This window comes from Coffea eugenioides, chromosome 3 (genome assembly GCF_003713205.1).
Source record: "Coffea eugenioides isolate CCC68of chromosome 3, Ceug_1.0, whole genome shotgun sequence".
NCBI lineage: Eukaryota > Viridiplantae > Streptophyta > Magnoliopsida > Gentianales > Rubiaceae > Coffea > Coffea eugenioides.
In genome coordinates, this window is record NC_040037.1 from 4,651,685 (window position 1) to 4,712,632 (window position 60,948).

Here is a 60,948-nt window from a genome sequence, read left to right on the forward strand (position 1 = left end):
CTCATGCAACCAACAACAATTTAGAGCCAGCCACATGTTGCACTTTGCATAAGAAGCCATATCAGCTGAATAGATAAAGCAAACAAGATAAAAACTTGGATTTCAACCATGACTTGGGTGTGGGACCAAAGAGCAAGTCATGGATTTCACGAAAAACCAAAAATACTTGGATTTCACTCTTCTGCTTACAACCCAATCTGAGGGATGATCCTTCAAATCCACAAAAGGACAACGTTGGTAACACCAACTGCTGATGAGTGATGACTGAAAGAGCATGCACAACATGAGAAACCCCAAGTAATCAACAATAGCGGTTTTGATCTATTACTGTTCTCCGTTATGCAGTTTGATCAGCATAGAAAGGTTCATTCATTGGATGGTATAGAAATTAGAATTCAATGGAATTGATGTCTAAGCATTTCCACAAGTCAAAAGTTTAGGCATGCATGTGAATTACATAAACTGCGACAAAAATTAATAAATTTTTGAAATATCTCAACAAAATTTTAAAATTTAAAAATACTTTAAGGTATATTTACAAATACCACTCATCTACCATACAATGCTACAAAATAGTTTTCAGAAATACGGATCTTCATGCTACAATATAATTTTTCAAAAATATGAGTCAGTTTGAAAGGCTAATTTTTTATTTTATATTTTTTAATAGATAAAGTCTTTCTCTAACTTTGTCTATAGCGATCTCTAAAAGCACCATAAAATTTTTAAAATACACAGCTTAAAACATTAAAAAAAAATTGTTCATTTCTCTCTTCTATCACCACCTTTCTATCTCAATCCACCACTGTCGCCGCTGCCTCCCATCTTTTTTTTTTCCTCACACCTCTTCTCCCTTCTCCTTTTCCCTCACTATCCCTTCTCCTACCACGGTGGTGGAAAAAAGGAAAAGAAGGAGGAGAAGGAGAGAGAGGAAAGGAAAACGAGAGAAGGGGGAAGGAGAGAAGGAAGGAGAGGTGGTAGAGGTGTTAACGGCGATGAAAGGTGACAGTCATTACACTTGGTATTAGGGGTGGGCAAAAATACCCGCCACCCGAAAACCCGAGAGATCCGATCCGTTCCGATCCGAAAAATAGGATACCCGATCCGATTTATCTCAGCGGATCAGATAGGGTCGGGTACCCGGAATATTCGGATACGGATACGGATCGTAAAAGCAAAAACCACGGGTACCTGACCCGGGGTATATTATGTAACTATTAAAAAATATAGGGGCAATTTTATAATTTTATAAGTTATTAACCCTAACCTAAAGAGTTCAGCCGACATTCTGATCGAGTGCAACATAATTTGCCTGTGTTCATCCTCTGTCTAGGCAATCCCTTTGCGCCGCTCCTGATCTGATCTTGAAGCCTTGCCTCCATCACTCCATGGTTAGACTCGCTGCTAAAGCCTTCCCTCATTTTCCCTGCTGAAAATCCTCCCTCCGCGGCTCCGCCCTTTTGTTTATGTTCTTTACTCCGGGAAAATTGCTTGATTTTATATATAATGTATTATCATTTGATTTTTTGTTGATTAGTATTGTTTTTTTTCTCAAATTTTCTGTTGCCCAATGATGGAAAAAATTGTTAATATTGAGGGGATTGACAGGGTTTAAAATTCAACGGTTGCCTTTGCACTTCACCAGAAAAATTAGCCGCCACCCACCTCTGTCCAGGCAATCCCTTTGCGCCGCTCCTGATCTGATCTTGAAGCCTTGCCTCCATGGTTAGACTCGCTGCTAAAGCCTTCCCTCATTTTCCCCTGCTGAAAATCCTCCCTCGGCGGCTCCGCCCTTTTGTTTATGTTCTTTACTCTGGGAAAATTGCTTGATTTTATACACACACACACACACACTGGTGCGTGGCTTGGCTGGTTTTTTTGTCGGTGATCTGTAAAAGGCATCTGTTGAATTACCCGTCAAATTCCGTCTATGATTCATTGAAGCTATGAGATCTGAGGGCTTCTTATGAAATATGTTTGAAATTTTTTGCGTTTTTGGGATATTTATTGCTTTAGTTTCTTATTTAGTTGTGGTGGCTTTCAACCATTTGATTCTTTTTGGTTTTTTATATAATTGAGATTATTTATTCTTTTCATGTATATCTATTAAATAATTCTTGATTTTTGCCCAGTGACAAAAATTTTGTGGCAAAAGAGCAGTTCTTTTGGTTGCTATTTATTGTTAGCCTTTTGTGGTGCCATTGCCTGATTTCCTCAGGGGAGCAAAGCGTAATTAACCCTTTTTATTTATTCATTCATTTATCCATTCATCCATCCATTGATCCAGATGATCTTCTATCTATCTATCTATCTAGCTGTGATGATAAATCATATCAGAGTTGCCATACAGATGGTACCAAAAGTGCTTGATAAATGTCACTGCTAGTAACCTTAAACTGCAAATGATGGTTTTTGATTAAATATAGTCCTAAAATAGCTATCAAATCTGATGACTTTTGATTTTATATCTTGTTGTTCAACATCTATTCAGTTGAACTTTCACGCTTTGGCTCATAGGTTTTGTGCATAGTATTCATTTATGGGGGATTTAACTAAGTTGTTGTTTTGGAATTTTTGCCCAGTGATGTTACTCAAGCAATAACAATAGAAAGGTTGCTTTTGATTTTCACAATAAGTCTCCCCAGCATCTGGACGTACAGGCTACAGCAGGTTCATCTTATGAATGTAGAATTTGCATTCTTTAAATAGGGGCGGGTACCCGATGATCCGCCCCTATTTTTCGGGTACCCGAGGACAATCGGAGCCGATTAGGGTCAAAAAAATAGTGACCCGACATCTTAGGGTCGGGTCAGTCATTTGCCGTTCGGGACGGGTACTCGACCCGTACCCACCCCTACTTGGCATCCTCGGTAACATTTTTTTAATGCCAACTCAATGCCACCACTAGAATTGCGTCAGATGTCTTGTTGTCATTAGCACTTCAATTTTTTATTAACTCAAATTGGTTCAAAGTTAACACAAGTTTTTTATTCTCTAAAACTCTGAACCAAAAGGTACCCGGCCGGTCTAACTCCTGCATCAATAATTTTGTACGGCTGCTGCTTTGGGGAAAAAGCCTTCAAACTCTTTCGTGCTTGATTGCTTTTAAAAAAGCCAAACCCTCTATTTCCGCCAAACTTGTGTTGACGACGTCCTTCTCTTGCCGACGTCCTGAATGTATGAAGCTTGCCCTTATTTTCCTTGGTCAAATGTATCCTATTTTTCCTTTATCCTCTCCTTTTATTTTTAGATTTTTTCCCAATATTCATTGTTTACTTTGTTTATTAACCCAATTTGTGCGGGATTTCTATAATTTATTGTGTGTAAAAATGACTTTGTAAATATTTCTGTTCAGTATAGTTTATAAGCTTTTTCTATTGATTTTGTCTTATTCTCCCGTGGATAACTAAATGAACTTGGTAGAGTTAAATTCAATAGGAGATTGTGGGTGCCCAATCCTGGGAATCTTGAAAGTTGGATTTTTATTGTTTCCCTGCAACCTATAAATTAATAGATAGTGGTTTTATATTAATTTGGACTAGTGTTCTTGTTACTTCTGTTAAAAATTTCCCCGAGAGCAGGGGAATCATGATTGCCCTATTGAAAAGGTTTCACTGGACTCAGTGGAGCTATCTTGACACAAATATACTTGGCTGTTTATGGGAATGATTCCAAGTCTCTTATTCTTCTTATTGCTTCGCTTCCAGCTGCTTTAGCACGAAAGAAACTGCCAAGTATATTTGTGTCAAGATAGCTCCACTGAGTCTAGTGAAACCTTTTCAATAGGCCAATCATGATTCCCCGCTCTCGGAAAATTTTTTAACAGAAGTAACAAGAGCACTAGTCCAAATTAATATAAAATCACTATTCTATTAATTTATAGGTTGCAGGGAAACCATAAAAATCCAACTTCAAGATTCCTAGGATTGGGCACCCACAATCTCCTATTGAATTTAACTCTACCAAGTTCATTTAGTTATCCACGGGAGAATAAGACAAAATCAATACAAAAAACTTATAAACTATACTGAACAGAACTCTTTACAAAGTCATTTTTACACACAATAAATTATAGAAATCCCACACAAATTGGGTTAATAAACAAAGTAAACAATGAATACTGGGAAAAAATCTAAAAATAAAAGGAGAGGATAAAGGAATAAATATGATACATCTGACCAAGGAGAATAAGGGCAAGTTTCATACATTCAGGACGTCGGCAAAAGAAGGACGTCGTCAACACAAGTTTCGCGGAAACAGAAGGTTTGGCTTTTTTAAAAGCAATTAAGCACGAAAGAGTTTGAAGGCTTTTTCCCCAAAGCAGCAGCCGTACAAAATTATTGATGCAGGAGTTAGACCGGCCGGGTGCCTTTTGGTTCAGAGTTTTAGAGAATAAAAAACTTGTGTTAACTTTGAACCAATTTGAGTTAATAAAAAACTGAAGTGCTAATGACAACAAGACACTTGGCGCAATTTTAGTGGTGGCATTGGGTTGGTACTAAAAAAATGTTACCGAGGATCCCAAATGCAGTCATTGGAGCAGTGATGATGAAAAGAAGAAACGAAAGGAAAAAATAAAAGAAAGAAAAAAATAAAAGAATTTTTTTTTAAATTCTCCATAAAAGTTTTTGTTTAGAAGTTTTACAATAAAATTTTATACAAACACCTAAAAACACATCTATCCAAATAAACTCTAGTTTCGTATGGATTAGGTGCTTTGACAGGTATTTTTCAAAAAAATTTACTATAGCAATATATGTGAAAAACTTTTACTGTAAATAGTTATGTGTTTTTTGAGAATGTATTTTGAGGTATTTTTAGAATTTAAAATTTTAATGTAGTATATTTTAAATTTTTAAAAAACCTACCACCCTCCCATCACTCCTCCCCTCATTCCTCCTCCACCACCATCACCACCCTTTCTTCTCCCTTCTTCTTTAGTTTGTAGCATTTCTTGAAGGATAACTATCTAAGAGGACCCGTGAATTTGATGTTAAATCTCCAAATGCTACCAAATATGGATGAATATACTTAGCACATAATTGATTCCATAATTGACTATTTTATCCGTTATTTGTTCGGTAAGAATGGCGGTTTAATTGTTGCTGAGAAGGATCATATTGAAATCCTCATCTAGGAGTTATGGTTCCTTGGTCCTATAATGTGGTTCTTTTCCTTTAATCCAACTCTTCTTCTAGCAAACGAAGTTGCATTCATGGAGATGGAGAACCTAATTTTCAAGTCCAAAGATGATAAAAGAGATTAAGAATTGACTCAAAAGTGCTTGCTATTTTGTTTCATGGGATTGAGCTTATCAAGAAAGATATCAGGTAAAAATTTTAGAGCTGCATTCTAGAGTCAAGCAAATCATATTTCCCTCACCTGAAAGAAGTGCAATTTGTCTTGAACAATCTCTAATAGTTGATGCAGTGTAAAACATTTTTTTGCTAGTTTGCTGTTGCATCCAATTGAAGCACTTGGTGTTCGTAGGTAATTGTTTTTAACTCAAAATGCAACCAAATCGGAAAGTAGGGAAGGAAGGGGAAGGGCTGTAGGAGATGGGAGGGAGAGGAAGGAGAGGGAGGAAAAGGAAGAGGAAGGAGGAAGAGAGGGGAGAGGGGAGAGGAGAGGGGTGATGGTGTTGGTAGAGGTAGAGGTGCTATCGAGCCGAGTCAAACTCGAGTAGCACTATACTCGAGTTCAAGTTCGATCAAAATTTGTGCTACTCGAGCTCGAGTTCGAACTCGATCGAGTAAAAAAATTTGGACTCGAGCTCGACTCGATGAAATAAAACTAAACTCGAACTCGACTCGTTTGAGCTCGAGTAAGTTCGAGTAAATATCAAGCCCGAACTCGAGTTTTGAAATAAATCTATAATTTTTTTTAAAAAATATATAATATATAATATAATATAAATATATAATATAAATAAAATATGAAAACTCGATTAAACTCGACGAGCACTCGAGTACTTATTTCTTGAGTTCGAACTCAACTCGTTAAATTTAACGAGTAGTTCGAGCTCGAACTCGAGCTCGATTTTACTGAACTCGATTCAAGTTTTTGATCAAGCTGCTCGCGAGCTTGCTAGCACCCTTAGGGATGGAGAAGAAGGAGGAAGGAGGGGAGATGTGATGGCGGAGGTGGGTGGTGGTGTGGTGGAAAAAATGTTTTAGAATTGGGTAGTTTTTTGTTATTTTTATTTTTGTAAATTATATTTGAAATCGTTTATACTTTTGTAGTTGTTGTTAGAGCTATTATTAGACCTGTTAATAGGGCAAGTCAACTCAAACTTTGTCCGTTTGATTCGAGAAAAAATCCGATGAGTCCAACCTTTCATTGAAATTGGACCTAAATATTAAATTCAAATTAAATGTGAGTCAATTTTAAACCTTATTAGATTTAAATCCGATATATACTTGACCCTTTAATCTGTGTGTGTGTGTATATAAAATATTCATATCTTGCTATATATAATTATATATTTAAATATATAATACCAATACTTGATATGTGACAGCCCCACCTTCTCCTAAGGCGAACCAAAGAGGTTAGCGGACTGCCTGTCCAACTCTCGCCAGGACTAACGGTGCAGTTAAATACGATCTAAAACGTTCCGGAAAAATAAAAGCGCGTTCAAACAAGTCAAAATCGCAAAATAGCCAAACGAAAATCAAAACCGTCGATGAATAGTGGGTGCCATGTCATATAATTCGGAAGGACACATAAATAGGGTTATAAACATATGTTTGTAATTTACAAAACAAAAAGAAGATAATTGGATCAAAATACATTTAGGATTTTTTCAACTATCGAGGAGCTTTACAAAATATATTAAAACTAGCTCAACTCGTGCTTCAAAACATCATAGTCCCCAAAAGTGGTTCCCTGTAAGGAAAACAAAGGTAACAGAAAGGGGTGAGTTTACGCTCAATGAGGTACCAATCATATAAGGGTAAAATCATGGCCTTTCACGTTAACCAGTCAGATACATATACCAGATATAAAGGAAAGCAGTTAAACATAGTGATTCAAAGGGAAAGGATACAGGTGGCTCTCAGGAGCCAGATTTTCATTTGCAGTACTTGATCCAAACCCGTTGACTCTCCGTCAACGTACATAGAACCAACATATCCGTAGACCCCACTTTACACCAATTTTCGTCCACCAAACATACCCCTACCGGGCCCGAACTCCATACAGGAACAGTAATGGTAATACTCGAGTATACCGGAATCTTGAGTCTCAATACCCAAAAATTTCCAAAACAGACTACCGTGGTTCGTTATCTAATCGACCAGGCCCTTGCTAGTCCGACTTGAGTAACTAGCCACAGGTGTTGAGTTCAGAGGTCACAGAAAGGTCGTTGAATACCAGCCTTCAAACGACGTCCGAACAGACTCAGATACAATTAACAGATTATACACAGTAAATAGACATATGGACAGACAAGAGAACGAGTGTGATAAAATACACTCTCGTCTCAAACAGAACAAACAGATAGTGCAGTCATTTAAATCGCAGATTGCAAGGGCAGAAACCAAGTTAAGCAGCAAATGAGGGGAGTGGTACACTCATCGGTTCAAGTACAGATACTTCAAAAATTTTCACTTCAAACTGGCTTTAATCGCCAAAAAACCCTAAAATCATCAAAGTAAAACAATTGAAGGTTTCACGTCCAAAATCGAGTAAACGGAATGCACAAGTGAGACTCGACTACATGTTGTACGCCTTTCCAGGTTAAGTACTAGTACAAAATAATAACATATGAGTTTTGAGCAAAAAGATAACAGTTGGTTCTAGGGTTACAAACAATCCCCAAAACCCTTCATTTGTACTAAGATCAACTCAATTGAAGGAATCGCGTAACCCTAAAATTTTGGGCAACATGCCCTCTGTATTTACCTATTTTTTCAGCCACTTATGGCTTAATTATTTTTCTCAATCAATCCCAAAGTCATACGCAATATAAATTCATCACAACGGCCGTTCAATAGGCACAAAGTCATTCAAGTACAAGATTTAGCTAGGAAAATGACTGGAAATGAGCTTTAAGCTAAGGAACCAAAAAGGCAGATTCACCACTATTTAGCGTATCGGACCTAACCAAAACTACGCTTATTGGATTGAAGTGCAAGTTATACCGTTTCGAAACTAAGACAGAGGGCTATAACTTTGATGAAGACTACTTAGTCCAGCTCTCACCCTAACTAGGTCAAATTTATCAAAATAACCCCAAATTTTCCAGTTCGAAATTCAACTAGCAGTCATGATTCATTCAATCATATCTCAGCACACACAACTCCGATTCAGGTAATTCCAAAGCCATTTGAAAGCTAAGATACAAGGCTATAATTCTTAAGAAAATATTGACAACCAAATCAGTAGTATTCCCGGTCAAACTAACCAATTACAGAAGCTGATTAACAGTTTCGGACAGAAACAGGGCAGTAGGGGTATTTCGGTCTTTTCACAGGTTACGTTGCTCCGATTAGGCTGAAATTTTGCAGACAATTATAAAACATCATTCTCTACAACTTTTATGTTTTAACCCAAGGCTAATGCGGCCTCTAACTAGGAGAAACAGTACCGGGCAGAATGGGGTTAATTGAAACCCTAATTCCGAAATTTCCTTTCAAAGCGAAAATTTTTCGCAAATAGCCACAATTTACGCACTATAGTTTCATTCTAAACCATTCCCAACCATCATCCATGACCAACCAATACTAAACATATAAAAACAGAAAAAAATCATGGATAAATATAAAATTCACCAATATCTACCAAAAGTTAAGAAATAACACCTCAAACCATCTCTTTAACTCACATAAGCCACTAATTACACATTATTGAGAAGAAAAGAGAGGTTCCTTAGCTACTCACATTACCAACTCAAGAAAGGAAGCACTTAACACCTTGGTCTCCCAAACCACTTCACAACCAACCTTAATACCACTAAACTAAGAGGTTTTATGGAGAAAATCCAAGTTTAATCGGTTGAACTTGAGGATTGAGCAAGATTAGAAGCAAGAAAGTTGGGAGTTTTCTCTTCTTTTCCCCTTGAAGATAGCCGCCCAAAAAGCTTGCAAATGAAGATGATTTTTGGGTAATTTTTGATTTAATTAGCAAAGTAGTGAATAGTGGTCAAAGTCAAGAATCAACCATCAAGTGACACTTGTCACTACCATTAATGCATAGCTATCCTTTTGTCTCTCCAACTCTCATCTATTGGGTATTCTCTAATTATCTCTTAACACCTACTAAAATAAACCCGATATCCAACACTTAACCTAACTGGCCGAATTTTACCGAACTTTCTGCACTAACGGGTCCCACGTCCGGTATACGCTCTTAATTTCTCAAAAACTAACCAATACTAGAAAAATTATTTAAAAACTATATTTACTCATAAAAATTTTTTTTAAAATTTTTTGAATAAAGAAAATGTGAAAAAACATGCAATTAAAAGAAAATAAAACTTATAAATTAAGAAAATTATGGGTCCTCACATGATACATGCATATATATATATATATGAAATATAATTATATATCTAAATATATAATACCAATAATTGATACATGCATATATATATATGAAATATAATTATATATCTAAATATATAATACCAATGCTTAATACATATATATATATGTATATATAAGAAATATTGTGTTTGGATTACACCTTATTTACACAAACTGACTTATTTACATTATCAACACATTTTTCAATCACCTTTTTATCTTACATATATTACATCAAAAAATGCTATAGTATTTTTTAAAAGAATTATCCCAAACAATCTCCTATCCAAATCCACTAATATACACGATTATGTCAAAAGATTTTGAAGAATAAATCTTAATAAGGGCAAATTGAGGATCTTTGAAGATTATTTTAAATATTTTAAGATTTATTGTATTTGAAAAACATGAATATTTAAAAATTGCTAATCCAAACGTTCATAATCCAAACAAGCCAAGTTCAATCCAATCTATTTTGAATCAAACCAATCTTCTATATTGTTTATACGGCTCTAAAGGCCCCACTAAATCCACTAAGGTCTCGTTTTAAATTGTGGTATTTTTGATTAAAAAAGCACTTTTATGTGCTGATAGTACTTTTAAAGTGTTATAAATTAGAAATAAAATTTTTAATGTTAAAAGTACTTTTAATAAAAAATTAAATTTGATGTTTTGGAGTAGATTTTGTGATTTTAAAAAATAAAACATCAAATTTAATCATTTTATATTACATTATGAACCAAATAAAAACTAAAATACTTGAGTACTTAAGCACTTATTTTCCAAATAATATATTTAAAAATATTTAAACATTAATAAATATTTTTATTAAAAGTTGTATTAATTACCACAACCTAAGCGGAACTAAAACCGTTTCCGTTGCCTCCGGTGACAAACCCGCCTATGACAGCCAGCTGAATTACGGTGGTGCTTGAAAATTCTTGACCGGCATCACAGAGTTCCGAGAGTACTGTGATACTAAGTCTTAAAAGTTCTCCATCGTATAAGCTTCCCAAACAAACTTCTGGCGCACATCCATCAATTTGCAAGGCCTCGCCGGAATCGTCAGGTATGAAGGGTCGCGTTGCGTCAAAGAAAGCAAGAGCTGCTTGTTTGACCGACGCTTCCTGTTTTTCCATCAGATCCTCTACGCTATTTCTGTTACTTTACTCGTACACTGAAGGGAGGGCTCAATTGAACCACGACGACGGGGACCAACTATTATTGAATCAGACGACAAGTTAGTGCCCCTGTCAAATCTCCACGTTTTTGTCTTTGGGCTGGCTGCCCATTCCCTCCAATTTTTGTGGTATTATACCTACGCAATTCATTACCGACTCTTCTGTCCCAGAGTTTGTTCTTTCATATGAGGTCTCTTGATTGTCGCAACTTTATTTGGATATCAAATTTTTTAAATAATATTTTATTTATATTTTTAATTTATTTAATTTATATTTTTAATTATTATTTTATTTTACATACATTATATTATAAAAAAGTGTTATAACATTTATTTTAAATAATATTTTATCCAAACAAATCGATTGCGTCTGTTGCATGCGATATTTATTAGTAGATTTGTTTTTGTCGGTGGAATCTTATCCTCCCCGTAAATATTGAAAGGTTACGTGTTTAGGCGGGACGCATGGTACTCTTGGGATTTCTGACATAGTACAGGGTATTTTGGAAATTTGCTGGCAGTTTAGCTCTCTATTTAATGGGGTTGGTTTCTCTAGGTTTCCATCGCCGCTTCCTTTTTTCTTTATTCCCATCTCGCCTCTTGCTTTTGCTTCTTTTCGCTCTTGTTCCTTTTGGCTCTTTTTAGCTCTTGTTTTCTTGGCCTTCGGTTAAAGTCGCTCTGGTTCCTTTTTGCTTTTTGATGGATAGATCTGAAGTGGAAAATTTCTGTGATAAGTTGCTTAAAGATTGTTAACTTTTTTGGTAAGTTTATGCAATATTCAAAGTTGCTTAGGTGTAGATCTAAGTTTGAACCTCTTAGTTCTTTGGATTATTGAGTAAATTTTTTGAGGTATATTAAGGTTTTTTAATTGTTGGGACAAAGGTAAAATATATCATGGGGTCTTTAACTTTTTGATTGATTTATGTTAAGTTCCATTAGATTTACTGTCAGACTAGTAGATCTAGAAGGATGTAAAGGAAGAATATCAACTTTGTAATTGTTGAATTGATTATTCATTAATGGTTAAGGTTAAGGAAAGAAATAGGAATTAGACATAAAAAGTGATGACTGTAAAGGTGAGGAACTTGTTTGGATTTAAGGTTGTTTTAAAAAATATTTTAGTATTATTTATTATAACACTTTTTTGAATGTGATGAATGCTTGATAAAAAATATAATTAAAAAATATGTTCTTGGTGAATGATAAAAGGTATCTTCTTTAAAAATAATTCAATCCAAATGAACTCATGGATTGATTATCAAAAGATGGTTATTCTTAGTTTATTTTGGTCGCTCCTATGGTTATGGAGACATTTTTTAGCAGTATTATTGCAACCTAAATTTTAGATTGGATTGGATTTGTATCTCTTTTATCGATTTAGGCCTTATATCCACTTGATCATGATTGTTATATTCGAATCTTGTAACATCAACAAGACAATGAGTTTGTTTGGATAGGAGTTTATTTGGATGATTTATTTGAGATAATTACTGTAACACTTTTTGTGATGTGATGTATGTGAGGTAAAAAGATGATTCAGAAGATAAAAAAGTGATTGAGAAGATAAAAAGGTGATCGGGATTTGTGAAGCAAATTATTTTTTTTCAAATCATTCCAATCCAAACACACTCATTGATATTCAATTTTAAGCAACCTTGTCTAAATTGTTACTATTATTATTATTAAGATTTATTTTCTATATACTGAATACTAATAGTGTATACATTTTTACCATTGAATATATAATGCATAATTTGAATTTAAATTTGAAATGCAAATTTTGCACATGTGTCAAGTATCTAACTGTGATAGTGTTTACATTGTTAGTTAATATAAGATTAATTCTTAATATTTTTATTATATATGTTTAAATTCTTATTCTATAAAATTGTTTAAAGAGTTGCGGTGGATACACCAAAGTTTTTGGGATGAAAGGGAAATAAATTAGCCATAAATTTGGGAGAAAGTTTTTTTGTTTTTGTTTTTATAAAAGGGAAATAAAACAGCCATAAATTTGGAAAAAGAGATGGTTGACAATTGTATGTAATTTTCAAAATCATAGTGTGTAGTTTTCTTATGTTCCCAGTATTAATGCGAATAAAAAGCATAGGGTTGAAATTATTAAATTTGATGTGGAATTTTTTTTGCTAGTGTTAAGAGCATTATTAATGAACCATAATGGCCTTTAGCTTTAGAAGCGGGTTTGTTATGCAACAAATAAATCTTTCGAGAAAGATCATAATAACAAATTAATGGTTTATGCAATTGGAGAGGTTTAACTTGGAATCGTCCATTAGTGAAGAGCTTGTAATTATAGCATACTGTCTGGCAACATCTATTTTGACATGTTGTCTAAAGTTTGATGCATCTGTAATACATATATGTAGATTGTTTGCTATCATCATGGAGAAGTACAATGACCAACCTTTTAAAGTTGGGCAACTGGTTGAGGCAAGATCCTTCATGAAGGGTTATCGAGGCGCGTGGTTTCGTTGCAAGGTATCTACACAACATATATACTAAAAGTGTGCTTGTATTGGTATCTCATTTAATTTGTCTTATAATCAATTGTACAACATGCTACATTTGGGAGTCTAATCTAGCTTTTTAGTTGGTTTAAGAGCCTGTTTGGGGCTGTGGTGCTTTTGCTGAAGAAGTTTTTTCTTTGGTACAAGTATATTTAAAATGTTTGTTAGGTGTTGTTATATGAATTTAAGATTAGAGCTTTTGACCTCAAAACAGTTTCAGCACAGGGTAAAAATTGGTGGTATTTGGAATGAACTTTTTGTTTTAAAAAAAATACAATTTGACAATTTTGTCATAGTTTGAGCTTAGGATACAAATTGATGCATATCAAAAGTTCAAATAATATATATTATCAAACATGAAAATTATTTATGTAGATATGAATTCAAAAAGTACAATTAAGCATTTATTATACTTTTACCAAGACACTATAAAGTGGGGTACTTTTTTTAAGAAGTCATCACATTTCCAAACATTAAGTGCTTTTAGCTATATATATATGTATTTTACTTTTTCTAGTGATGGAATGGCACAATGTTTAATTTTTGCTAATAATAGAGTGGTAGATTTGATAATCTATCACTGAGCCCTTAGCTAACCTGACATGTGCTTGTAGAAACAAAAGTCTAATCTTGATGGGAATAGTAACATTGGATCTCATGCTATTGAAGCACTTATTCCTTGGTTACCACTTGGTAATCCATGTTACTTGGACCTAAGATTTTGAAGCACGTGGTCCTTAGGCACTATTTGGATGAGATGAAAGGAAGGGAAAGGAAAGGAATGGACTCCAAGGAAAAGAAATGGAAGATAAGCAATTGAAAGCTGTTTTTATTACTCTTGCTTGGATTAAATATGATAGGAAAAGAAAGTGAATATTGAGGCCACTTTATTATCTTATATGCATCACATATTAAAAAAGTGTTCCAATGAATTTTTTACTTAAAACCCCCAAAAAATTGGATTGGTTTGGATAGGGTATTATTTGAAATATTATTTGAAATAATTACTGTAGCACTTTTTGTGATGTGATGTATGTGAGATAAAAAGGTGATTAGGAATGTAAAAAGGTGGGTTGGAAAATGTGTTTATGATGCAAGCGAAATATTATTTGAGATAATTTTAGTATCCAAACAAACCCATTATAATTTAAACAGTATTGCATGTTTTGCTTTGAATTAAGGAAGGAAAAAAGGAAATGAGAATAGCAACTGTTTTTTTAACTACAAAGGAAGAAGAACAATGATTTTAAAAAAATATATACAGCTACGTATAGAGTAGATGTTATCAAATGCGTGTAAAAAACTCTACATTAGTTGTATATAGTAAAAAAATTCACCTATAGTTCTGTTTTTTTTTTTATGGTTTTTGGGTTGTGTTAATTTTCAGTAACCAAAGTCTTTGTATTCCAAGGCCACCCACCACCACTCTCTTCCCCATCTTTCACCGCCTTCCCCTATTCATAGCTTTTCTTCCCATCCCCTTGCCAGCTCCTCTTTCCCCTTCCTCTTGTAATCTCTTCTCCTTCCTCGCCTCTCACATAACCACTTCTATTTTCCCTTCTATTGTCATTGCGTTCCTTTTTTCTCTTCATGTTGGAAGGGGAAAAAGCAAAAGGAGAGGCCAGGAGAGGCCGTGAGAAGGAAGGGGGTGGGGATAGGGGTAGGGGGAAAATAAAGGGTAAGATGAGGAGAAGAGAAGAAAGGAAAGAGGTGGTGAGGGAGGGGCAAAATAGAGGGGATGGTGGTGGGGGAGAATAGAGAGAAAAGGAGGAAGATGGGGAAAGGGGAAATGGCAGGGAAAGGAGGGCGATGCAAGAAGGGGAAAGGGGAGGTGGTGGAACCGTGAGAGGTGGGCTGGGTTTTAGGGCTTGTGAGCACGGGGACAAGGGTGGAGGATAGTAGAGAGGAAGAGGTAAGTTGATTGGGGATTAAAGGATTGTTTTGAGTGGCTTTTAAGGTGTTTTGGGAGTGTTCATAGGAAAGGTTGGGAAATGTTACTATAGATGTGTATTTGAGATATATGGGTCCGTTTGGTTGGCTTGGTTTTTGTCAGTTTGTGTAAAATTTTGCTGTAATTCAAAGTCTTTACAAAAATTTTATGCATTTAGAAGTATTTAAAGGATAGTTATAAATTTCGACACGTTCTATGGTCTACCCACCCTGGCCATCACACTCTCCGGCAATAACTGCCACCTCTCCTTGCTTGCCACTTGTCCTCCATCCCTACTTGCCACCCCCTTCCCTTTTCTCCTTTTCTCTCCGTTGCTACCACCTCTCCCTTCCCTACTCGCTGCTACCAACAGCCACCCTACCCCGTCCCTCTTTTTTTCCTTTGGTCCTTCCTCTCACCACACCACCATGGCCTACCATTTCTCCTCCTTTCCCTCTTCTTCTTTCCATCTCCTCCTTTTCTTTCTTTCCTCATCACCACCCTCTCCGTTCTCTTCCCCTGTTCTCCCTCTCTCTCCACGCAACATAGCTTTGCTTGTGCGATTGGATTTGTGTCAAATTGGTCGGTGACTGACTAGATAAGGGGATGACTCTTAGATGGGAGAGAGAGGGAGAGAGGGAAGGAGTTGCAGAAGACAGAGGAGACGGGATGGCGGGTGAGGAGGGGGACAAAGGAAAGGGGAAGGAGGAGGGGTGGGGCAGTGGTTGTTGTAGGAGGCGGAGGCAGAGGCAGTGAGAGTAAAATGGTCAGGGAGAGTGGTGATTGAAGAGGGAAATGGGTGTCTCTTTTGGTATTTTGGGGTTTTTTTTACAATAAAACTTAGGGTGTTTTAACAAGTTTTTGTACCGAAAGTCGAAAAAACATTAGTAAGTGTTTTTCGATAGGAGTTTATTTGAGATATTATTTGAAATAATTATTGTAACATTTTTTGTAATATGATATAATGTGATATTTAAAGGTGATTAGGTAGATAAAAAGTTGTGTTGAAAAATGTGTTTGTGATGTAAGTAAATAATTTTTGTGCAAATAAAGGCTATCCAAACACACTTATTGTTTAAACCAAACATGCAAAAACTTGGGTGCTAAACAGACCTCACTTTTTTGTAAAGAATCAGAATGCGGAATTCATTAAATTTGGTTTCTTCTCTCCTTTTCTGTGCACTTTTGCATGGGGAGGGAGGCGGGATGCGGGACAGGACAGAGGAGGTGAGTTGATAGTTAAGGGGTTGTTTATGTCTGTGTTTTTAAGGTGTTTTGGGGCGTTCCTGGGAAAGGTTGGCAAGTGTTGTTGTAGGTGTGTATTTGAAATAGACGTTCTTGGAAAAAATCGGAATTCATATGTACTCTATATTAGTTCATTAAATAGGCTTCTTCTCCGTCCTTATCTGCCCACTTTGGATGGAATACATACGAAGCATAATGCCGTTCTTTCTTTATCGCTTTCTCTTCTCAAAATTTAATCCAAACAAGAAAAACTAAATTCCTTTGATTTATCTCCTTTCTTTTCCCTAGTGTTGCCTCAATTCAAAAGGTACGTTAGATTGTTACTTTCAACTTTTTTGTTGAAAATATGGAACAAGAAGCATAGTAATCATCTCCTTTTGAACTAATATCTTCGGAGCTATTGGAGATGTAGTGACTTTGGGGGCAAAAATTACTTCCTCACTATTTAAATTATTCTCCTTGCGTGTCTACTAATAGTTGGTATATTTGAATAGTTGTGTGTGGTCCATTCCTTTTTCTTTTCTATTTTCATTTCAAAGATGTGCATATGCCATTAGACAATAAAAATGAAGTGTTAAACCCTTACTATGAAGAGATTTTGATAGTATGTATTGAATGAATTGCTCCCTTAATTCTCTTCCTTATTATTGTTTTTACTTGGTAGTTTGGGTATTTGCTTTGGGAGCATAATGAAACATGGCTGGGGTTATTTGCTCTAAATTTCTGGATTTTTCTTGTCTAATTTAATGGTTTATTTTGTGGTCACCTTCTAAAAGATGGAAGTCATAATTTTTCATGTCAAGTAGTCGATGGTTTCCTAACTTCAACCAGTGGACATTGATTATTAGAATCATGGGTTGTGAAACTAGGATTATTTCCTGTGTAAAAGCGATCTTCAATTTTCCCTTTTTGGAGCATTATGTGGGATAATGGGTTTTCTATTGTTGTAATAATCTAGTGTGTGTGCATGGTTTTGATATTATGAAGGCAATCTCCTTGCCTAATGATGAAAATTAAGTTCTATTAATGAACTAGACAGATCTACAGGAATCTCTTTGTTTGGATGGGTTGTTTCTAAAAATCTCTCTGTCTAAAACATTCTCGTACCACCTTCACATTTCATACAACTCTCTCCAATAAAGTGGCTAAAGTAAAAATTTTGTTAAAGCACCCCAAAAAGGCAGCTCTATTTGGAAATTTAGATTTGTTTGTGCTGAAGATTATTTGAAAAAACCTGTTAATACTAATGTTGCACTTGTTTGTAATCTGGCATATGTTTGGTGAAAACTTGGTTAAAAAAATTAAAATGTGATTGCAAAAACGTGTTTTGGATGCAAATTTATTGTCTGATAGTTTCCTTCTGAAACAAATCCTATAGTACTTGATGTTTCAAATAATCTTCAATATGAATGGAGCTAACCACCGAAACAGAACCAATTATTCTATGTGTGAGGCTATGAATTGCCTTGAAAAGATTTCTTGCTTTCATGCTCTAGGCTTCTATGTGGGAGGGGTTTGTCCTTTTCAACAGCTAGCATATGTTCTTTACACCAATAAAATGCGAGTAGTTTCAATTTCGGGGTAGTGATTCAGCATAAGTTCTCTGTTTTCCTATTCATGCTATCAATTAATAAATCATGTAATCCTTTTTCAACATAGAAGAGCATGGGTTTCTTAATATTTGTCGTCTTTGACTTGTTATAGGGCAAGAACATTTTGACTTACAGTTCTTGTATATCTTGTGTTAGATAGTAGATACAAAAAGGAGAGATGGGCACATCAATTATGGATTGCGTTATCTTGATTTTCCAGATGAAAGTAAGCCATTTTTTATCATTGTTTTACTTTTTCACTTTGTGAATCTTGTATTTTTGCTTTTCATTGCTGTTGTTATTATATAAAAGTGAATGCTCTTATTTTTCTAATGAAGGGGCAACTACTTAAAATTTAGATAACTAGAAATGTCAAAATCAATATAGGGAGAGCCTCCCGGCTTTTTGACATTTTTCTTCTTAAGTTTGAAGGTTATAAAAGTTTTAAATCACACATCAAGGATTGTGGATGAAAACAGGTGTCTAGTTGATGAATGTGATAGTGTGGCCTTTGTAGTTTACTAGGGTTTTTTTTCCCAAAAAAAAAACTCCTTGAATGACTAGTAACTGTCCAAAGTGACAAACTCGTTATTTACTTCAAAAAGTATGGAGTTCCCACTTCCAGATAGATAACTCTCTTGCATTTGCTATTCTGTTTTTATTTGATAAGTGTCTACTCAGTCTATGTTTAATGTTCAAATTGATTCGAGTGTTTTAATGTGCAAGACTTGTGAAATCAACTTGATGAACTTGTTCAAGACTTTAATGTAAATGCTAGATCTTAGTTGACTAAGGCTCTGTTTGGATTTCTTTTTTTTTGAAAAACAAGTTTTTCGTATACAATACTACAGTAATACACAAACAAAAATAACTTCAAAAACACCACATCCATACAATATATCAAAAATAACTCCAAATATAGATAAAAAAAAATCTACACCATTTTTTTCTTCCATCTATCACCACCACCCTTACCCACCACCGTCACCCATCCCCTCCTTTCTCCTCTTTCCTCACCCTCCCTCTTCCTCCTCCCTTCTCCTTCCCCTCCCCTTTCCTGCCACACCCCACCCCTCCCCTTCCCCCCCCCCCAAGTCTGGCCTTGACCAGATCATAACCGGAAGGACCGCGATCTAGCTGCGATGTCGTAACCAGAGACCTCGATCTGGTCTCAGTCAGATCCGGAAGGGGGGAAGGGGAAGGGAGGAGGGGAGGAAGTAAGGGAGGAGGAAGAGGGGAGGAGGAGGAAGGGGGATGGGGAGAAGGGTGGAGGAGGTTGAAAGAGAGGGAGGAGAAGGGAGGGGGTGGTGGTATTAATTTTTGAGAAATACCCATTTTTAAACTTTAAAAATACCTCAAAATATATCACAAAAACACCTCCAAAAACATTAGGAAAAAATCTATGGTAAAAAGTCTTTCGTATACATTGCTATAGTAAAATATTTCAAAAACACCCTAAAAAATGGAGCTTAAGGTTTTTGTTCAAGAGCTGTTACCCGAGGATCACTGTTTAATATGCTATTTTTAATTCTAGTTTTGCGTGGTTGACACTCTTAAGCATGGTCAAGACTCATTGTAGGATGATCACCAAGTGACTCTCATACTTGATTATCCATGCTAGTTAGTACAAACTTTCTCCATTCAGAGGGAAGGTAGGTAGTAATCTTTTGTAAATAGATGGCGAGTGGAGTTTCCTGCAATGCACCAATTTAGGTTTTAATAAATTTGGGATTTGATAACCTATTTTAGAGTTTTGTTATTCATGTCATAGACTTTAGAATCATCCTGAACTAATATTTATGAAAGTCACACATCCAGGTTTTTAGTGGAACTGGAAGACTGGCAATGCCCCTTGTCAATTCCAGCACTGTTTTGTGTAGTTTTATTTTCGCATTGACTTTGTATCTGACTTGCGACTTAATTGGCTAGTTGTAGAAAGCCTTGGAGCTTATTGGTGAATCTCTTTTAATTGATGATTTCCAGAAGTAACTTGTGATATTTTGAGTGAATCTCTTCTGCAACTGTACATATGAAGATTATGTTGATTACTAATGCGATAAAACCCATGTATTGATTAATGATATGTACTTGTACAGTTTGTATGGCAAATATACTTTGTTTCTGGAGTGGCTGTGAGTTGTCGGCAACATAGTAGACAAGAGACCTGCAAGTACTGACTAATGATATAGACACCCATCTGCTGATATTGGTGAATGCTAGTTGCCCATCATTGTGAACTCTTAGTGTTCTTTGTAATGCATCTCAGATTCTTATCTTTATTTATTATGTCTCTTTGTTGACATGAAGCATGGTTGTATTCTAGTCGGGTTTTGCATTTTAGCATTTTGAGACATGGGGATGGTTTCCTTGTTTTGGTTCTGGACATTATCAGTTCTTTGGATAACCATATCTAGAACATGAAGGCATTTGGTAACTCATCCCTGGTGTTTGTACTGCCTATCCTTTTCCTTCTCAGTTCCCTAGGGTAGTCGCGTGTGGTTAAAAAGCAAAAGAAAAGATTGCTTTTGCTTCTTGAAATTGGTGCAGTAGATAATTTAGTCAATTAGGTCATTTGCTTGTATTTCAAACTGAAATGTGCAATTCTTTTCCTTGGATTATGCTGTCATTCATCATTGAGGACCATCTTTTTCAGTTTTCCTTTGTGTTGAATGTCTGCAGAGGATAAACCGATAAGATTATATCAACTACCTCCAGTTGGACATAAGAGAAGAAGTAGGGTTGAAAGAGAGTTGATGCTGCGGCCTCCATTTCCACCTATCTACCATGAGGGTCAATTGCCTCCTGCCAATGACACTTCAGAAGTCATAGTTATTACTGAAGCTATTTGGAATGTGGGTGATCTTGTCGATTGGTGGAAGGATCAATGTTTTTGGTCTGGAAAAGTTACACAAATACTAGGCAATGAAGAAGCCATGGTAAACAATTCAAATTCTCTTCCTCTGCATTTGATATTTTGGTTCTTATTTGAATATGATATATTCTCGGCTTGCATAACATGTTCATGAAGGTGACTTGAAGTTGAAAGGTGCACATCTTACCCCTTGTGCACCATGTGGATTGATCCATACCATGAGATGGATTGATCCATACCATGAGATGGGTTGGGGATGGGGCTTACCTCAATTAATTGGCCTTGACCTAGACAGTCTAATTTTTTATTCGAGTGAAGTCATTTCAAAAGCAGATCTGGATTCTTTCTTGCCTTTTGTCGAGAGTATTTCCTTCTGAACTTCTATGGAAATCTAGTACCAAGAATTAACTAGACTATAAGCCTCTAGAGCTGAGTGACTTGTCCCAATTTTGTGAAAAAAATGCAAGGTCAATCATGTCTTCTTTTCATGTACCCTTGTTGTGTCTTCTATAAGATTATTTTCTTGGTGGGAAAAGCTAGTACTGAAGCATCAAAGTACAATATGCATTGCCATTAGCATGTAGAACTGAAGAAATGAAGAATCAGGTGTTCCGCTTAGTAGCTCTTAAGTTTGTTACCATTCCAATGGAGCTGTTTTTCTTTGCTCAATTCACCATGAGGCAGGAACATCACCAGTTTGACTTTTTTTTGGTGCTATTTAAATCTTAATTTATCATAAGATTACCCAGATTTAAATTTAGAATTGGATCATGACAAAAGTCAGGTTTGGGCATTGCAACAATCTAGCGGATTTTTTAATATTTTTAGCTTTTCCTCTTACTGGTGAACAATGAGGTTGAGTGACTGAACCAAAGTGTTATGGTAATGAAGGCTTGGAGTGGAAATCCATCTTCTCAGTGGCCATGTAAAACTGTGTTGTTTACTGTTTTTGGAATGCTATCAGCTTTGCCTATACTTATTTAATAATTTTGTGGAAAAACTATGATGTTCAATGGCTTTGGACCATTCAATTGCTGTAGGTTGAGTTGACCCCACCGCCTATGGGTGAAGGCTCCTCATATAAAGCGTCTCTGATTGATCTACGCCCATCTTTAGATTGGTCACTGGAAGATGGTTGGAAATTGCCTGCTCCTAAGGTTGCTACTCTTGTCTTGTGTTTGCAGTATTGAACTGTTATGTATCAAGGGTTTTTTTTTTTTAGAAGATAGTCTTGCAGTTTCTCCAATGCTTTCCTATCACATCTTGGAGTAAATCGCTCTTTAAATTACATTAGGCAAGTCTATTTGTTTTCTAATTTGCTTACTAAACCACTTATTGATGCTAGTTGTCTACTAATTTGCTTACCAATTATTGATGCTATAGTCATAACTTATAGATAGCAGCTACTGTTTTGTGTAATCTGTCTGATTTTACTGAGAAATATATCCACCTTATTTACCTTTTTTGTGGTCCTGTTAAATTCTGAAATTTCTCACCCTTTCTTCGAGTACAGAATGTTTGTATGCTAACTTCTGTCTCTGATTTATTTGGAGGTTTTTTTCACACTCTTTTTTGCCTTTAGTTTTTGTCCTTTGTCCAATTAATATTACTTTCTTTGAAGCTTGAGACACCTTGAACTTCAGTTAGATATCCTTACTCTTTTGAATTAATTCTATATCGCAGGATGGTGCAAACCATCGTCAATGTGCACGACTTGTTGATCCAGTGAATCAGTGTAAGATCAATATCACTGCATCATATCAGTATCTTATTAGTTGCTTAGCTCATTGTCAATTCGTGAGTTTGATGATTGGTTTTACTTTGGACCTAAGATAGAATTTGCATGCCATTGCCAATCTTTTGAGGAAAAAAATGCCAATACATTCGTGATTGACATGCTCCTCATGCTTGATCACATCTTTGCAGCTCTCTCTCCTGTGAAGAAGCTGTTTGCTATTGTACATGTCAATGCTGTATATTTACAAACTCGCAAATCTTAGTATGTTTATGAACCAATGCTGTTAATTAGAGTGAAATTGCAATAAAAAGTTTATTATTTATTGAGAAGTGTGATTGATGTTTTGATCCTTCATCTGATATTGGCAAAACTTTTGTCGGATGTAACTATAGAAGGCTCTTTGAAATGGGAAGATAAACTCTTTTATGCTTTAAAATGGACAATTTAAGGCCCAAAGCTTCTCTTTGGTTCGCTAATGTTGCATTAGCTTGGGAAAGTGAAGTTGTTCATCTATGGCAAATTAACAGCTTAGCAGTACAACTTGCAATTTCATGATGCCGGAGTAGACAATCACTGTCATGATGTAGTGTGGTATATGGTAGCATTAAGAAGTTTGTGCTGTTGAAATGCATAGCATTCGTTTTATGTCTCAACCTTTTCATGAGAATTAAAATAAATATTAGCAGTTTTATTCTCCTTTATCTATACTGAAAGACATGATTACCTATACTTCGCAATAGTCTAAGCAGCAGGGCTGAAGCTGCATTTCCTGATATAGTCATTTGCTGTGTTTAATTTTGTTTGCCTAGTAACCATTCATTGACTTCTAGCAGACACTGTTCCCCTTGTTGGTCCCTTCAATTTTAGTTCTCTGTCCACATCTCTCTCTTTTGGAGATACTTTTACAAGATATACTAAGACCTGCTTGAATAGTGATTCTTTTAGTTACCTGTCTTTTTAGCTTGGTATCATGGGAATAAATTTTGTTGACACATAATGCAGCAGGTGGTAGGTTGGCATTTGAAATGCCTGTACAGGGTGAAGGAACAACAGATGGTGAGGTTGCATGTGGGTTATCATCTGCTCAATCTCTTTCTTCTCATGGTGCCGCAAAGTCATTGCCAGCCTCAGAAAAGACGAAGACCTGTGGGGCAAGTGAGATGCTGAAAGAATCTGAGAGTTTTCCAAAGGAGGTGGTGGGCGCACAAGAAGAAAATGTGAACTTGGTACCAGGGGATAATGGCTCTAGGAAATTAAGTTGTTCAGATGGTACTTATCCTCATGCTAGAGATGGTTCAGCTGAAGCTGCAGGTCTATCTCTTGGAGAAGACTTGTCTGATTCTAGTTCTCCACAGAAGAAGCTGAGAAACAGTATTGGGCTTCCTTTAAACTCCGCCAGGTCTGACACCCTAGATGCTCTAATTTTGGATTTGGAAGAGCTTGCAAACAAAATTAAATGGCTCAAAATCATCTTAAAAAGAGGATACCCTTTGTCCAATGCTGTGGACACTTCATGGATGTTTGTTGAGCACCGTGTGCCTTCAATGCCTTGGTGACTTCTTGATAAGGTATAAGTTCCTATACCTTTGGTTTTTTTCTTGACACTTGCTGCCTCCGCTTACATGTCTCATAATAGCAATATACTTCTGGGCATTTTTATCATTTTGCTTCACCCAAATGGTAGTTTCAATAAATATGCACATTTTTGTTCAGTAATGGGTACTTGGGCAAAGCCAATAGCAAAAATGCCGTAAAACTAATAACTAAATCAGATATGGTGCCCTTTGTTGGAGTTAATGGATGAATTTGGATGTAATGGGCAGCTTGTGACTGTTATGATAGTTGAGTGACCAATTTGCAACAAAAAAAGTTTAGTGACCAAAATGAGACATCTATGGATGCTTCTATTGAAGCATATAGTCAGGGTTGTGTATCATCCAGATGTTTCTTTCTTTCTCTTCTCTTGTACGACATTACATGTTGCATACAATATTGTGTATGTGTAGTTTTTGCTTGGCATTTGAATACATCATCTCTGAAGGTAATCCTGGTCACTAGAGATTTTCTAATGTTATGATTGAAGCAACACAATATGATCGTGGTTGAGACTGCTTTTTACTTTTGTAATTAATTGAAGGACATTGCATAGCATCATATGAAGATAGCAAGTTAGTTTACATAGGTTTTCAACTTTCCCAATTCAAGCACAAATTACATAGAAAATGGAGGACACATTTTGGAATTAAATGCCTTTTTCATATTTGCATTTTCTAATTTAACGCACCTAGGTTTGGGACACTATAAAAGTTAGGCTCCTTTCATGCCACTATATAGAAGTTAGCATCATATGAAAATAGCTAGCTTACGTTGGTTTTCTTTTTGGAAAACAAAATTTTCTAGTAGGGGAGGGCTGGGATTTGAGAAGTAGGGAGGGAAAATGGGGAGTTGAACTTAGAGCCTCTAAGTCCTGGGGCCTCAACGTTTGCCACTAGACCAAGGCCTCCTCAGCAGTTTCATAGGTTTTCAACCTTCCCAATTGAAGCAGAAATTACATAGAAACATAGATCACATTTTGGAATTCATTGCTGTCTTTATGTCTGCATTTTCTGATTTAATTAACCTACGTTTGGGACACACTAAAAGTTAGGCTCCTTTCATGCCATTGTTTAGAAGTTGCCTGGACAAAGAATTTCCTCCCCGTTGACTTACTTTTTCTAATGTAATGACCTAGTTGATGCAGTAGTATAACAATGTTTGGATTTAAACCATTTATACTAAATGTTATAAGTGAAAATGTTAAGAGCCTAAGGCTTGAGCTTTTGTTATCAATTCAATTTTCTCTCACATTTGATATGAAAACTGGGGTGTTACAATCATTTAAAGCCCGTTGAATGTCCTAAGCATCGTTGCTTGGTAAACCACTGCAAAGAGATTGCCTTTGGAGGTGGTGAAGAATTGAAGAAGTGGCTTCTGTGAGCTTCGAAGATAGTTCCTGTCTATACTGGAAAGTGCTCATCGACCCACAGTACATAATTCCCACATATCAGACTGGTAAACTATATAATACTAAATGGCACTACCTAGGTGTTGCACTAGCCCAACAAGTTTTTGCACCTAAATCAATGGCCAAGCTTTTCTTGCCTAGTTGTTAATAGCCTACTTGGGGTGCTGTGAATTATTTAACTTTCTAACATGTTGAATGTCGATTCTGGACTTGGTGGAATTCTGGTGTCATTTGCTTATTGATGGCGTCTTTTGTTTGGAAAGCGGTACAAAAGAAGATTGAAGATTTCTTGAATTCCTTTGAATGCTGGGTATCTTTCATGTCTTAAGAAATTCATCAAAGTGATCTCATTATCTTTTATTTTGAATGCATGTTTAGAAGGATACTTTCCAGCTCTAAAAGATTATGCTATCTGTTTGCTTCATTTTCTAACCTCACTTTCCCTGCCCTGTCAAAATTTATCTGAATGAAGTACTTAATCCCCCCGATTTGTATTCATTCTTTACTTTCTTTTTTCATTAATTCAAATGTTCTCCAGCAGTCATTTAGTAAAATTGAACGCTGAAGATTTAAGTGCTGTAGTTATTAAGTGCTGAAGTTATTAGTTATTTGAGCTCTGATTTGATATTTTACAATTCAACTAAAATGTAAAAAATGTTATTTTGTTGTCTATTTTCCTTTAAAATGTTGAGCTAGAATTTTTAAAAACTGTCATTTCTAATTTTTATAGGAAGAATGTACCCCTTTGTGGATAAGTGTAGGGAGCGAGAGCTTTGTCAGAGAAGAGAGAGGGAGAAGGGAAAGAAAGCTTCTTTATGCGAGAATCTGTGTGCATATATTTGTGCTTGAGACAGATTAGAGTGTGCAAGCATGTGTGAAAGAGTGTTTCTAATTTTGTTCCAGAAATCACTACATTTAGTTGCTAATTTTTCACTTTAAGCATACAAGTTGGGTGGTGTTTAATATTATTGGTAGCAGGGGAACTTTGTTTAAACTAGTTGATTTCATGCCGGACTTTCTTCTTAGCATTTGATGGAGTTTGCCGAACACCCCCTAACTATTTAAACGTGTTAGGGTTCTGGTGGCCTCAATCCTGTTCAAAGCCATGTACTATTTGGTAAACTCCTGAAGGATTTATAGTGTGGATTTATAGTGTGGCCATTTCTATGCTATGCTGGTTGGAACTTGTTAAGAAACTAAGAGATTATTACAGTTTCTGTTAGCCATTTGTAGCAATCAGAGCAATTTGTAGTAGTCAAAAAATATTAAATTTTTATTAATCACTAACTTAGGTGTGGCTAAGGATAATATTTCAACAATGTGCTCAATGTTACAAACATGTTGTTGGCTCCATTTGGATTCCTCATTTTTTGAAAATAAGTTTTTTATATACAATACTATAGTAATACACAAACAAAAATAACTCTAAAAACACTATGTCTATATAATATATCAAAAATAACTCCAAATATATAAAAATAAAATTTACTCTCCCTACCCACCATCGCGACCATCCCCTCTTTCTCCTCTTTCCTCTTCCTCCCTCTTCTTTCTCCCCTCCTCCCTTTCTCGCCACACCCTACCGCTTCCCTTTTAGGGGAAAGGGAGGGGAGGGGAAGGGAAGGGAGGAGGAAAGAGATGGAGGAGGGGAGGAAGAGGGAGGAGAAGAAGGGAAGGGGTGGTGGGTGGTGATGGTAGTTTTTAAAAAATACCACAAAAATTTTTGAACTTTAAAAATACCCCAAAATGTGTCCCGAAAATACCTTCAAAAACATCGAGAAAAACATCTACAGTAAAAAGTTTTTTTATTTACACTATTACAGTAAAATATTTCAAAAACACCTCCAAAAACAACTAATCAAATGTCGAATGTCTATGAAATTGTCCAGCTAGATCACAATTTGGTGGTTAAGATTAAGCATCTGGAAATAAAACTATTGCAGTTATTTTTTGATGGTTAATTCAATTGATATTGCATTCAAAATTGCAATTCTGATGGTGGACTGACTTAACGTGACTAGTCTCTGTAAATGCTTAACAAGAAATCAGAGCTTGTATCATCTGCTGCTCAGTCAAGTGTGAAAAGCTCTATACAAGAACTGCAGTTCTGTGGGCTTGCAAGTGATTAAAGATGTCACTAATAGGTGGTGACATTAAATGAATTATACTGCTTTTAAAAAAAAAAAAAGTATGCCAGCAAACCTATTCTATGAACGGGATGTGATGTTAATGAGTTTCTACTTATTATAGACTAATTTTGTTTAAACTTGTCTCCATGTAATAGCCTATTGGGAATTACTGAATGTTTATGTCATATTTCATCTTCTTTGAGGAGCTTAAATGCAATTTGGATTAATGGCAAAATGATAACGAATCAAGTGCTTAATCATGCCTAATACTACCGCATGAAGGATTTCCATTTTTATTGAAATGATAAGTTGTTATATATTGGTCAAAAAAACTTTACAGTGTGGGGGCAAGGGCCCCAATCATTACATCAGTGCACACTATCACAGAGAGATAGTATAAGACTGCTTCATATCACAAAAGTTGTCTAAAGCAATCTTGCTAAGGCTGAAGCATAAATTATCATCATTCTGAATTACTCTATTAAAGGAGCACATATGAAACCAGGGGCTCATTTTTTGGATATCCTCCACAATTGTAGCAATTCTACTATCTGCAGGTCTCTTAGAATGGAGTTGGGACAGTAACCTTTTTGTTTGAGCATCCATTCTGAATTTTCCTCCATCCTTTTTCAGCTGCCTTGATAATGCATAATCTGACTGCTTCAGCATCATCCTGCAGTTTGTTTCCAGACTACTTTCTTTAAGTGACCATGCTGCTAAACCTTGATTCTGCGTATCCGTGGCAGTAATTCCAATGCCCATCATCCTAGGTGTTGCCTGTTTTAGCACTGCCACCTTCATTATAACAGTGCTAGGATCTTGCTGATTCAAGTTTTTGTGTTATCTTGTGGCCTCCTTGTTTCTTCTGTGCTTCTTTCCATTTCCATTTCCGTTTCTTCTGTGCTTCATTGTGTATGACATTGATGGAGCCCCCTTGTTTTGCATTGAACTCTCTATCATTTCAAGCCCTCCAGATCTGCCACAGGATGAAGGATTTCCAAGGAAGGATTGTTTGAAAGATTTTTGTTACCTTGCTTGTGTCCACATCTTCAGCTAGACTTGTAATGTTTATTTCTTAAAGAAATTTGTTACCTGCAAAAAGTATGATGAAAAATTTCCATTGGTAGAAGAGGTAGGTAAATGAGGAAACAGAGAACATGGATACTGTTGGTTCTGCTCCTCATTCCAGGAGAATCTTATTTTTTAGTGTGGACTAGGGTGCTACATGAGGTTGAAGAATTTCCTACTCATGATATGGAGGTTTTAAAGCATACTAAAAAATATGACTAAAAGCAATTCAAGTGTTATACATTGTACCCGGAAATGACTTGAGAAAGTAATTGGGCACAAAATTCTTTGCTCTTATTGCTGCTGCTTTTCTGTTTTCAATGTCTTGCTCCTGTTAATTCTCCGTTACCTAAATTGAGCTTTTATGCTGAAGAAATATATCTGTACTTGCAGGAAGCGTGGTGTGTCTGTCTGGTTTATGTGCTCGATTGCATCAAGGATCCTTGTTGATGGATAGCAGATGGCCTAATAAATAAATAGGTTTCTTTCTTTTTTCTCACTGTCTTTTTACTCAGCTTTTCCACCTGTGTTTTTCTTCTCTCACCCTTTCTTTTGAGAATATGTATTTTGGGAGAAAAATATCGTATTATGAATGAACAACTAGTATTTATAGGAGTACAAACCTAACAAATTATTTACAAGAATATCCTTAATAATTTATTATCTAAAAAAATACTTATATTCTCTTAACACTACCCCTCAAGTTGGAGCCATAGTTGTCAAAATCGCGATCCGGATCGTAGGATCGTACGATCCTACAATCCGGATAACTAAAATCGATCCGGATCGTATTCAGAGTCGCAAATCATATTAATCTCTGTAGGATCGCATAGAATCGTAGCAGGATCGGTAGGATCGGTAGGATCGTACGATCCTATAATTTTTTTGTAAATTTGTGAAATACGAAACTCCATTTTGCAAGTAAATGAAAATATTTGTGGTATATTTGTAATTTATCAAAGAATTGCAACCTTTAATTGCAATTAGGAGCTTTTGGTAGGATCTTACGATTCTACGATCCGATCCTGTGAAACTAAAATCGATCTTACGTAGGATTCCGATTTTACAAACCTTGGTTGGAACGTATATATCATAAGCACGCACCTAATTTGTTACAAATGTATTTTACCTTAGAGCCTCCTAAACTTTTGGTAAACAAATCAGCCAGTTGATCTGTAGACGATACATGAGATGTTTTGATGACTCTATCAAGCAATTTCTCTCGAATGAAAGGACAATCAACTTCAATATGTTTTGTCCTTTCATAAAATATTGGATTAGACGCAATATGAACAGCTGCCTGATTATCTCACACTAAATTCATAGGCTGCTTATTTTCAAATTCAATTTCAAATAACATGCTCTTTAATCAAACCAACTCACACACAGTGTGAGTCATAGCGCGGTATTTAGATTCTACACTTGATCTGGAGATAACTGCTTACTTCTTACTCTTTCACGATATTAAATGATCACCAACAAACACACAATATCCTGTGGTCGATTTTCGATCTGAGGCAGAACCAGTTCAATCTGCATCACTATATCCTTCAATATCAGTGTGTCCATAATTTTGATACAGCAACCCTTTTTCAGAAGCACTCTTAAGATACTTGAGAATTCGTATAATAGCATTCCAATGACTAGTACGAGAGGTATCAAGAAATTGACTCATAACAATCACTACAAATGAAATGTCAGGTTTCGTTATAGTGAGATGATTTAATTTACCTGCAAGTCTTCGATGTTGCTTAGAATTATCTAGTAATGCACCTTGATCTCTTACTAATTTCACATCAGGATTCATAGGAGTATCCACAGGTCGGCAACCTAATATCTAAACTTCGCTCAGCATATCGAGTATGTGACAGCTCCACCTTCCCCTAAGGCGAATCAAAGGGGATAGCGGACTGCCTGCCCAACTCTCGCGAGGACTAACGGGACTGTTTAAAGCGATCTAAAACATTCCGGGAAAATAAAACGTGCTCACACAAGCCGGAATCGCAAGATAGCTAAATGCAAATCAAATCGTCGGTGAGTAGTGGGTGCCATGTCATATAACTCAGAAAAATATTTCCAAACCAAATAAAACTCATAAACAGGGTTAAGCAGTGTTATATACATACGTTTGTAATTTACAAAACAAAAGCGAGATAATTAGATCAAAATACAGTTAGGATTTTGCCCAAAAGGAGCTATTCAAAAATACATTTACATAAGCTCAACTCGGCAACCAACATGTATAACCTTTCCAAAAGTAATCAATTTCCTGTAAAGAAAACAAAAGGAACAGAGTGAGCTTACGTCCAGTGATATACTATCACTCAAGCAGCAAAGTTCATATAAGCATCAAGCTTCTTATTCCAATACATCAAAAGTAAGCAAAGGCACATATCAATAGTGTTGATAAAAGGATACGGGCGGCTCTCAAGAGCTCCTTTCCTCGCTTGCATTCTTGATCGGACCTCATTGACCCTCCGTCAATGTTTAAGAGTAACCAACCGTAGGCTCCACTTTACGTCCATTCCTTCCAACTAATATACCCTTACCGGGTCCGAACTCCAAACAGTAGAAATTCGGTAATACTCGAGTATACCGGAATCAAGAGTCTCATTACTACAAGATTCCATATAACAGTCTCCATGGCTCGTCAACTTTCACGACCCAGCCCTCGCTGGCTCGATTCAATCGACTACCAATGGGGTTGAACTTAGTAGTAACAGTAAAAACTGTTGGATTCTCGTCCAAACGACACCAAATCCAATTTTTCATGTACATTTCAAGTACCACGGTGAAACAGTAGACAGTCGTGTATAATACAAAAGGGGGTGAGGGCGATCAAGTACAACCTCACTTTAATCAGTTTCAACAGTGCAAATAAGCTTTCAAGGCATCAAGTTCAATATAATAAAGTCACATTGTAAACAAACAAGTGAGTAGTATACTCACCAAGCAAACAAATGATATTTCATAAACTTCCGCCCAAAGAGTGTCTTGGACCACCGTCACGTCCTAAAACATTCAAATAAGCACAATAAGACTCGATTATACGTCATAAATTAATTTCAAATACTACCAAAATAGGGTTCCATAAGAATGTATGAGCACTAGAGTAAACCCGGGAAATCCGGAAATGGAATTAAGTTCTAAACCATAAAAACAGTTTTTGACATCATTTTGCGGTCTTGGCACCATTGGCACTGCGATTATCGGATGGAGGTGCAAGATATACCGTTTCGAAGCTAACAGCTAGGGCTACAAGGTTGCAGAAGGTCGCTCAGTCCAGTTCATAGTGCAACTAGGTCAAAAATTCAGTATACCAAACCAGAACCGCAAAAACAGGTGAACAAACCGCATTCTGATTAACGAACCGTAATTCAGACTACCTAAGTCCAAATCAAGTGATTCCAAAGCCATCCGAAAGCTAAGACACCGGGCTACATTTCTTAAGAAGACGTCAACAACCAAATCAGAAGTATTCTCAACCAAATTAACCAATTACAGAAGCAATTATCAAATTCGGGTAGAAACAGGGCAGTAGGGGTATTTCAATCTTTTCATAAGTTACACTACTCCGATTGGCCTGAAATTTTGCAAGTATCTCTAAAATATCATTCCCTACAACTTTCATGTTTTAACCCAAAACTAATTCGGTCTCTAACTATGATGAACAGTACCGGGCAGAATGAGGGGAAATGAAAACCCTAACTTCCAAAATTTCTTTCCAAAGCAGAAATTTTCTGTAATTAACCACAATTTACACCTTCTAGCTTCTTTCAAGATCATTTCCAATCATCATCCATGGCCACAACATATGAATCATATTAAAATAGAAAAATCATGAATAATTATAAAATTTCACCAAATTCAACCAAAATCATGATATAATCTACAAAATCACCTCTTAGGCTATCACAAGTCATTAATTAGACATCGTTAGATAGAGGAGAGGGGTTCCTTCACTACTCGCCTTAGTAACCAAAGGAAAAGAGCAACTTGGCACCTTAATCCTCCAAACAACTTCACTAATCACCTCACAATCACTCACTTAAGGATTTTTATGGAGTAAATGCAAGATTAAATGGTGGGTTTGTTGGATTTGAGCAAGATTGAATCAAGAATTTGGAGAGCCTTTCTTTCTTTCTTCCTTGGAGTTGGCCGGCCACAAGAGCTTGGAAATGAAGATAATTTTGGTAATTTTTGGTTTATTTGGTCAAATGGTAAAAAGGTTAATAGTAGTCAAAAGGTAAAACTAATCTCCAAGTGACACTTGTCACTTCCTTAATGGATCTCTATCTCTTTGTTCCTCTCACATCAATTCACTTGGTAATCTCTAATTATCTCATAACACCCGCTAAATTAAATCCAATATCCAAAACTTAATCTAACTGGCATAATTTTTTTCGAACTTTTCGCACTAGTGGATCCCACGTCCAATATACGCTCTTAATTTTTGAAAAACTAACCGATACTAGAAAAATCATCTAAAAATTATATTTACTTATAAAACTTATCTAGAAACTTTTCGAATAAAGAAAATGCAGAAAACATGCCAATAAACCAAATAAAACCTAGAAAATGGAAAAATTACGGGTTCTCACACTTTCTCTCCCTTAAAAGAATTTCGCCCTCGAAATTTCTCACCTTAACTCACGAAAAGTTCAGGGTATTTCTTTTGCATTTCTTCTTCCATCTCCCAAGTAGCTTCCTCTACCTCATGGTTTCTCCACAGTATCTTAACTAATGGAATCTGCTTGTTTCTCAGCTCTTTGACTTTCCAGTCAAGCACTTGGACAGGTTTCTCTTCGTAAGCAAGCGATTCGTCTACGTCGATCTCCTCTGATTGTAAGAAATGGGATGGGTCGGGATGGTACTTCTTTAGTATCGAGACGTGGAAGACGTCGTGAATTCGAGAGAGCCTGGACGACAGCTCTAATCGATACGCTACCGTTTCTACCCTCTGGAGGATCTTGTAGGGTCCAACGAACCTCGGTTGGAGCTTCTTTCCTTTGCCCGCTGTAACGCTCCGTAAGGGTGTGATTTTGAGAAACAAATGGTCTTCAACTTCGAACTCCAAGTCTTTTCTTCGATTGTCGGCGTAACTCTTTTGTCGGCTTTGAGCTGTTTGGAGTCGTTGCCGTCTCAACTTGGCCTTTTCTCGAGCCTCTTTCATCCACGGAATAGTTGCCAGATCTAGTGCCTTCCTCTCGCCAACTTCATCCCAATAGATCGGTGACCGGCAGTTTTGTTCATATAGTGTCTCGTATGGAGCCATTTGAATCGACGAATGGTAATTGTTGTACGCAAACTCTACTAAGGTCATGTGTTGACCGTAGTTGCCTCTAAAATTCAGAATGTAAGTCCGTAGCATGTTCTCGAGAGTTTAGATTGTCCGCTCCGATTGTCCATCCGTCTGAGGGTGATAAGTCGTGCTCAAGTTGAGTTTAGTCCCCAGAGTTTTTTGAAATTTCTGTCAAAACCTAGATATGAATCGGAGATCTCTATCGGAGACGATGCTCACAGGAATACCATGTAGCCTCACGATCTCATACATGTACAGTTGGGCCAATTTGTCCATGGAATATTTCATGTTTACCGGCAAGAAATGGGCTGACTTGGTTAATCGATCGACGATCACCCAAACGGCATCGTGCCCTTGTTGCGTTCGCGACAAACCTGAAACGAAATCCATGGTAATGTTTTTCCACTTCCACTCGGGTATCTCAAGGGTTGTAACAAATCCGATGATTTTTGATGCTTCGTCTTAACCCGTTGGCAAACGAGACATTTTTGCACGTAAAGAGCGATTTTCTTTTTCATATTGTCCCACCAATAGGTTTCTTTCAGGTCCTGATACATCTTGCTACTACCCGGATGGATTGTATACTTGGACCGATGGATTTTCTCTAGAATCTCCGTTTTCAACGCTTCATCTTTCGACATCACTATTCGGTTTTGGTATTTTAAAATATCCTCAGGACTAAAATTGAAATCAGTTGTTTCTCTTTTTTTCACTTTCTCTCCCCACTTTCGTACCATCAAATCCTCCTTTTGCGCTTCTTTAATGCGTTCCAGTAGAGTGGATGTCACTTTAACATTGGCAAAACTCACCTTATGACTCCCAAGACAGGGTTTCCACTCACAAACGGATTCTAACAAATCTCACTTTTTGATCAACCCTGCTATTTGAACCTTACGACTTAAGACATCGGTTACCACGTTTCCGTTCCGCGGATGATAGTTGATTGTGCAGTCGTAATCTTCTAGGAATTCCATCCACCGTTGTTGCCTCATGTTCAATTCCTTCTGTGAGAAGAGATACCTGAGATTCTTCTGGTCCGAGTAAACCTCAAAGGTCACCCCATATAGGTAGTGCCTCCACTTTTTCAACTCGAAAACAACGGCGGCTAGATCTGGATCGTGGGTCGGGTAATTCTGCTCGTGGTGTTTCAATTTCCTAGATGCAAAAGAGATCACATTACGGTTCTGCATTAAAACGCAATCCAGGCCTTCTTGTAACGTGTCAGTATACACAGCAAATCCGTCCACTCCGTTTGGCAAGACTAGCACTGGAAACATTGTCAATTTTTTCTTTAACTCTTGAAAACTTATCTCACATTGAGCATTCCATACGAACCGATCATGTTTTTCTTCGTCAGGTCAGTTAAAAGACCTGCTAATTTGAAGAAGTTTTTAATGAAACGTCGGTAATACCCAGCCAGCGCTAGAAAACTACGGATCTCTGTGGGGTTTTCTGGCCTCTTCCAATTGGTTACAGTTTCTACTTTCGCCGGGTCAACCAAGATGCATTCTTGGGAGATCACGTGCCCTAGGAAACTGATTTTCTCCAGCCAAAACTCACATTTACTGAATTTGGCGTACAACTGATGCTCCCTTAGAGTCTGTAACACCACTCTCAAATGCTGCTTATGCTCCTCGCGAGTTTTGGAGTAGACCAAGATGTCATCAATGAAGACCACGACAAATCGATCCAAGTAGGGTTTAAAAATCCTATGCATTAAGTCCATGAAGGCAGCAGGAGCATTAGTTAATCTAAAGGGCATAATTGCGAACTCGTAATGCCCATATCTCGAGTTGAAGGCGATTTTTGGAATATCTTCTCTCCTAATCAACAACTGGTAATACCCCTGTTGGAGGTCCAGTTTCGAGAAGACTATAGCTCCTTACAACTGGTCGAACAACTCATCAATGTGGGGCAGTGGATACTTATTCTTAATCGTGATGTTGTTCAGGCCCTGGTAGTCAATACATATCCTCAAAGTTTCATTTTTTTTCTTCACAAACAAGACAGGAGCTCCCCAAGGAGACTCACTCTTTTGAATGAATCCCCGCTCCAGAAGGTCTTGTAATTGCAACTTTAGCTCCTTGAGCTCTGCAGGGGCCATTTGGTATGGAGTTTTTGAGATAGGTGAGGTTCCAGGTAGCAGGTCTATTTTGAATTCTATCTCTCTTTCCAGAGGTAGAGCTACTAACTCATCAGGGAATACATCCGAAAATTTTCTTACAATGGCCACGTCCTCCACCTTTAACTTATCCGTGGGGGGTGTTAATCAGAAAGGCTAAAAAGCCTTACGCCCCTCTACTTATTAGTTTCCTAGTCCGAATGCCCGAAATCAAAACAGATGAGGCTAACCTACCCTTATGTCCAACCCTAAGGTTGCCTCACCAGGAATGCGGAATTCAACCACATTCGTTTTACAATCTAGTTGGGCATTATACTTGGCTAGAAAGTCCATACCTAAGATCACATTATACCCCATAATGGACAAGCTTATCAAGTCTCCTAACATTCTCTTCTCTCCTACCTACACTTCACAATCCCTATAAACCATACTAGTAACCAAACGTTGATTCCCCGTAGGTGTACTAACTTCTAGATAGTATGGTAAACTAGTAGGTTTTATATCGATGCCACACATGAAATCAGGGTTAACAAAGGAATGAGTGGCACCATGATCAATTAAAACTTTGGCAAAATGGTGGAAGATAGGGATCGTACCTTCTACGACATGCGAGGAATCTGGGACCTGTTAGGGCTCTAATGAATAAACTCGAGTTGGCACTTTAGGTTTGGACCCATCTCCCTTAACTAGTCCAGCATTGGTCCTCGGCGGTGGTTGGCTCCCTTTTCCATCTTGTTTTAGGACCGGGCAAGTGGCCAACTGGTGGTCTGCGCTTCCGCAATGCAGACATTTGCTCTCCTTCCTCCAGCAACTATCTTCGGAGTGATTCGGCTTTCCGCAATATCCACAAGGCCCGTGGGACGCTGAACCAGAACTCTTGTGAAAGTTTCCGCCTTGGCCTCTCCCAGTTGGGCCACCCCTGGACTGAACCCCTCTGCCGGAACCCGTCTGTCGTCCACCTCCAGCTCCTCGTCCGAACTTGGAGGGGGTACCTTTTTTTGTTTGCCCGGAACTACTTCCAGGAAAGCCTCGTTTTTTTGCCTGGAAGTTTCGTACTTGAAGCCTAGCACTTTCTACCCATTGGGCCTTCTCCATGACCTCGCTAAAAGCGTTGATTTGAGCCACTGCAAAGTCCTTCTGGATTTCAACATTCAAGCCCTGCATAAAACGCCTGATCCGCCGTTGCTCGGTCATGATCAGCTCAGGAGCAAATTTGGACAGGCGGGTGAATTGGCTCTCGTATTCCGTCACAGATTGAGTCCCTTGGTGGAGTCGAATAAACTCGTCTTCCTTCCTCTCCTGAACCAGAGGAGGGAAGAATTTCGCGTTGAATTCTCTCATAAAATTTACCCAAGTCCTGGGCGTTTGTTCCCGTTCCCATTTTTGCCGTATTACGTTCCACTAGGAAATGGCTGCCCCTTCCAGCTGGAAAACGGCAAAAGTCACCTGCCGTTCTTCAGTATAGTGCAAAGTCGCAAAAATATCGACCATCTTCTCGAGCTACCTTTCGACATCCGGGTCGGGTCCCCCAATAAACTTGGGTGGAGCAAACTTTTGAAATCATTCGAGAGCTCTGTCTTCACTCTCGATGTGGTTGCCAGGGTTTCCAGGATTAGGGTTTGGGTTTTGACCCTGTTGCTACACCACTTGTGCTAGCAAGTTGGTCATTTGCTGCATAGCGGCAGCTATTTGGACGTTAGGGTCAGGATTAGGTCCAGATGAGATTTCTCCAGTACCCCTGTCCGGCGTGGGTTGCCTACTCCCGCGCCCACGTCCCTGTCCACTACGTGTTCCTTCCATGAAATCTATTTGGTTTAGGCAAAAGTACTAAACTAATATAATAACAATGCATATAAGTAAAACCCAAAAACTTTTACAATAACATATATATACACTCCGAACAAGGTCAAACAACACACATATCAAACAATCGGTCAGGTCAAGTATAGTCAAGTCAAGTACAAACATTGACAATCCCCAAGGGAATGGCCTCATCAAAAGAATATACACATAGTTAATCCAAACGTACAAAACGATTAGCTAAGACTCTTCCCTATCCGCCCTATATGCAGAAAACAAAACTATCCCAAAAATCCTAAAAATCGTGACCTAGTCATTCGTCTGACTAGTGGACCCACCCGGCGGGGTGGGTTCACCTCCTGCCCCGGCCCCTGTGTACGACGCCTCGTCGCTCACTCCCTCGACCACGTCAGCGCAGATGTTCAGGATCGATGCGGCTCGAACCTTAACCTTTCGAGCTCGCTTAGACTCGCGCTCACGTGCTACCCTAAGTTGAGTGCAGAGGTCATCAACTCTATCCTCTATCTCAAGCACGTCGTACTCCAGCCACTTAATGCGCTCAGCCTGTTTCTTATTGGCCGCCTTAAGCTGGGTCACCTCGGCCTCAAACCTAGTATTATCCGCGGCCAACTCCTTCCGTTACTCGGCCACGGCCAACACCAAAGCGTTAGGGTAAGCGTACGTGTGTCGACACTCGTAACTTCGAAAGCGGTTAGCCGGGCTCCAACGCACAACGGCCCCTCCGGGCCGAATCTGGTACGGAATCACCGGAAGCACCCCACGGGGTAGCTCTCCAGCAGGGGGATGACTAGGCTCACCATATCCGTCCATCCTACACCAAAAGGGTAAGTAACCGTAAATAACCTTAAGGGATGTAATCAAAATAATCCTCAAATCGAGCATTTCTAACTGGTCCAGGCCAATTCAAACCTAGGTTCTGATACCACCTGTGACAGCCCCACCTTCCTCTAAGGCGAACCAAATGGGTTAGCAGATTGCCTGTCCAACTCTCGCGAGGACTAACGGGACTGTTTAAAGCGATCTAAAACATTCCAGGAAAATAAAACGTGCTCATACAAGCCGGAATCGCAAGATAGCTAAACGCAAATCAAATCGTTGATGAGTAGTGGGTGCCATATCATATAACTCGGAAAAATATTTTCAAACCAAATAAGACCCATAAACAGGGTTAAGCAGTGTTATATACATACGTTTGTAATTTACAAACCAAAAGCGAGATAATTAGATCAAAATACAGTTAGGGTTTTGCCCAAAAGGAGCTATTCAAAAATACATTTGCATAAGCATAACTCGGCAACCAACATGTACAACCTTTCCAAAAGTAATCAATTTTCTGTAAGGAAAACAAAAGCAACAGAATGAGCTTACGCTCAGTGATATACTATCACTCAAGCAGCAAAGTTCATATAAGCATCAAGCTTCTCATTCCAATACATCAAAAGTAAGCAAAGGCACACATCAATAGTGTTGATAAAAGAATACGGGCGACTCTCAAGAGCCCCTTTCCTCGCTTGCATTCTTGATCGGACCTCATTAACCCTCCGTCAATGTTTAAGAGTAACCAACCGTAGGCTCCACTTTACGTCCATTCCTTCCACCCAACATACCCCTACCGAGCCCGAACTCCAAACAGTAGAAATTTGATAATACTCGAGTATACCGGAATCAAGAGTCTCACTACTACAAGATTCCATATAACAGTCCCATGGCTCGTCAACTTTCACGACCAAACCCTCGCTGGCTCGATTCAATCAACTACCAATGGGGTTGAGCTCAGTAGTAATAGTAAAAGCTGTTGGATCCTCGTCCAAACGACACCAAATCCAGTTTTTTATGTACATTTCAAGTACCACAGTGAAACAGTAGACAGTCGTGTATAATACAATAAGGGGTGAGGGCGATCAAGTACAACCTCACTTTAATCAGTTTCAACAGTGCAAATAAGCCTTCAAGACATCAAGTTCAATATAATAAAGTCACATTGTAAACAAACAAGTGAGTAGTATACTCACCAAGCAAGCAAATGATATTTCATAAACTTCCGTCCAAAGAGCGTCTTGGACCACCGTCACGTCCTAAAACATTCAAATAAGCACAATAAGACTCGATTACAGGTCATAAATCAATTCCAAATACTACCAAAATAGGGCTCCATAAGAATGTATGAGCACTAGAGTAACCAGGGAAATCCGGAAATGGAATTAAGTTCTAAACCATAAAAACAGTTTTTGACATCATTTTGCGGTTTTAGCACCATTGGCACTACGATTATCGGATGGAGGTGCAAGATACACTGTTTCGAAGCTAACAGCTAGGGCTACAAGGTTGCAGAAGGTCGCTCAGTCCAGTTCATAGTGCAACTAGGTCAAAAATTCAGTATACCAAACCAGAACCGCAAAAACAGGTGAACAAACCGCATTCTGATTAACGAACCGTAATTCAGACTACCTAAGTCCAAATTAAGTGATTCCAAAGCCATCCGAAAGCTAAGACACCGGGCTACAGTTCTTAAGAAGACGTCAACAACCAAATCAGAAGTATTCTCAACCAAATTAACCAATTACAGAAGCAATTATCAAATTCGGGTAGAAACAGGGCAGTAGGGGTATTTCAATCTTTTCATAAGTTACACTACTCCGATTGGCCTGAAATTTTGCAAGTATCTCTAAAATATCATTCCCTACAACTTTCATGTTTTAACCCAAGGCTAATTCGGGCTCTAACTATGATGAACAGTACCGGGCAGAATGAGGGGAAATGAAACCCTAACTTCCAAAATTTCTTTTCAAAGCAGAAATTTTCTGTAATTAACCACAATTTACACCTTCTAGCTTCTTTCAAGATCATTTCCAATCATCATCCATGGCCACAACATATGAATCATACTAAAACAGAAAAATCATGAATAATTATAAAATTTCACCAAATTCAACCAAAATCATGATATAATCTACAAAATCACCTCTTAGGCTACCACAAGTCATTAATTAGACATCGTTAGATAGAGGAGAGGGGTTCTTTCACTACTCGCCTTAGTAACCAAAGGAAAAGAGCAACTTGGCACCTTAATCCTCCAAACAACTCCACTAATCACCTCACAACCACTCACTTAAGGGTTTTTATGGAGTAAATGCAAGATTAAATGGTGGGTTTGTTGATTTGAGCAAGATTGAATCAAGAATTTGGAGAGTTTTTCTTTCTTTCTTCCTTGGAGTTGGCCGGCCACAAGAGCTTGGAAATGAAGATAATTTTGGTAATTTTTGGTTTATTTGGTCAAATGGTAAAAAGGTGAATAGTAGTCAAAAGGTAAAACTAATCTCCAAGTGACACTTGTCACTTCCTTAATGCATCTCTATCTCTTTGTTCCTCTCACACCAATTCACTTGGTAACTTCTAATTATCTCATAACACCCGGTAAATTAAACTCAGTATCCAAAACTTAACCTAACTGGCCGAATTTTTTCCGAACTTTTCGCACTAGTGGGTCCCACGTCTGGTATACGCTCTTAATTTCTGAAAAATTAACCGATACTAGAAAAATCATCTAAAAACTATATTTACTCATAAAACTTATCTAGAAACTTTTCGAATAAAGAAGATGCAGAAAAATGCCAGTAAACAGAATAAAACCTAGAAAATGAGAAAATTACGGGTTCTCACAGAGTACATATTTTCTTTAACACAAATAAATTTCATATTTAAACTGAGCTATCTAAATATCTAGAAAATATTGTAGATGACTTAAATCCTTTGTCTGAAAGTTTGCCTGCAGATTGGATTTAAGTTTTTGGATCTCCACAACATCTCCTATAATCACAATATCATCCACATAAATAACTAATAAAATTTTATCAGCATTAAAATATCGATAAAATACAGAGTGATCTATTCCAGATCTTGTCAGACCGAACTCTATGATAACATTACTAAACCGGCCAGACTAAACCCTAGCAGACTTTCAATCCATATAAGAATTTTTTTCAAACAACAAACCAATCGTGAATTCTCCTCCTGAACAACAAACCCAGGAGGTTGATTCATATATATCTTTTCTTCCAAATCTCTATGTAGAAACGTATTTTTCACATCCAACTGATGTAATGGTCAATTATAAGTTGCTGCTAAAGATATAAAAAGACAAATAGAGGTAATCTTTGCAACAGGAGAAAATGTTTCTAAATAGTTGATTTCATACACTTGAATAAATTCCTTAACTACCAGACGAGCCTTTAATCTATTAATAGAAACATTAGGCTGCACTTTTATAGTGTCCACCCATTTACAACCAACAATTGACTTACCAGAAGAAAGAGAGACAAGATCTCAAGTATTATTTTTCTCCAAAGCGAACATCTTTTCTTGCATAGTTAATCTTCAACCAGGATGATTGAGAGCATGGGTAATAGGCTTAGGAATGGATACAGAATCAAGGGAAGCAACAAAAAAAGAATATGACAAAGAGAGACGAGAATAAGAAACAAAATTAGAAATAGGATGAGAAGTACAGTGTCTCTTATCTTTGCGTACAGCAATAGGAAGATCTTACTCACAGGAGGGCGTCATACTTGGATTTGAAAATTGAGAGTTAATTGGTGAACTGCGTGACATATCAGGAACTTTCTTAACTACGGAACGACGAGAATAAATTTGAAGTTTAAGATGAGATAATCGAGTTGTGGAATCTGGTGGACTAGATAATTCGGGTAACAAAGATGAAGGGACAGATAAAACAAGAGAAGGAAAAGAGGAACACTGGTCTAACTCAAAAGACATATCTTATTTCATAAAATAAAGAGTGAATTCAAAGAAAGTAACATCAACATAAGTAAAAAAATGATTTAAAATTTAACTATAATATTTGTACTCTTTTTGCGCTCGTGCGTATTCTAAGAAAATACACTTAATAGCATGAGAATTTAATTTATTCATCCCGAGAGCAAGTTGATGAACAAAACACACATTCAAAAATACGAGGAAGTAATTTAAATATAGATTCGTGAGGAAAAAGAATGGAGTGAGGTAATTGGCATCCAAAAATATAGGATGACATGCGATTAATTAAATAATATTAACAAACTGCATCACTCCAAAATTGCTTGGGCACATTCATATGCAACAAAAGTGTTCAAGTAATTTTGACTAAATGTCAAAATTTTCTTTCAACAACTCTCTTTTGTTGTGGAGTATGGGGACAAGAGAATTGATGAAGAATACTGAACTTAGTCATAAATGTGAGGACTCATGTTTTTGTTTTTAAATTAGTTATTTTTATAATTATTTACTATAGTATTAGTTCATTATTTTATCGTTATATGAATTTCTTTTAAATTTCGTTTTATCACGCGCGAATCGAAAGTTCGCGTATTTCGTGTCAAAACAGCTAAGTGGAGATTTGAGAAATTAATACTAGACTACTAAGAGTAAACAAATACAGTGTTAAAGGAATTACATTTGAGAATTAGTGCACTAGTACAACAAACAAGATAGAAAACGGTGGTACGAAACCCGCACGCGACACTATTTGAAGTTGACTTTTGCAAAGTTTCTTGGCCACAATTTCTTAAAGCTTTCAAGACAAAATTCATTCCTACCAAACACTCTCTCTCTTGGCCGGCTCGAGTCGTAAGGTCGGTCGATGAGTTTGGATGTCCCCCACTATTATATCTATAAGTCGATGAGATTCACTAATGCGACACTTCACTTTATTCACTTAACAATTCATTTCATGCAATTCAAATACAATTCACTTAAAAAAGAATGAGTGCGATAAAGTACGCACTCGACTCAACATTTGCAAAATACTCAATTGATGAGAGCAATTACGCACGTAGTAACACTCTGTACACTCGACACTCACCAAGTCAAAAATGGGTAAGTGAGCAAATAAGTCTTCAGGCGTCCACTCCGAGATCCTCTTGGAGATCCTCTTGAGTATGTGAAGAAATAACGATTTTTTATCATTATAAGTGGTAATAGTAATCTGGTGGAAACTCAAGAGTTCGTCCATATTAAGCGTAGAATAGTTAAGATTTATATTATGGGGTAATTTAGAAGCAAAAGAATAAAAGAGTAATATGATTAGAGCTTTCATTGTGAATAGTTACTTATTTTGATCCATTGATTTGCCTGGCAAGCTAGCAGTTGACTTAAGCCAACCGGTGAGATAACAAATTTGAGAAAGATGCATAAGGAAATGGATATTCTTCGGAAGGAAATAGAATTTCAAAAGAAATTGGCTGACTATTAGGAAGGACGGTGAAAACAAGAATATGCGGAGAAAATTGATTTGACATACAAGAACGTAGAATTGAAAAAAAAAATACAAGGAAAATTCTTAAACTGGTCAAGTCGTGACTCTTCGCGTAATTTGTGGATACTGTGTCAAGATTAATCACGCTGAGACCGAGTGTTGGAGAAAGTAAGAAAAATGTCTGAGGTGCGGTAGTACCGAGCATGAGTTTTCGAATTGCCCTAGAGCTTCTAAGAAAAGAGGAAATACTTGACAGTCTGCTAGATTCACTGCAAAGCAGTCGAGGGTTAAAAGGGGTGATTAATGCAAATGACTGTGAGATAGATCCAAATAATGAAAGTAATATGAGTGGGAATGGATTTGACTCCACTCGAGGAATGTAGGGGTTGTAGGTTTACCTAGCCTAGACTGGTATTTTAGAGGTGGTAATCTTTTGTAAAAGGAAAAGTCCGTTTATTATTTTGTATTTTGGCAACTCGGCACGTTCTGTTATGATCTTGTTGTTTTCCTTGTCCTTTTGAAATGATTTGATAAACCTATTTCAACTTGATATAACTATTATGATATTTTATAACATATGATAATTTACTTACTTTTAATTGATTTCATGGCTTATAGGTATATTTAAATTTTGTCCCATACCTTTAGATTGGTGATAAGACATGAACGGTAGTAGACGTGGTTGAGATTATACTTGAGAGCATAGGTAAACCTGAGATCTTGGAGGTGACTAGGGATCGGCGGTGGACCAAAAATCGAGAACTTAGGGTTAAAACTGGGACCCAATGCTTGATTGCCAACTTGATATATTAAAATTGTGAAATTTGAGTTGGTGAAAGAAAATATTTGATAGATTTAATGAGTCTAATAATTAAGGGACAAGATATAATATTTGGAATGAAAGTTTGAGACTATACATAGATTATCGAGACTTGAACAATGTGACCATTAAGAACAAATATCCTTTTGCCTTACATGGATAAGAATTTGATCAATTGTAAGAAGCCGTGGTACTATCCAAATTGGATTTAAAGTAGAGCTATTATCAGTTGAGGATCTTAGAAACTGATGTGCTTAAGATCGCTTTTAATCCAAGATATTGGCACTTTGAATTTTCAGTTACGTCCTTATGGTTGACTAATGCACTAGCAGCATTTATGGACCTAATGCATTAGAGTTTGAAACTGTATTTGAATTAATCTATAGTGGCATTTATTGATGATATATCGGTATATTTTAAAGTTCGAGAAGATCATAAAAGACATCTGATGATAGTTTTACAAATCTCGAGAGAGTGCCAACTTTCGTCAAGTTCAATAATTGTGAGTTCGATTGGGAGAAGTAGCCTTTTTGGGTTATACAATATTTAAGAAAGGAGTTGCTATAGATTCAGCTAAAGGACAAGCCGTTTTAGAGGAAACGATCAGAAAATCCTACCGAAATTCAGAATTCTTAGAGTTAGCCGAATATTACCTTCGACTTATCAAGAACTTTTCTAAAACTGCAAGACTCTTAACTGATTTGACTAAGAAGTATGGTAAATTATTTGGGATTTTAAATGTGAGGAAGAAATTCAAGAGTGAAAAAAGTGCTTAACCGATGCACCTGTGTTAGCCGTACCCAGCGGAGGTGATAGTTTTGTGGTATATACAGCTGCTTCCAAAGAAGATTTGAGATGTGTGTTGATGCAAAATAATAAAGTGAGAGCGTATGCCTCTAGGAAGTTAAAATCTCACGAGAGAAACTACCCAACTCATAACTTCGAATTAGCAACTGTAGTATTTGCATTAAAAAAATGGAGGCATTAGTTCTAGGGGGTGACGTTTGAAATTTTCACCGACCACAAAAGTTTTAAGTATTTGTTTTCTCAAAAAGAACTGAATTTGAGACAACGTAGGTGGATGGACTTTTTGGAAAACTATGATTGTATGATCAATTATCACCCTAGGAAAGCAAATATGGTGGCAGATACTTTAAGTCGTCAAGTGCAGGTGGCAGGATTGATGATTAAAGAATTGCATTTGCTGGAATAGGTTAGTTGTTGGAATCCCCGACTTAAACCGAGAAAATTGATTCTGGGAAACATTATTGTGACATTCACTTTATTAGAACGTATCAAGGAAACTCAGGAGAAGGACTTTGAAGTGCAAAAGTGAATAAGGGAGAAAAGTCGGATTTTAAGTTAGGAGTAAACGTTGTACAAAAATTTTGGAATCGTATCGTGGTGCCAAAGAACGAAGGGTTTAAGAAGGAAATTTTGGAAGAAACACGTCGATCTAAGTACACGGTACATTCTGGAGGAAATAAAATGTATCAAGATTTAAAGAGTTTGTACTGGTGGAAGAACATGAAAAAGAAAATTGTTCTGTTTGTCCAGACCTACTTGATTTGCCAGCAGGTTAAAACCAAGCATCAGAAATTGTTTGATCTATTGCAACCTTTAGAGATACTCGAGTGAAAATGAAAAAAATATTATCATGAATTTTGTATCTGGATTACTTGGGACACAAAGAGGTCACGACGCCATTTGGGTAATAGTAGATAACTTGATCAAATCGGGTCATTTTCTACCGATTAGTATGAAGTACTCATTGGAGAAGTTAACTAAGTTATATTTGGATTAAATTATAAAGCTACATGGAATTCTAATAAGTATTGTGTCCAACTAAGATCCATGGTTTGTTTCGCGATTTTGGTAGAAGATGCAGGGAAATATTAGGGACTAAATTAAATTTTAGCACTACTTACCATCCCCAGATGATGGACTATCTGAGAGGACAATTCAGACTCTCGAGAACATGTTGAGAGCCTGTATTTTGGATTTTGGAGAGAGTCGGAGTAGTAATTGATATTAATAGAATTTATTTATAATAATAGTTGCCATTCATCCATTCAAATGGCTTCATACGAAATTTTACATGGTCAAAAGTGTAAATATCCAATTTGTTGGAATGAAATAGGTGAAAGAAAGGTTTTAGACCTAACTACAGTGCCATGGATTGAGGAGGCGTACGAAAAGGTGAAATTGATACGTCAAAAGATACAAAATGCTCAAAGTCGTCAACAGAGTTATACAGATAACCGAAGGAAGGATTTAGAATTTGCGGTTGGAAATCAAGTTTTTCTTATGATTATTCTTCTGAAAGCGAGTTTGATGGCAGGAAAAGGAAAGAATCTACAACCAAAATTTGTAGAATCATATAAGATTCTTCAACATATAAGAAATACAGTTTATAAATTAGAATTGCCACCAAGTTTATCTTGAATTCATAATGTTTTTTACGTGTCTATACTCAAAAAATATCATCCAAATCCATCTCATGTTCTGCATTCGGAAAATATTGGAATCGACGAGGCACTAACCTATGAGAAGAAACCGATAAAGCCTCTAGATCGTAAAGTGAAAGAATTAAAAAATAAACGAATTTCGTTGATGAAGGTTCTATGGAGAAACCACGGACTGCAAGAAGCAACGTGGGAAGTAGAAGAGGAAATTCGAGGAAAATATACAAACCTATTTCCAAATCAAGGTATAAATTTCGTGAACGAAATTCTCTTAAGGGAAAGAGGATGTGAGGACTCATGTTTTTATTCTTAAAATAATTATTTTTATAATTATTTATCCTAATATTAATTAATTATATTATCGTTACATAAATTCTTTTTATATTTTATTTTATCGCGCGCGAATCGAAAGTTCACGTATTTCGAGTCAAAATGGCTAAGTGGAGATTTGTGAAATTAATATTAGATTATTAAGAATAAATAAATACAGTGTTAAAGGAATTACATTTGAGTATTAGTGCACTAGTGCAACAAACAAGATTGAAAACGGTGGTATGAAACATGCGCGCAACACTATTTGAAGTTGACTTTTGCAAAGCTTCTTGGTCACAATTTCTTAAAGCTTCCAAGACAAGATTCATGCCTACCAAATACTCTTTCTTTCTCTCTTGGTCAGTCGAAACCAGCAAAAGAAAAGGAAGAAGAAAACTCTTCATTTCAAGCTTCCATCTTGCTAGCAAAACTTTATCCAATTTTCTAGTTCTTGGAGAATCACTCTAACTTGGAGAAAGGCATCAACTTGTGGAGCTTTTTGGAAGAATTGTGGTGGAAAATCTGATTTCTCATCTAGAGTTAGAGGTAACTCTTGAACTCTACCAATCTTTTCATTTCCTTCAAGAAATCATGGTTGGTTTTGCATGTGTTTGAAATCCTGAGCAAGAAATAAATTAGAGCACTTGAGAAATTTCATTTCTCGGTTTAATCTTTAGGTTAGCGGCTTTAAGGTGGATTATAGGTAGCTGGCTTGAGGTGTGATTGGTTGATTGATGTTGTTTATGTGTTGTATGAGATGATATTGATTAGAAAGTGAAGGAAAAATCGAAAGAGAAATGGAAGTGCAAGCTGGGCAGAACTGTCCTGTTGTTATCTTGCTTGTAATTCGAACTTTTGTTGGTTATTTGGCTATGAAATTGATGATTATATGTGGTATATTGTGTGTACAAAGTGCCTTGAGAAAATCGTTTCAATTGGTTGCTCAAAAATAGAGTTTTCGAAATTGAAAGAAATCTGAAAATGGTGATCTGGGTAGCCGAACAGTACCTCTTCATTCGAACATAACTTGCTGTACAAAAGTCGAAATTGAGTGCCTTTAGTGGCATTCAAAACTAGACATTCATGATTTTCTAACGGTATAAAAATCATTTGCTAGTTCGAATTGAATGAAACGTAGTGATTCAACAAAGTTGAATGTCCTGTTGTGACTATCTGTCCGGGAGGAATGGAGAAGCTGCGTCTTGTGGCTCTATTCTCTCACTTTTGAATTGATTTTGGAAACGATTCTTTCTGTTGAAATGTAGCGTTTTGAACCTAGTTTGCAACGCTGTAAACCATTTTCAATTTGAACTTGTATTGAGTGGGATGTGGTCTGATTTTGAAAGTGCGACAAAGCTGGAAAACTGGAAGTTTTTCCTTTCTTGCTAGCCAAATGGTTTGAGTTGTTTTGGGATGTTTTGTTTCAAAAATTTTGATGTCAATTGCTTGTCAATTAATTATTAAATGTTTATAGGACCTTGATTTTAAAATGGATTGAATTGGGGCTGATTTCATTGTGCAAAACTTTTGGAAAAAAAAGAAAAGCATGAGGGCGGATTGGCCTTGAAACATTTTTTGAACTTTGATAGTTTTGTTAACTGTCTTTCCACGTGAATTTTTGCATGAAATTTGATGGAGAGGTAGTCAACATATAGAAGTTTAAGTGTATCAAATTTGGTGTAATTTTAATACCATTTCGATGCCCAAATAAAACCCCAATTGCTTTTCAAATTTGAAAATTTACTATTCTAGTAGTGAAAGTTAACCGACTATTGAAAATTTGATTTTTACATTCAAAATTTTGAATTTAGTTCCGTTTGTCGTGTTTGAAACCTTGTATGGAACTCTTATTGTACTACGAATTTCAAGGACTGATTCACTTTCTGTGAATTACGCCAGGTTTCCAAAGATGACTGCAAAATCAAGATTCGTTCAAACCTGTCCTATTGGAACTGAAACTTTGAGTTGAAAAATGAGTGCTTTCCGTTTGGAATCTTGAAAAAATGTCTTCTAGGAACATTTAGTACTCCGAACCTTGTTTTCAACGGTGTAGAGTTTTTCATTTTTGGACGTGCGAAACTCAGAATTTGATTTTCCAAAGATTGTCGTGCAAAACAAAAATTTCCTAATTTTTTTGAAAATGAGTTTTTAAAAATTTGTTATTTTCTTTTGATATCAATAGACCGTTTTAAACCCGATTTCACGGGAGAGGCAAGTTTCTCTTGAGATTTTAAATCCTCACTATTGAATCTCAATTTTTAGCAATTAAAGTTCACTTTTAGGACATTGTCTTAACTTCTAGACAAGTGTACATTCATTCTTGGTTGATGTATGGTTGTGAATGATAGAAAATCGTTATTTCTTTAGACGCTCAAGAGGATCTTTAAGAGAATTTTGGAGTGGACGCCTGAAGACTTATTTGCTCACTTATCCACTTTTGACTTGGTGAGTGTCAGGTGTATGGAGTGTTGCTACGTGCTTAATTGCTCTCATCAATTGAGTATTTTGCAAGTGTTGAGTCGAGTGTGTACTTTGTCGCACTCGTTCTCTTTTAAGTGAATTGTATTTGAATTGCATGAAGTGAATTGTTAAGTGAACAAAGTGAAGTGTTGCAATAGTGAATCTCATCGATTTATAGATATAATAGTGGGGGACGCTCAAACTCATCGGCCGACCTTGCGATTCGAGCTGGTATGGGTTTGGTCGTGAAGCTTGGTGAGGCATGAGAAAAATTTATAAATTTGGTTTATTGGAGAAATCTCGCCTGGCATACTCGAATAGTATCGTCTTATATAAAAAAAAGTGCGGGCCTAGAGCAGGGGATGTAACGGTGATCGGGAGTACGAAATTAGTGGGGTTTTACGGACTTATAACCAACCCGATTGACGGAGTGTCAGCTCGTGGAGGTATTAAATCGAGCATTGGCAGAGCAAGTGGAATATAGCTCCTGAGAGTTCCGGTATCCTTCTCAAGTGTGTTTTACTGTTAATTGGAAACTATTTGAATGTTGTAGTTTTAATTCTCGCATAAGTGCTATTGTTATGTAAACTATTTGTTTTGCATGCTTTTCTTGCCCTCACTGAGTATTAGCTCATCCCATTAGATTTGTTTTCCTTAACAGGAGTCGAAATGGAAAGAGTTATAGAGAAGCCGACTTGATGCACTTTTGATCAAGGTTTTGAATGTAATTGATTAGATGACTTATGAAAGTTGTATATTTTGGAGAAAGTGATGTATTTGGTATCTTGTAATGTAAAAATTGAATATTTATTAAGGAAGCGACCTTTTCTTTGTAGTTTCGACTCTTATTGTTGATTGTTATTCATAAGTTTGAATTGTCTCGTAGTGAGTCTGTGACAACTGGAAAATTCGTTCATATTTTCTTAAAATTTCATCTTATTTTGATTAAATTACTTTATAATATCTTTATTACTTATTTACTTTCTCAATAATTGTAGTGAATAAGAAATTTAAGAGTTTTACCCTTAATTTTATAGTTCGAGTACATTAGGATTTTTGCGTATTTTAGTCACGTGATCACTTGGTGAGATGCGTGTACTAAATTTGGTGGTTAAAAGTGAGTTTCATATAAGAAAAAATGTGTGATTAGAAGTGTTAATAATAAGTGAGTGAATCATAAGTGAAAACACTAGTGCGCGCGAGTTTGAAAAACGGCTTGAACCGACGTGCACCGTTTGCTATCGATTGAATACACCACTTGAACACTACTTTATTACCTTAATATCTTTACTTTTATTTCAGCTAATTAATCCTAAAATATCCTTTAAACCAGCCACAATCTTTGACCAAAGAAACGAGAGAAAAGAAGAAAAATTTGAGATTCAATCCTAAGGTGACACTTAAAAGTCATCCAACCAACTTTGACCCAACCCAAGTCCTATCTTCTTATCTTTTTTGGAGCTTCATTCCTTCCACATTTTCTCCATGGTGGCAGAGAGTTGAAGGGAGAAAAGAGAGAAGAAACACCACACTTTCAATATTGATTTTTGGTTTTATTTGAGTTGAATCTAAAATCTAAACCGATTAAACTCTCACTTGGGAATTTAGGAAATTTTGTGTGGTAAAGTTTTGGAAGGAAATGTTGTAGTTTTCTCTTGCAAGCATCTTTGGTGAGGTATTATGGTTTCCTTTCCTTTTCTTATACTTAATCTTGTTAAAGTTTGGTTAGAAGCTTATATTCTTAACTTATGATGGTAAATTAGTTAGTTTTGAATAATATGATGGAATGTTGAGTTAGGGTTTGAAATTTTTACTTGTATTTATGGTTGTTTATATAGCATATGATGTTGATGAGTTTGGATAGGGATTTGGGGTAGTGATTCAAGACATGAATGTTAATTTTTAGCATTGAATCATCAAATTTTCAACCTTAAGGATGAATCTGCCCTATTACCGACCGGTATGTTCATCCATGTTAGAGACCGAATCAGGTCTAGGTCAAAACATGAAAGTTGTAGGGAATGGAGTTAACTAGCTGCTTGCAAAATTTCAGTTCAATCGGAGTACTGTATCATATGAAATGACTAAAATACCCTTGACTGCCAAATGCCCTAATTCGCGGGCAGTTTTCTGTCTTCTCTGAGAGTGCACATTTTAACCCTGAAAATGCACGAATTAGATGTCAATGCCTTCATAGGAAATGTAGTTTTCTGTCTTAGCTTCGAAACGCTTTAAAATTTACCCCAATCTGATAAGCGTAGTTTCAGTTGTGACAAAAACGCCAAGAGACGTCAAACCGGCTGTTTAGCCATTTGTCTTTAAAACTTGTTTCCAGTCGCATTCTTAGACGTGTCTTGTAATTGGATGACATTGAACCTAGTTGAAAAGTTATTGTGTTAACATTGCTGATGTGTGACTTTGGGCTGAATTGCGAAAAACAATGAAGTCATAAATGGCTGAAAATTTGGACAGCATGCCTTTTGTATATAGCTATTTTCCTGAAATTTTGTTCTTTGTTAAAGCAAAGTGATTTTGTTTTTTGCTTGAGCTGCTATGTGCTGTTGACTGGCCAGCGGGGTTGATAAGGTGAACGGAGAAAGTAAGTGAAGTCTACGGACTATGAGTATTTTGGTTGACGGAGTGTCAACAGGTAGTTAAGCTCGGGGAATTGAACTGGATTCGACCAAACCCCGACCGACTCGAATAGTCTGTTTATCCTTGGAATCGGGTTGGAACCAAACCCTGAGATATCTAATGTTTCAACAAAGAATATCTCTCAACAAAGTATTCATCAAAATACTCAATTCTTGTAATCACCCCAACAGCACACAACACAAGGGGTGATACTCAACATAAGGCATGTATTCTCACATATTAAATCAAGAACAGAAAATGAGTTTAAGTCGAGTGAGATAAAGCACACCCTTGCCTAAGTACTCATTTAACATATACAAAGCATTTTGATAATTTATTACATAAACAAATTCAATTACTCACTCAAAATAACTAGCACGCAAATCAAGATAATTTATACGGGTCCACCGAGTTCGTCCGGGCCGTCACTGCCTGTGATAGAAGATTATACTCAACTATCAGTCAAACAACCAACACAATGGAAATAAAAACTAAAATGGCCAAAGTGGCAAAAACGGTAAAGAAACGTTTGCACGTTTGTTTTAGTTTTGGCAATAAAGCGATTAAAATTTTGAAATTTGCATTTGAGTCAAAAAGACAAGGAAAATGTATTCCTATTGGTCGCTATTATCATTCTTTCAAGGGTACGAGTTTCGATCAAATTCTAACTTATATACCTCTACGAAAGAAGACTCGAATACCCTAAACAATTCAAGTTCAATTCATTCTAAAATTTTCGCTCAAGTCGCGAGTACGCATGCCTAACCCTCGAGTGAAAATTTGGGCGGCATGCCCTTTTATATATAGCTATTTTTCAGTCATTTATGGCTTCATTGTTTTTCTCAATTCAGTCCAAAGTCACACATCAGCAATGTTAACACAATAGCCCTTCAATTAGGCTCAATGTCATCCAATTATAAGACAAGTCTAACAATGCGATCCGAAATAAGTTTTAAAGACAAATGGCTAAACAGCCGGTTTGACGTCTCTTGGCGTTTCGGTCACAACTGAATCTACGCTTATCGGATTGAGGTAAATTTTAAAGTTTTTCGAAACTAAGACAAAGAACTACATTTCCTATGAAAGCATCGACATCTAGTCCGTGCATTTTCAGGGTCAAAATGTGCAATTTCAGAGAAGACAGAAAACTGTCTGCGAATTAGGGCATTTGACAGTCAGGGATATTTTAGTAATTTCGTATGGTACAGTGCTCCGATTGAGATGAAATTTTGCAGGCAACTAGTTAACTCCATTCCCTACAACTTTTATGTTTTGACTTAGGCCTGATTCGGCCTGTAGCATGGACGAACATACAGGTCAGTAACAGGGCAAATTCATCCTTAAGGTTGAAAATTTGATAATTCAATGCTAAAAATTAACATTCATGTCTTGAATCACTGCCTCAAGTCCTTATCCAAGGTCATCAAACCATAAACACAACTGAAAATCTCAACTCTAGCTCAACATTCCGCCATATTATTCAAAACTAACTAATTTACCATCATAAGCCAAGAATATAATATTCTAACCAAACTTTAGCAAGATTAAGTACAAGAAAAGAAAAGAAAATCATAATACCTCACCAAAGATGCTTGCAAGTAAAAAACACAACCTTTCCTTCCAAAACTTTACCACACAAAACTTCCTAAGTTCCTAAGTGAGAGTTTAATCGGTTTAGATTTTAGATTCAACTCAAACAAAGCCAAAAATCAAGATTGAAAGTGTGGTGTTTCTTCTCTCTTTTCTCCCTTCAACTCTCGGCCACCATGAAGGAAATGGGGAAGGAATGAAGCTCCAAGAAAGATAAGAAGATAGGACTTGGGTTGGGTCAAAATTGGTTGGATGACTTCCAAGTGTCATCTTAGGATTGAATCTCAAAATTTTTTTCTTTTCTCTCTTTTCTTTGATCAAAGACTGTGGCTGGTTTAAGGGATATTTTAGGGTTAATTAGCTGAAATAAAAGTAAGGATATTAAAGTAATAAAGTAGTGTTCAAGTGGTGCACTCAATCGGTAGCAAACGGTGCACGTTGGTTCGAGTCGTTTTTCCCTAACTCTCGCGCGCACTAGTTTTTTCATTTATGATTCATTCACTTATTATTAACACTTCTAATCACACACTTTTTCTTATATGAAATTCACTTTTAACCACCAAATTTAGTACAAACATCTCATCAAGTGATCACATGGCCAAAACACGCGAAAGCTCTAATGTACCCGAACTATAAAACTAAGGGTAAAACTCTTAAATCTCTTATTCATTACAACTATTGAGGGAGTAAATAAGTAGTAAAGATATTATAAAATAGTTTAATCAAAATAAGAGGAAATTTTAAGAAAATATGAACGAATTTTTCAGTCGTCACAGAGTTCTGGCAAGTGTTAGGCAGGCGTCCCGTCGATACTATTGGATTTGCCCTAGGGAGAAGTGGGGGCGTTACAATAAAGGTATCAATAGGAGTGGAAAAACATTCTTTCGTATTATCACTGCGAAGTATACGTATAGGTACACCAAATTGATTTTTTATTTCTATAACAAATGTACAAAAAATGAAATATTGTTCTGAACGATCTTTCATTAAATAAATTCATATAACTCTGAAAAAATCATCAGTAAAGATTATAAAATATTTAAAATCTAATTTTGAAGTGACTCGATTAGGACCCCAAACATCAGAATGAACTAATAAAAAGGGTTCAGAAATTCGTTTATTGACTCTACTGACAAAAGAAACACGATGATACTTTCCTAACTAACAAGACTCACATTTAAATGAAGACAACTGACTCAAGGTTGGAACCAACTTCTTCAAATTTTGTAGAGACGGATGACCCAAACGACAATGAATTTCAAGAGGAGAAATAGTAGCAGGACACGCAATCGGATCATTGGAGTTGAGAAAATAAAGACCATTATGCTCATACCCTCCACCAATCATCCTCTTTGTCTTCAAATCCTAAATGACAACAAAATCAGGAGAAAAAGTAACTGAACACTGTAGAAATTTAGTAAGCTTATTAACGGACGTTAGATTAAAAGGCAAATTGGGTATGTAAAGAATAGAAGACAATGGAAGAGATGAGTTAATTTCTACGGTTCTTAGTCCTTTAACTTTAATTGTAGATCCATCAGCTAAAGTAACATGAGAAAATGAGATAGACTCTTGAAAATTAGAAAAATTTCTAGAGGTACCTGACATATGATCAGTAGCGCCGGAATCAATAATTCATGAGTCAAAATTAGAGGATGTGGAGAGACAAGCCATAGCATTAATTTTTTTTGCTAAAAAAGCAGAGGGAAGAGATGCGTGATTTACAGTTTGGTACTGCAGAAATTTGACATAATTTTTCTCGAATATGGTAAAAGTCTTATGGGACCCTTCTACTGAAGAACTTGATTCAGGTTAGTGGTAACTGCATTAGCAAACTGAGGAGGTTTTCCAACTAAATCTCAACAAGTATCACGAGTGTGATTCTTCAAACCACAATGAATGCACTCACGGGTGCCTCGATCTCCACGACCCCCATGACCTCCTCTACTTCTTCCTCCATGAGAGCCACGTCCAAAACTAAGTTGCTCACATCCATGGCTAAGTTGTTCTATCCAATCGTTATTAGCAACTAAAACAGACTTGTCATTAATTAGGGCACCATCATCCTATGCATTGTCTTTAGATGCAGAACGTAAGACCTGAGCATACGCCTCTGCAAAGGATGATAATTGTTCACCTCCTAAAATTTGAGATTTGATTGGTTAAAATTCTGATTTAAGGCCAGCCAAGAATTTGAGCATAAGCATTTGTTCCCTTTGCCTCTGCATAACTGTAATATCATTTGAGAGAGACATTACAACATTTAATTCTTCTGAAATTCGTTTGAGATCAGCAAAGTATTTAGTTATTGTCTTGTTATCTTGTTGCAACTGTAAATACTCCAAAGAAATTTCATACATTCGTGAAAGATTACTGCGGTATAATAACCGAACATAATTCCAAACTTCTTTTATTGTCTCACAATAAAACACATGTAAGTAATTCGTGGCTCCATAGAATCTCATATTGCTCCAAGAATTTGGGCATCCTCTTGAATCCATATTAGTCTTTTGTTGTCCTCCATAGGAGAGTCATCTGTGAGATATTGTTGCTTTCTTAAACCTGTTAGATAAATCTTAACGGCTTTTGACCACTGTTGATAATTAGTATCGTTCAATGTTCAATTTATGATTTAAGGCATCACCATTGGCATAATATTAGTAAACGGCGCGATACTTTTTGATAAACTTTCAGCCATAGCGAATAACACTTCAAACCAAAAAACAGTCAAAACTCATGATGAACAGTACCGCGTGAATAGTGTTGCTTGAACAGTACGCGATGAACAGTGTCGCGTGAACAAGACTTTTGCTAGATGTTTAACTCTAACGCTGGGACTTTAACTCTGATACCATGAGAATATGTGTTTTGGGAAAAAAACATGTAGTCACCGTATTATGAGTAACCAACTAGTATTTGTAGGAGTACAAACCTAACAAACTATTTACAAAAATACCCTTACTAATTTATTAACTATAAGAATACTTGTATTCTCTTAACATCTTTTACTCAGTTTTTCCATCCCCCATGCTTTGCGAGGATTGTGAAGGATGTTGGCAGACTCTCGTTGTCCTTTCCTAGTGAGCAAAATGGTGCGTCCAGAGTTTCCCTGTTGATGGCTTGTTATTTGTGCTTCACATCAGCTTGTCAAATCTCTCCTGTTATCAGCTTTAGTTTTCTGAGTTTAATGCTTCCACTTACTGCTTTTAAACCTTTGTACTAAACCTCCCAGCGCCTTCATTTGAAGACGATCGAAGATGATATCAACATCCTAGATGTTTACCATAGTTGCAAGTCTCTTTCCTTTCAGGTGTTGGTTCCCGCCGCTCTCCTGCCTCAATTTGCAAGTACCAAATGAAAATTATTGCAGCAATGGGGCCTGCTATGCTCCTTTTAGAAAGAACGGTAAAAGCATGGGGGAAAAAGATGGTTCTTCGTTTTGCTGGTTGGAGTTAGTTGTGTGAAAGTGCAAAAAGTATCTTTTTCTACATTCTGGTTGGTGTAATTAGTATCTTAAAAGTGCCGTCGGTACTTGTTTAACTGCAGGTCCAGTAACGATTACAAGAAGCTGAGATTATGTATAAGAATAGAATCCTTATGAATTGCAACTACACAGGCTTTGATTAAACTAGGATGTTAGGCCTCAAAATGATCATACAAGTAAAAAAGTTATGTAGTCGGTTGTAAATAATTCTCTGTTCAGAAAATGAAGAGTCTCTCTTCCGTCTTACTATTCACTTTTGTGTGAGATTACTGTTTACCTTGTGTAGTCAGCTTATATTTATTGATGCATTGGTATGTTAACTGTCTGCATGTGATGATGTGAAATCCTTTAGAAAACTTCCATGTAAATATAGCTAAAATCCTTGTCATCTGTGTAGATGAATTTCTACCCTCTATCCAGGTGCTCTACGAAGAAGATTTTATTATTGAATTTGCTGGAAATCATACAGCACAAATTACTCAAACAAAGATAAGAGATTTTATTACTAACGATGTACACATTGATGTGGAGATTGTAGTGATAATTACGGAGTAACATTATTGTTGATTGCACGCACTATCATATCTAGTAAACAAGGATGCCGACTTTAATAGTTAGAATAATCAGTTTCTTATGAATAAAAGAAAAAAGAATATGTTTGTCATTGATCAACTGCTCTAGACATATTAAGCTAAACGACTCTTTTGACTCCATCACAATTTCAGTTCCATTCTTTGGGAAGAAATAATAACTGCATTAACACTTGTATCGCATAATGATGCTCTATAATTCTAGAAACTTTTGAGAAATTTCAACCCTCGATTAGGGCCTAGATGCATCAAAGACGAAACAAATTAAAGAGGAAAAAAAAACATGCTATGGTCAGACAAAAAGAGTTAAATGTTAGAAACCAAAATTTCGAGACCCAGTATATAATGATAATCATACGTACGTGTCTATGCGATTTTAATTTGTTTAAGCAAGGTTTATATGAAAGAAAAAAAATATAAGGGGAATTAGTCCATCGAATTTCCTATAATGCCAAACGAATAGTCAAGTTAGTAATCTGATTCTAATACTTAAAAACGAACTCAAGCGCTGTCAAACTAATACTCCTACAAGCAAGCATCTTTGGTACCAATCCCATATATGTTTAGGACCAATGTTATACTAAAGTACATCCAAAACCTCCTAGTTTGATGTTACGTATCAAAGGGACAGCACCTATCCCATATCGAGGGGGTAAAAAAGGTCCAAGAATTGGTGATTCTAGGTGCGTTGATCAAGTGGAAACTTAGAGACGAGACGATGGAGAAAACAAAGTTGTATGTGTAGATACATATTGATGCTCCTTTGTGTACATTTGTACCTGAAACTTGTGGAGTTTGGCAAATGGACAATTAATAGACACATAGTTTTATAGCATATTTTATGTATTGGGAAGTTGGAAAATTGAATCGATTGGCAACTGATAAGTACCCAAGATGCTTACCTACAAAACCACAGGTTATGATAATACACCACAAGTATTGGCATAGAGAAAAAGCAGGCAAGAGTTATATTCCTTGAACGGATTTGATCTAGATAATATACGAACATGCGATTGTTTGTGGTGTTCTATATTTTGAGATAACTTGGTTATTTTAGAGTTTTTGACAGACCTGGATATTAGTTTATCGAGAAGGCTTACATTTCTTTAGAGTGAGAATAAAGGACAGAATTACTGAGGTGAATACTAAATGAACTAAACTAAGGACATCGAAAAAGAAAAGTCTCTACAGGAGTCTGGACTAAATGCGGCTTGTTTGCTGTATATTTTTTAAAGAGCTGATTGTAAAATTACTTTTGGGTATATTTTGGATTATTGGCTATGAACAAAAATCTAAAATTGAGATGCAGAAGTAGATAAAAGCATCACAAGAAACCGATTGATTATGTAAAATCTAAAATCTAAAATCAGATAGAGTAACCAGACGAGGGCAGACCTAGCTATAATTCATGGCCCTTAAGCTAAGTAATGGCGAAGTTTTTTGGGGTTTTGTTTCTGTATTTTCCCTACTTAACAAAAAAATGAACGTAGTCAGCCAAGAATCATAAAAATCTAGTGTGAACATGAGAGATGAGGCACGAATCAACTTCCACTTCAATTTTGTTTGGCCGTGTTGGATTCAACTTTGATTGTTCAACATAAGAAGCACTTTTAAGTAATGCATCCTACATATGGAATGTAGTATTTGTCACTATGGACTTGAAAAGCATCTTCTACCATTAGTCGTCTGCAAAATGGTTGCATTAAGAACTCCAAAAAAAAATTAGTGGATGTAAGTTGTATAAAATTATGAAAGTCCATTTGGCAGGAGATGTTCTTGACGTTACTTTTAACAAAGTACAGCCTTTCTAGAAGACTACGAACCTTTAGGTGAATAGCTGGTTTACCCTATCTGCTACTATAAGATAATTGGTTATAATGGTTTTAATGCAAATTTAAGGTGTAAACAGAAGGTGACCGCCTTCTAGAGATATTTGACTAATCAATCCACAACGTAAATACTCATCAGTACATGCCATTAAGTTTCAAAAATATTCCAAACATAATGCGTTGATTTCATTTGCAGGATAAATTGTACTTTCTCAAAGTTTTAGTTAATGTGGTCAATTTAATAATTAAGATTCTCAATTGAGTTGTAATTTTGTTGCCCGTCTGGAAGAATGGATCTCTTGTTCGTTTAGGTTGCACATTATAATTTTTGGGTACATTATGGCAATGTGCTAACGTAACTGGAGAACTTGTATTGAGTTGGTTTTGGTCCTAGAACATTTTACAAAGCTTCATTTCTGCCTCTAAAACTTTTCTAAATTCATTTATTAAGTACAT

At 36.6% G+C, this 60,948-nt stretch overlaps 1 protein-coding gene across 4 annotated transcripts; it reads left to right on the top strand.

Annotated features, from left to right (window-relative positions):
- Positions 1-10,409: 10,409 nt before the first annotated feature.
- On the top strand, positions 10,410-51,178 carry LOC113765481. Of its 4 annotated transcripts, XR_003467724.1 has the most exons (9): positions 11,270-11,468; positions 13,095-13,206; positions 18,159-18,228; positions 20,682-20,938; positions 21,915-22,031; positions 22,558-22,609; positions 23,615-24,180; positions 29,207-29,293; positions 51,027-51,178. XR_003467724.1 is itself a non-coding variant. In XM_027309680.1 (8 exons), exons 2-7 carry the CDS (start codon positions 13,111-13,113, stop codon positions 24,166-24,168), a joined length of 1,146 nt encoding a protein of 381 aa, XP_027165481.1. In that variant the 5' UTR covers positions 10,410-10,596; positions 13,095-13,110; the 3' UTR covers positions 24,169-24,180; positions 29,207-29,421. The 4 variants fall into 4 exon arrangements, 3 of the variants coding, with proteins under 3 accessions (XP_027165481.1, XP_027165480.1, XP_027165482.1); XM_027309680.1 differs by lacking the exons at positions 11,270-11,468; positions 51,027-51,178 and adding an exon at positions 10,410-10,596 and having other exon boundaries at positions 29,207-29,421; XM_027309679.1 differs by lacking the exon at positions 51,027-51,178 and having other exon boundaries at positions 29,207-29,421.
- The last annotated feature ends 9,770 nt before the right edge of the window (positions 51,179-60,948 follow it).

Coding starts and splice junctions, on each gene's coding strand:
- LOC113765481 (XM_027309680.1), top strand. CDS start 13,111: ATGGAGAAGTACAATGACCAACCTTTTAAAGTTGGGCAACTGGTTGAG. Junction 18,229..20,681: donor TCTTGATTTTCCAGATGAAA/GTAAGCCATTTT, acceptor GAATGTCTGCAG/AGGATAAACCGATAAGATTA. Junction 22,032..22,557: donor GGAAATTGCCTGCTCCTAAG/GTTGCTACTCTT, acceptor TCTATATCGCAG/GATGGTGCAAACCATCGTCA.